General features: G+C 44.2%; 1 protein-coding gene across 1 annotated transcript; it reads right to left on the bottom strand.

Annotated features, from left to right (window-relative positions):
• Positions 1-13,057: 13,057 nt before the first annotated feature.
• On the bottom strand, positions 13,058-71,155 carry Sesn3 (sestrin 3). The gene is made up of 10 exons (XM_051155917.1): positions 70,971-71,155; positions 33,414-33,479; positions 31,673-31,870; positions 30,781-30,963; positions 26,460-26,696; positions 25,033-25,207; positions 18,465-18,583; positions 17,390-17,580; positions 15,529-15,673; positions 13,058-13,963 (listed from the first exon to the last, which is right to left on the bottom strand). Exons 1-10 carry the CDS (start codon positions 71,046-71,048, stop codon positions 13,877-13,879), a joined length of 1,479 nt encoding a protein of 492 aa, XP_051011874.1. The 5' UTR covers positions 71,049-71,155; the 3' UTR covers positions 13,058-13,876.
• Positions 71,156-72,089: the final 934 nt, after the last annotated feature.

Below are 72,089 nucleotides of genomic sequence, written 5' to 3'. Positions count from 1 at the left end.
CAGCTCGGTGAGCGTGCGGCCATGAGGGCTGGCCTGAACAGCTTGGTGAGCGTGTGGCCATGAGGGCTGGCCTGAACAGCTTGGTGAGCGTGTGGCCATGAGGGCTGACCTGGACAATCGGGATCGTGCGGCCATGAGGGCTGACCTGGCAGCTCGGTGAGCGGTGCGGCCATGAGGGCTGGCCTGAACAGCTTGGTGAGTGTGCGGCCATGAGGGCTGGCCTGGACAGCTCGGTGAGCTGTGGCCATGAGGGCTGGCCTGAACAGCTTGGTGAGCGTGCGGCCATGAGGGCTGGCCTGAACAGCTTGGTGAGCGTGCGGCCATGAGGGCTGACCTGGACAGCTTGGTGAGCGTGCGGCCATGAGGGCTGACCTGGACAGCTTGGTGAGCGTGCGGCCATGAGGGCTGACCTGGACAACTCGGTGAGTGTGCGGCCATGAGGGCTGGCCTGAACAGCTTGGTGAGTGTGTGGCCATGAGGGCTGACCTGGACAACTCGGTGAGTGTGCGGCCATGAGGGCTGGCCTGAACAGCTCGGTGAGCGTGCGGCCATGAGGGCTGACCTGGACAGCTTGGTGAGCGTGCGGCCATGAGGGCTGACCTGGACAGCTCGGTGAGCGTGCGGCCATGAGGGCTGACCTGGACAGCTCGGTGAGCGTGCGGCCATGAGGGCTGACCTGGACAGCTTGGTGAGCGTGCGGCCATGAGGGCTGACCTGGACAGCTCGGTGAGCTGTGGCCATGAGGGCTGGCCTGAAACAAGCGTGGTGAGCTGTTCGGCCATGAGGGCGACCTGACAAGCTCGGTAGCTGTGCGGCCATGAGGGCTTGACCTGGACAGCTCGGTGAGCGTGCGGCCATGAGGGGCTGGACCTGACAGCTTGGTGAGACGTGCGCCATGAGGGCTGCCGAACAGCTTGGTGAGCGTGCGGCCATGAGGGCTGGCCTGGAACAGCTTGGTGAGCGTTGCGGGCCATGAGGGCTGACCTGGACAGCTTGGTGAGCTGTGCGGCCATGAGGGCTGACCTGGACAGCTTCGGTGAGCGTGCGGCCATGAGGGCTGACCTGGACAACTCGGTGAGTGTGCGGCCATGAGGGCTGACCTGGACAGCTCGGTGAGTGTGCGGCCATGAGGGCTGGACCTGGACAGCTGGTGAGCGTGCGGCCATGAGGGCTGACCTGACAGCTCGGTGAGCGTGCGGCCATGAGGGCTGACCTGGACAGCTCGGTGAGCGTGCGGCCATGAGGCTGACCTGGACAGCTCGGTGAGCGTGGCGGCCATGAGGGCTGACCTGGACAGCTCGGTGAAGCGTGCGGCCATGAGGGCTGACCTGGACAGCTCGGTGAGCATAGCGGCCATGAGGGCTGACCTGGACAGCTCGGTGAGTGTGCGGCCATGAGGGCTGGCCTGAACAGCTCGGTGAGCGTGCGGCCATGAGGGCTGACCTGGACAGCTCGGTGAGCGTGCGGCCATGAGGGCTGGCCTGAACAGCTTGGTGAGCTGTGGCCATGAGGGCTGACCTGGACAACTCGGTGAGTGTGCGGCCATGAGGGCTGACCTGGACAGCTCGGTGAGTGTGCGGCCATGAGGGCTGACCTGGACAGCTTGGTGAGTGTGCGGCCATGAGGGCTGACCTGGACAGCTCGGTGAGTGTGCGGCCATGAGGGCTGGCCTGAACAGCTTGGTGAGCTGTGGCCATGAGGGCTGGCCTGGACAGCTCGGTGAGCGTGCGGCCATGAGGGCTGACCTGGACAGCTCGGTGAGCGTGCGGCCATGAGGGCTGGCCTGGACAGCTTGGTGAGCGTGCAGCCATGAGGGCTGACCTGGACAGCTCGGTGAGTGTGCGGCCATGAGGGCTGACCTGGACAGCTCGGTGAGCGTGCGGCCATGAGGGCTGGCCTGGACAGCTCGGTGAGCGTGCGGCCATGAGGGCTGGCCTGAACAGCTTGGTGAGTGTGTGGCCATGAGGGCTGGCCTGAACAGCTTGGTGAGTGTGTGGCCATGAGGGCTGACCTGGACAACTCGGTGAGTGTGCGGCCATGAGGGCTGGCCTGAACAGCTCGGTGAGCGTGCGGCCATGAGGGCTGACCTGAACAGCTTGGTGAGCGTGCGGCCATGAGGGCTGACCTGGACAGCTCGGTGAGTGTGCGGCCGTGAGGGCTGGCCTGGACAGCTTGGTGAGCTGTGGCCATGAGGGCTGACCTGGACAGCTCAGAAGCAGACCTTTTCTTCTCTGGAGAGTTGTTCTCACGCGGCCCCTGTGGTAGCATCAGGCTCCGAGAGCCCGAGAATAAACCTGGCAGTGGGATTCTCAGACAGACACACTTGAAGTCGTTCTTTAAACAGCCTCCCTTCAGAAACAACAACAACAACAACAACAACAACAACAACAACAACAACAACACAACAATACCAGGCCTCTTGGGTGGTTTAGTGTCTGGTGGGCAAGAACTGGCATCCACTTATGTGCCAGGTGGTGGGGGCGTGGGAGGAAAATATGGAAGTGGCTAACAACATACAGTCCCTGGCTGTCCCACCGATGGAGGAGGTGGGCATGGGTGCCATGGGCACTGGAGTTGGCAGCACAGTACAGCGGTTCAGAGCACTCACTTAGTGTCTGAGGACTTGGCTCGGCCGCTGATGGCTATGTGGCCTTGAGCGGGTCACTTTATCTGGTGTTTTGTATCCTAAGACCTGGCTCACTTCAAAGCCTGCTGTCTAGGTTTCTGTTGGAGCCTTGGGTCTGGTGCCATTTATCATTCGTGTGTGGGAGGTGGAGGAAGGGCGTAGGTGCAGAGAAAGGAGCAGCTTCTTGGATAAGGTGGGGCACATGGGTTTCAAAGAGGAGGTGACATTTGCTTTGCAGCCTGAGAGATGAGTGGGAGTTCAGTAAACGTGGCAGGCTCAAGGGAAGCTGGGGAACTGGGTGTGTGGTTACAGGCAGCGAGAAGACAGTGCAACTGTGGGCGAGGACACGCACTTGCAGGGTGGAGGAATGAAAGCCTACAGTGGATCTGAACAGGTTAGGAAGGGCCTTGAATTCATGGAAGAAATCCTCGCTTCACTCCAGTACTCCCATAGGGTGCAGGAGGAGGCACAGCATTTTAAGGAATTAAAAAAACAAAAAACAAACAAACAAACAAAACCAGTCTACCCAAAGTCAGTTGGTGGAGCTGGAATTTGAGGTGGGGTCTCTGACTCTTTGTGACTTTGTGCCATGTCACATCGAATAAGCCCACTGCCCGGAAGCCTTGCTGCCCATGTGCTCAGCTAGATAGGATTGCAGAGCACCACGCCACATTTCTCAAGAACTAAAGCGATCTAGTGTGCAGCTGACACAGACATTGCTGAATCAAGATTTAGTCTGGGGTGTGTTTCACACAACTAACAAACCATACGCTGTATCCAGATGGCTTGGGGCCCAGTACGTGTGACCATCTAACCACCTAGTACCCTGAGCATAAAAATCACCATGGCAACCACTGTTATCTTTGCTTTTTGGTGCTGGTGTGACACGGCTTAGATATACCCCACACTGGCTGTGTAATTTTGCTTTAACCAAGGGCTTTGTTCCCTTTCGGGACCACTATTGACCACTTTGTGCAGGCTCCAGGCCCAGGAAAGAATCCGAGTGCCAGTTATCAGTAAGATGAGAGCTCTACCTGGGTGAAATCCAGGGTGACAAGGAGATGGCTGTTAGATGCTGGTCTGACAGTGGTGAGTGGTGGCAGTCAGCAGGGGGAGCTTTGGCAGGCGGCACTGTGTTGTTACAGTCCCTGTGCCTGGCTAGCTATTAGGACCCCTTAGCCCTAGAAACATTGTGGCTCCTTTGCAGGCCACAGTATCAGAACCCTAAGTTCCTGGCAGTGGCCAGTGTTAACAGTGCCAAGCTCCCTGGAGCTCTCCTGGGGAGTAGGGCCTGCAGGTGCACTTATCTGGCTCCTCACAGCCTTTTAATCAGTGCTCGGCTCTCTCTTCATCTTTACTGCTCTTCTTTTCCTACCCTGGTTGCTCTGGAGTTGCTATGAGTGAGGCTGCCCTAACCCCTTCCGTATCTGCTACCTGGATTGGCCGGGGTGCTGGCTTTCCCAGGATTCTACATGGGAGCTGGGCACTTGTTACCCCTTGGGAGCTGGAACAGCCATCTGACTGCTCGGGATGGCCACCAGCATCTGCTGCTAGTGGGATTGTTGGCCACCAACCAGGTGGGATTCAGGCAAGCAGACAGGGCCTCCACTGGACAGGCAGGATGCACAGCAGGAGAGCCAGCCTGGGCAGGAGTTTCTGCTGTCAAGCAGTGGTTACTGCTGCATGTAAGCTAGTCTGTTTGGGAGCTCTGTGATGGGGATCGGAAGGTGGGCAGTAATGGTTCCAGCTGATGAGTCTGCCTCTTTATCAGTTGTCAAGTACACAGCTGCCCCATCTGCACTGCCTCTGCTACCAGGAGAGAGGAGAGAGGAGAGAGGGGAGAGGGGAGAGGGGAGAGGGGAGAGGGGAGACGGGAGAGGGGAGAGAAGAGAGGGGAGAGGAGAGAGGAGGAGCGAGAGAGGAGAGAGCGAGAGAGAGGGAGAGAGAGAGAGAGGAGAGAGAGGGAGAGAGGAGAGAGGGAGGGAGAGGGAGAGAGCTGGAGAGGAGAGGAAGAGGAGGAGGTGAGAGACCGCCCAGAGGGGAGAGGGGATGGATTTTAGGAGGAGAGAGAGGAGAGGAGAGAGAGAGAGAGGGAGGGGGGGGGGGGGGGGGGAGAGAGAGAGAGAGAGAGAGAGAGAGAGAGAGAGAGAGAGAGAGAGAGAGAGAGAGAGAGAGAGAGATATCATCCTTTACTGGGCCTCATGTTGAAACTCTTAAGCACAGGAGAACGTCTCTCAAGGGGTGTTTGGACCAATCACCACCACTTGTTTGGATCAACCATAGCAGTCTTGCTTCTTAGCACAAATCACAGTCATTAATGCTTGTGTTTTGGCCCACTCACCTTTGTCCCTTCACCCTAGTTGGTGCTCCCTCTTTGGCCAAGGAGGAAAGGGTTCATCTTGGCTTGCAATTATAGAAAGGCAGACACAAACAGCCCTGGCAGGAGCTACCTTCAGGAGCCAGGTGAGCTGCTGAAACTCTGTGATCCTTTGAAGAGGTCATGGAGAGTTCGGGCTAGTTGGTATTGGAATAAGGGTATCCCACTGACCGCTACACATTATGGTGGATCTTTGCCTAAGACAGCCCAGGAAAGAAGTGAGAATCCAATACCTGTGGATTAGAATCCAATTGCTCCTTCCCCAACACCACTGATGACTAACAGGAACATGAACAGCACATGCCCACACTATAAATGCAAGAACTATTAATGGTAGTTTCAAGAGACTTTTAACTACACTTTCACAATGCATAGCACCCCGCCAGCACCTGAGCACCCCAGGGACTGCCAAGTCACTGCCTCACAACTGAGCTAGGGCCTGTGATGGCTCTTCCACCCACCATATTCTTTTGCTGTCCTGAGTGGACTTTTCAGCCATTGTGATTTTGGGGGGTGGGGGGGAGATAGTCAGTGGTCAAGGCACTTAGTCATTCTGACCCTAGAACCTTCTGGGAAAGTAGCTGGGGGATGGGGAAGACCTTGCAGTAGGCAAGCAGGCAACAGGTAGATGGACCTCCCATCTCCGTTACTTCTTGATGCCAGGGGCTGAGACACTACCACAGGGCACCTGCCACTCACTAGCATGCTGGTGTAGACTGGCTGACCCACCTCAACATTTACTCTCATTTCGTGTCTTAGGTATCTTTGTGGCCTTGTTTTTTCTCCTCCATCCCTGTCCCCTCCACCAGAAGTTCCATGTGAGGATCACATCTGCTCCATTCCCTCCCTGTTGCAGCCAGCGTGAGGACAGGTGTGGCAAGGGGCCTTTTTCTCTGTATCACTGGTCCTTCTGTTCCTTGGCTCTTGCCCTGGTCCATAACTGTCAGGAGGGCCCCCAACCCTCCTTCGTCTCTTACTGTTTCCACAAGCCATGTCACCCCCACACAGAGCTTTGAATAGTCTCCTTGATGTCTTTGCCTTGGTGTCTTAAAGCCATCCCAGATCCCCAGATATTAGGACGAGTAGTGTTTTATGGAATCCCTGCACTTTGAGCCATGTCCAATAAGAGATTCTGGGAAAAGAGACATTTTCTGAGATAGACTTTCTCCCCGCAGAATGGGGACCTTACATGACAAGCTATAACTTGATTTATGACTTTATTAGGTAGAAAACATACTGCAGGAGTTTATGGTTTCCCTGGATCTTGTAGTCCATGTCCCTAGGGAAGGGTGGGTCAGTGGATTGCACCTCTTAGGCACTGTCTATTAAGTCTTTTGGCCTGCCTAGGACTAGATTCCCACAGCCCTCTCAATCGCCCAGAGCACACACAGGGTTCAGTTAGCAGGCAGAGGCGAACTGAAGCGAGATTACTCTTCACTGTAAGTAAATAAAGCAAGCAAGCAGGATCAGTTTTGCCAATTTTATTGAACCAATAAAATTCCTACTAATAACAACGAAATAAATTCTGCAGGTATAAACGTGATACAGTTTAACAAAACCCATTGTTCTGTACCTATAAATAGATTTTCAAAATGTCATAAAAAGTGCAGTTATGAATTGTTGACAGGTTAATACACGGTTCCTTTATTTCAGATGTGTTTGTCTTGATTCACTAACAGTTCTTCCTTTATCTGTTCAAATAATATTACCCATCCCTCAAAAAACAACAACAACAACAACAACAACAGCAACAACAGCAGCAGCGGAACAAGAAGAGAGGCCTTAAAGCACTAGAGTATTACACACAAGCTGGGCCATTTGGGTCAGCTTTAGTCAGAACTGTCAAATCAGCAACATAAGGACAAAAAAAAAAAAAAAAAAAAAAAAAAAATCAAGGCTAGTTATACACACAAGAAGCTCTCGTGGGCTCCACCACCTCTGTAACTGCCAATGCCCATGGAGGGCATTATGGATAACCACCACAGTCTACATCTACAGCAGGGTCTGCCTCACTAGAACAAGGGTGAAGTGGCTGTTGATAAAGCTTGGTATTTCCAGAGTTGAAACGGTAAAAAGAGGAGGCTGCCACCTGCCAGTGAACTTGTGGACCCTAAACCGCATCCATAGTCTATTGGAGAAAAGCTCATCCTAACTGAAAACCATAGCGAATAAGAGACTGGGGTGTGTGTGTAGCAGTCTTCAAGATCATCCGCCTTACGTGAGTCTACAGTCACGTGCTTCATAAGGAAATGTACAGCCACGGAGCACAGGACCACGAAGGCGAAACATCACAGCTTCTGATTACACTGAATATAAAAAAAAAGTACCGAGGAACGCAAGGGTAACTCTGTATTAATACTGATGAATTAGAACTAGAACGGGTGATTCACAGCATGCTACGCACAACACTCACAACGTGAGGAGGAGATGTCTACATGGGAGTCACGCGATGCAGCTGCAGTCTTCGTTCATACATTCATTACGCAGCTGCCCTGCAGTCAGGATTCAGAGGGGTTTCAAGTTCAACTCCCATTTCCTAAGTGACAAGCTACGTCCAGTTCTTCCAAGGCGAGGAACATTTCTTTCAGGTTTGCCGGGGCTAGGCCAAGTGGCAAGGCCATGTTTCCAAGGTGACCTGACAGGGTTCTGGTTTACCTTGACCAGACGGTGTGCGTGCCTATTCAATTAGTGTGAAGAAGAGACCCAAGTGGCCTATGATTGGCTTTCATGTCCATCTTGTTTTGGGTAAAAAGAGTAAATGTGAAGAGAAAGAGGAAGGAAAAACTCCTACTTCTTCTCCTGCAGAAAGATTCAAATGCAGAAGAAATGTCTGCACTAGTAAGGTCCAGACCAGCTTCCTTGGTGGTGGTCAGGGTGCCATTAAATTCAGCTTCTATTTTGGGAAACCAGTGAGAGTCAGGGAAGAGATGGTCTGTACGTTATAAGTAAAGTCCTTGGCCACCCAGCTGATACATTTCATTTCCTTCATCCTACCTTTTGTCCTTTTATCAAACTCAGGAGACCCAGTTAAAGTTTGCAAAGATCAATTTAAAAATCAGGTTTCTTCTGGAGATAACTTGTACATTTAACCCAGTGGTACCCATGAGCAGCATTTTAACACTAAAGACCATAGACTCACTCTCTCTCTCTCTCTCTCTCTCCCTCTCTCTCTCTCTCTCTCTCATTCTTTCTATAAAAATGATACATTCATTTTAAGAGGTTACTTAGAGTAAGAAATAGACAGTTTTAGCAAAAATTTGCATACCAAAATTATATTTATCATATTTCAATTTCTAATGTTTGTGGTCCTATGAACTATAAGGTAGGGTGCTCATTCTACAGGCTACTCTACAGGACAGGCTGGGTCACCTCCAGGGCTCCCTCACGCATTCAGAAGCAGACAGTCCTTTGCCCTTCTAGCTCTGGCCTTCATGGCGGAGCAGACCTAATTCAGTTACAGCTAAATGAACACCTCATGGTGTATCCACCTCAGTTGCCAAGCCACCGCCCATGAGGCCCTGCCTCACTCGGGCACTGTCAGGTCCGGGTGCTCATGGCTCGGATGGAAACATCTGAGGACCGTTAGAGATCTCAGAGCTACACTCCCACACAGGGCAGGGCAGGCAGCCATCTACCTCCTGTTGGGAGCCTGGCTGGAGGGGCAGAAGCTATGTTCCTGCTTCCATATGGCGGCCTCGTTCTCAATGACCCCATCTGGGCATACGTGAAGAGCAGCCAGGGGGATCAAGACTCAAGCCAATGGTTTCCTCCACATCTCACAAGGTAAGTTTTCTCCCAGTGGGAACACAGAGGGCTGGGGTTAGGGTTAGAACCTTAGTCAAGTCAAATGGTCATGTCCCCAGTTTTGTGGGATTTTTATCTACATTATACATTACATAGGCTGCTATGGTCCAATCTGACCCTCTAAACACCTCTCACAAGATGTCCTCTCTCAGAAATGTTGTTTTAAGGCCCAATCATCATCAGTGAAATAGATGTCTGTAACACTAGCTCATTTTTCTGCCAGGAATGTCCTGTCCCACTGGAGAGGCTGGGCAGCTGAAGAATTTAACTCGACATTCAAGCAAGTGAGGCATCACCAGGATTCACCATTGAATGCAGATCAAGTTAGGCTAGCAATTCCATGACTCTGAATTCCTGCTAAACATTAAGTTCTGCATGGTAGAAACAGTTCAATTTCTATATCATGTATAAATATAAAGGTTCCTACTTTGAAAGAATTAAAATGTTTTATGGTTTATTCAAAATATGGAATAGTACAACAGGAAATGGACCCATGAGAAGGCCGGGTGCTGTGAATTTATAGGCTCTTTGGGGATGAGGTAGAGGAGAGCAATATGTTTTGGCAACTGGGAAGAGGAATGGACAGGACACATTTGATGCTGTGACATGTCTGGGAAGGTAATAGTGACGGACGGTGGAGAGACCTGAAGGGAGTTGGGAAAAGCCGTATTTTTAATGATGGGGGAAGTGTACTCAGAGAAAGACATACTGGTGGCTGGTGATGTTTGACTGTGAAAGGCATCAAGACCCAGACAGGCTTGGGGAAGGGAGGAGTGTGAGTGGTGGCTGAGGCACTTGGAGGAAGAGGAAGGCAGGAAAGGGTGGACATAGGCTGGTGGGTGCCTCCACCTTTATAGCAGATGCATTAGCCATCGACAGCCAGACTCTCAGCTCTGGATCCAAGTGTTCTTGAAAAACGTTTTCTTCCTCACAGGCCTCAGCCTTGATGCACATCTGCACTGCAGACTCACTTCCCATCAACCTTTTCTGTTCTTGGTCCTACCTGAGCAGGTGCTATTTTTGACAGGGCTAAGTTAGCTAACTAAGCTGCAGGTGCATGAGGTTAACGCTCTGTGGACCGACAGGGTACATTCAGTTAACGGCCTGCTCTGCGTATGCATCTGAGTCTCCACTGAGGTATAGTAAGAACAGTGCAGGCTGACGGCTGCCTAGAGCTGCCTCCGGTTGCATGGCAGGCAGCTTACAGTGCCCTCTCCACAGAGGAGCTGCCCTTCTGCTTGCTGGTGAGGTACCACTAAGAATGTTTACGTACTGCTTATGTGGATCATCTTGCAAGTTCTCTATTCCATGCAAGATGGTCCTTTTCACAGAGAGTCAGAGTGGAGATTTAGAACTGTCCTGGTAACACAACACAGAGTGAAAACCTCATCTGCCTGTCCCAGCACATACCATTTTTACAGTACACACTGGATTTGTTCTTTTTCTATATCTTTCAGGTTTAAAGGAGCTTTACCACCATCAGATAGGCATGCACTTGTCACTGGAAGTGATGACTATTTTAAGTAGTAATCTCTAATTGTTTGCTCATACATGTACTTTGGCGTGGCACAACAGTCAAGGGTTTTGGATCAGCAAAGTCTTCTGAGTTGGGGAGGAAGCACTTCCCTGGACAATATCCACTGGATCTTAGAAGTATGTAAAATCTGTGAGGGACATAATGCAAACCGAATAGGGCTCTGGTTCAAATTTTATATGACTTTTATAGAAATCTTACTTGAGTTTTCTCTTTAAAAATAGCCTTGTGCAGCTGTGTTATTATTGGGGTTAAAACTGGTGCAAAAGGCCAAGACAAATTATTCCTTGGGCTGAGACAAGGTACTTATTTTTTAAAATAGTTAGCCCCATCTCAAAAGCCTTTCCCCTCTGAAGATCAGCGTTGGCCTGAGAAAGCCTGGCCTGAGGAAGCACTTCTCGGGCAGCCCAGGCACTCTGACCACTCTCACAGTCACTCACGTTCACGTATAAGGGTACTTACATATTCTTTGCTCTTGCTTTTTTAATTTTTGAGACAGGGTGCCACTTTGTAGCTCAGGCTGGCCTTGAACTCACTATGTAGCTCAGGCTAGCCTCAAAACCACTGTCCTCTTGCCTCAGGTTTCCAAGTACTGGGATCGTCGGGAAGTGCCACCAAGCCTGACTCCCTTGATGCTTCTGATAGTGATCTGAGAAGTTAGGAATTAGCACAGATGCTGGCCAGTGTGACATCCCAAAGTGACTCAGGTAAACCACAAACTACCACGGTTATTAGGCTGATCTTAACACAAGGAGTAGGGAGTTGAGGGCATCACAATCAGACGTGCTTTTCACACACACGCGCACGCTTATGTTTGGCACAGTGTGAGCCCCGAGTGCAGCTCAGCTTGTCACAGGCTCTGTCAGGACACCGACTGAATCAGATAGCTCCTTTTAAAAATATCACATTTCAGTATAAAAAGCTACACTATAAATTACTACACCGTAAATTCAATACTCTGAAAAAAATGCCACCCTGGAAAACCGCATCAGAATTTCAAGTTTGCGCTGGATAAAGAGGGTCGACACAAATTCTCACTGCAGCGTGTGCACCAGGAAGGCTGTGCACGCTACCGCATGGAGGTGGGGCCACCTTCACAAATCACTGAGGTCATAAATACATTGCTGTGTTATTATTCTCAGTTCCGAGTCAACTGACTTTCCTGATTATTGACTGGTCTGTTGAACTAAAGGAGCTTTGCTAGGAGAGAAATCTATGGAAGGCACTAATATTTCCACAGCCCAATCTCTACTTTCATTTCTGGGGCAAAACAAAATCAAAAGCAAAAAGTAAGTGGTCGGCTTATGTAACCCTTGTTTTCCCTTTTGGTCTAAAGCTTGTTCGGGGTTCTGAGAGAATTCCCCCTCTTAGTCAGTGAATAAGAACTATTTTCATCCTGTCATTAGTTCACCTGCACAAAAATACGGGGCTATGAAATTAAAGAGTTTTCTAACATTTAGAAAAAAATGCAATAGTAAATTAGATTCTAAACATGAAAGTCTTAAAGTGGGGAAAGCACATGGACATATGCAGCACTGCCTGTGTCTCGCCAATCTGCGAAATACTTTCCTTGTAGTTCAAACACATCTAAAGAAGAAAGTGAACGCACTGCCCTAACACCACACAGAACACAAGAAGCCTGGCACAGGTCCTCTAAAGGACCTCTCTAAAGAAACCACCCTGTCTTCAAAAACTTTCCCCTACATGGATGATTTTAAACAAGATACTGGAGTCTAAAACTCCCCATGCTGACAGGTCTACAGCCACTTTTGTTCTCCTCTCTGGAACAAAATCCCAGGGAAAAGGAGATAACATGGCAGAAAAGGACAGCTGACAGAAGGGGCGCACAGCCTACCACAGCACTGGCCCACAGTTCTTTTGTTAGAGGACAAGTCCACCCACGTAATGAGGAAACCCTACGTGAGCTCTCAGTGGAGCCCCCTGGATGACTTACTAGGAGAGACGGCTATGTTCTAGATTGGCATGCATGCGTAAAATGCACGACACCTTTCCTCAAGCAAAGGTGCGTAGGCCTCGCAGCTGGGCCTCCAGGCGCTGTAGCAGCTCTCTAGGCACTTCACTGGTTCATTAACACAATACAAATTAAAGCTATAAACACAGAAGGTTGTGCTCTCTGAAGATAGTCTAATCCAACAACATAAATTGATGCAAAAATGTGACTTTTTGGCTGCTTTTTTTCTCCCCGACAATGCTTTTTCTTTCTTTTTCTTTTTTCTTTTTTAAGACTAGTCGTCCAAACAGATTTTTCTGGGGAAGGAATGCTTTGGCACGGTGAAATCACTGTTCAACCTCAGCAAGGTAAAACTGAAAAACGCCTAGCACAATAAAGAAATCTGACGATCATTTCTTTATGGCTCTGTGTAAAAGGACACGTCTGCAGTGATGTGATAGGGGGAGTTGAGTTGATTTTTGAAAACTTTGCACTGTTTTGTTGTTGCTCAATCACATTAATGCACAGGAACACAATGTTTATCTTTGAATAATGAATTACTTAAGTTAATGTAAGAGGAAAATCATGTAAAATAATTTCCCAAAGTGTGACAGGAAAAAACAGGGGTCTATTAACTAACCTTCCTTAACTCTCAGACAAGGAGAAGGTGCAAAGAAAAGTGTGGTCAGTGTGTGTGGTCAGTGTGTGTGGATGTGTGCCAAGTGTGTGAGCTGTAAGCAGCACGGTGGGCACCGGCCACACGGCCCAGGACTCAGGGGACTGTGCCTAAGTCCACTGCCACACAGACATGGGAAAACAGGGCCTCTGTTTTAGAAGACAAAAAAAGTAGCTGATCTTGGCATTTCAGTAGCATGCTATAGAATTCATCATAATTAATTTCACATTAAATTATGGACTGTGTCTGTATCACATTTCACGTTATTGCCAATAGCAGTTTAAGGAAAAAAACTGGATAAACAAAAACAGCACAGTGCCTGCTGATCTCCTGGGGACCCAGGCCGTGCCGCAGAGCAGCTTGGGTCGGCAACACATGCTTTTCCCCAGACTCAGGACACGAGGGATTTTAGAGCGGTAGAGGCTACCATTCTTTGATGAATCTTGATATCTGAAAAACAACTGTTTGAGTGGATTGTAAGCACTTTTCCTTTTTTTTTTTTTAAAGTAAAGAAAAATAATACACATACACATGAACTTCAAAGCAATGAAGTGAAACATTAACAAACCAGTTCATGATTTATGGTCAGATCCAAAAATCCAACTCTAAGCAACATAAAGTAGTGCTTGTCAGGGTTACTTCTGCAATTGTTAGCGATGTTAAGCATCAAGAAATATGAAACACACCATTGCACATTATAGCCGGGGGAAAAAACAACAACAACCAACCAACCAAACAACCCCCCAAACCAAACCCTAAAAACAATAACAAAACAAAAACAAAAACCCCGACAGCTAAACTTTGACACTAGAGAGCTGAGTAACTGCTGTGGCTGCATCACAGACAAGTTCTGATTTGAGTCCTGTGTGACAGGCCGTGACACATGCTGACACCTTCCTGGAGGTGCTTCAGGTCAGGTGCCGAGTTATGGCACGCAAAGCGTAAAGTAGCTCAGCTTGCATCCGCGCTTCCATCAGAAGCAAATTCACGTGAACCTGGAAACCAAACAGCATTGGCTTAGTTTCTACACAACACAATGGATGCAGCCGAAGAGGTTTTCAGGTACCACATTTGCATAGGCTAATTATATCCAGGTGCTACACGCAGGCCTGGGCGTGCATGCGTGTATAATGAACGCTCAAACCTACAGTGTGGCCAGTCAAGCTCTAGCTTTACCGTTAAGCGCTAGAGTGAAGCTGAAGCTCCACTTGGTATGTCTGAGTAGCTGATGTGTCCAGACAACCATCACCCATTGCGCCTCTCGGGAAAACCACTCAGCTGAAAGGCTGATGTAAACACATCTAGACTTTCTAAATTGACTACGAGGAAATGTTAGCATGACAAGTTATCTTGATCTCTTCCTCTCACTTGAACATGTCAATGGGCATCTTCTCTTGATGAGAATATATGGTCTCTAGAAAGGGAAGAAAACCTATGGCAGATAAGAACTGCACAAAGATGCATCAAGGCTGAAGATGAAGTAGGCAATTTGCCTGGTGTATAACTGACTTTAAGACTTTAAAAATTATTAAAATGGAGCCATAGCATACTTTGTCAAGGCCACACAGATCACCGGGGACTGTCAGGACCCAAGAAATAGTTTCCCATCTCCAGCTTGGACACTGTAGTATAAAGGAGATTCTTTAGATTCAATGCTTAAAAGGCCTAGGTCTTAAGCCAGATCTGATGCTATAATGTTGATAAAAGTTCTTGCCACTTACTGCATCTTAATTTAAGTAATGATTCATATATAGTCCATCCATAGGTAGTCTTCTATAACAATGTATTTGGCTTGCAGGCCTTCATTTTAATGGCAAAATACTACACTAAATGAGAAATGCTTGTTCTAATAGTAACCTGGTAGCCTCCAAGAGTTTCTAAATGGCAGTGGCTTCTAGGCTGGGTACAGTTCCATCAGCACTGCTTTTTACTGGGCTTTTAGTAGTTAGGATGGTAAATTTACCGGTATTTAGATCTAATCTTACAAAGGCTGATGCTAAAACTGCTACATACTGTACTGGCTAGTGTTTATGTCAACTTGACATAAGGTTGGGCCATCTGGGAAGAAGAAATCTTAATTGAGAAGATGCCTACACAGGACTGGCCTGTGTGCAAGTCTGTAGGGCATCTCGGTAGATAATAGTTGAGGGACAGCCTGGCTCACTGCAGGTGGTGCCACCCTTATGCAGGTGGTCTTGGATGCTATTTTAAAAAAGCAGGCTGAGCAAGCCAGTATGCAGTGTCTTCCATGGCCTCTGCAGCAGTTCTCTCTTCCTGGCCTGACCTCCCTCAGTGATGGAGTATGACGTCAGAGGTATAAGCTGAAATAAGCTCTTTCTTCCCAAGCTGCTTTTTATCATGGTGTTTATCATAGCAATAGAAACCGTGACTAAGACATACATCATGTTAGAATTTTGTGAATAGTCAATATACTTTAGATTAAGAAAACATGACAAACAATATCCAGTTCAATAGCAGCAACTTGGCCCTCCCTCTTATGTGGTTGAACACTGTCATGCTGAACATGTGTCTTTGAGTTTGGCTTGGTGATGACACTGACCTTCTCTGAGTGTGTGAACTGCCGCCAGTAGCTGTCGTACATGCGCTTCGTGGTTCTCTCAGGGTAGCAGGTCACGGTCTTGATGTAAACCTTCAGGCTCCGTTCAAGTAACTGGTTAACTTCCCCATAGTCATAGTCATCATACCTGTGAGTGACAGCAGTGTGACAGGAAACCCAAGCCTTACTGCTTAGACCGTGCTATGCAATGACGTCATAAGCAAAGCTCTTAAGTAAGTCACAAGGAAGCATTTGCTGGGTGTCTGGCATGTCATACACCCTTCTCCTTACTGGAGATCTGTACTGGACAGGAGGATAAAATCCATCCCTAGTCTCACAGAGCTTAAACTCTATTAAGGTAAAAGAAGAAAACTACAGAGCAAACAGGTACTTTGTAGGTGGTGATACTACTTAGAGAAACATGGATTTGCAGCCTGGGAGGTGAGAGCTGTGGCTTTTAAACAGGGCAGGCAGGCATTCTGCATTTTAGAAAATACTAGAAGGAAGTAGATGAGCAAAGTAAGACCGGCCAGTAAAGGCTAGAGTTGGGTGCTCCAAGCAGAGGGTAAAACTCTGAATCTGACATACTGGTATGAGTCCGACACCTCAGACTGATGGAGCAGAAACAGCTTTAATCTGAAAAACAAAATTCTGAATATTCCAAAATCCAAAGCCATGTAAGTAAGAGATCACATTTAGGGCTTGGGACATTTTTTTTAATTTTTCTTTTGCAATGATGGAGACCGAACCCAGGCCTTCAACACACAAGGCAAGCGTTCCAGCTCCAGCGTCCAGGTGCTGTTCAGGTTAGGAATGCCAGTCAGCCCTGTAGTGCTCTTTTTATAACACGTTCCATTATGAGCTGATGTGTCAGGAATTTGGTGGTGTTTTGCTTAAAACTATAGAGAAGGCTGCTTAACAAACCGAATCCCAGTAGGTTCTAGGGTGTAAAGCTTTCTTTTATCAGAAAAGATGTAGATGTGTTCATGACTGCAGGTCTTTCTGCAGATCTGTCTCACAGGTAAGTCTGCAGAGCCCAGCTCTAGAGCTTTCCCGATTAGACCTCTCCATCTCCTCCCCTCCTGTATATACCATCCCCCCCCCCCCCCCCCCCCGGTTAACTTCTTCAGTCTAGAAGCTTTAATTAACTCATGACCCAAACATCTCATCGTGGTGCTTTTGAGAGTGGCACAGCTTTGCAAGGTCAGAGTCTATGCTGGCTTCATTGGTGCCCTAATTACAATTCTCTCACAAGGCAAGCCATACTAACTACACAGACCTGAATTCGTTCTTGCTCTCTGAAGAGACCTTTTTTTTTTTCTTCCTAAACTAACCTATTCTTTCAGGAAGGATTCTCAGTTGTATTTATTCTCATGCCATAGTAAAGTCTTACTATTGTACTTGTGTCATTATCAAGATCCACAACACATCAACTTATTTATTTAAGCTTACATGTCCATGTGCACATGCAGTGTGTGCATGTGTGGAAGTGGAGGTCAAAGTTCACATGCTATCTACCTTATTTTTTGAGGTAGAATCTCTTGCTGGGACTTGGGGCTTACCAACTAGGCAAGGCTGGCCGGCCAGTGAGCCCAAGGACTCCTGTCCCTACCTCCCAAAGCTGGGGTTACAAGTGTGGGTTTATGTGGGTGCTGGGGATTGGACTCAGGCCCTACTGCTCATGACAACTGAGCTATATCCCTAAGTCCCAGACTCAGGAAACTTTAAATGAAGAAAATGATCTCTAAGATGGAATTAAGTTTTAAATCAGGTAACATTTTCTCAGAAAGATGTACTCCCCAAACAGGCCATAAATAAAACAAATGCTTGAATTGGTATACAGCTGTCTGCACAGTGAACATACCTGATTCCAAACATACAGTGAACGTAGTTGAACAAAGCTCTGCGCAGTGTGGTGGTGTCCACATCCTCGTGGGTGGCCATTGTGTTGTAGGTGAGACTGTAGACCATGCGAAACTTCTCATCCAGGAGATGCCCAATGTCAGAGTAAAGCCTGTTCACCAGTGAGAACCCATGGTTTTCCCAGGTGTAGTCCTGGAGCAGAAAGAGTGTCCACTCTGTTAAATCCTGCGCTTTTTATTTTTAAAATAAAATAAAGCTATTGAAGACAGTTAGTGGGGTATTTCTAACTCAGTTCTAGGATGGCAGCTTTGCCAAGGGTGTTTCTTGTCAGGCTGTAGAGGGCAGGGCCAGGGTGCTGTCTCATAGGGCCCAGGCCTTGGCATGCTTGATGAACTCTGGCCACTTCCTCGGGGTGGGTACTGTGCACACTATACTTTATCTGAAAGGACCCAGAAGTTTTTTTTTTTTCCGATACAGGGTTTCTCTGTGTAGCCTTGGCTATCCTGGACTCACTTTGTCCACCAGGCTGGCCTCGAACTCAGAGCGATCCGCCTGCCTCTCCCTTCCGAGTGCTGGGATTAAAGGTGTGTGCCACCATGCCCGGCTTGGACCCAGAAGTTCTTGACTATTCCTATGTCACCAAACTTACTTAGGCATGAAGGAGCCTACATTTAACTCCCCTCCCCCACTGAGTCCACTGAGCTGCGGGAGGCTGGCCCTAAAGCATAAACTATGGGTGTAGTCATATCTCAAAATGCATTTTTATAAATGACATCATATAGTTTGATTCCTACCCTGCCCCTCCAAGGATGGCACAAACATATGTAACTATCCTGTATAATGTGGGCAAACATACAGTTTCCTTGTAACTTCCTAAGGGTGAATATGTTGAAATAATTACCTTCCTATGAGGACATCAAACAGACTCGGTTGAAAAGCAAGTTAGATAAAAAGTTATCCTGATACTATAAAAATGCCTATTGGCTACTTAAGACACTTCATTTATGTTTCAACAGTTATCCTTTGGGAGGACAGAACTCTCCAGTTTTTCTAAGTTAAAAGTGCTGTGAACCTACCTGGGCTCGGAATGTTGGCAAATGTTCTTCTCCTCGCCTGGCAAAGTCTTCATACCCAAAACCTGGGTCTTCAATGTATCGAGAAACATCAGCTGTTACGATGCTGTCATCTTCAAAATCTAAGGAACAGTAAAGGCACTCAGGAGACTCACACAGCTCCAACAATGAGCCTGGGCCCCGGCTCCCTCTATGCAAAATATCTACTGGTGAAGTTCTAAGTAGAATTTCCTTATCAAATATTGAGCGCTAAGACTTAGTTATAGTTATGTAGGGAAAAAGTCCCAACTACAGTGAAATATGCAAACAACAGTAGGAAAGACCGACACATCAGACTGACTGACTCTGAAGCAGAAGCTCGGGCTCGGGAATAAAAGACTTAGAGCTGGTTTGATTTCTCCAAGGGAATACACAGGGCGGGGGAAGAAAAGGGACAAGGGAGACAATGACTATGTTTGAAGATGCAGCTTTGAAAATTACATCTGATTCTCAACATCAAAACTCCCTTCACTCTAGTTCAGTGTCAGCTTCCAAGAGGCAAGAGACGAAGCACGGCATCCTTAAAGGAGGGCCTTCTGGGTGCCCGGCTAGCCTCTCTGTGAGCTCCTTAGTGGACACTCACCTCAGCCAAGCATGCGTGTGGGAGTAGAACACTCCTGTGCTCTCAAGGGAGCTAATGAGGCTGTGGTCAGGGACACCAGGGAGGCAACACGGTATTTACGTAGCCCTGCATGCTACCGTATGGTGAAAACCCACTATTGACAAACTGTAAGTGCTCAGTGCACGTGATTTTAAAATGAATACAATTTTCTTCCAACTCACTGTCATTAACATTAGTGCCTTAAAAAAAACTTATTTATTATATTTATTATATACACAACACCCTGCCTGCACGTGTGCCTGTCTGCCAGAAGAGGGCACCAGATCTCATTATAGGTGATTAGCAGCCACCATGTGGTTGCTGGGAATTGAACTCATGACCTCTTGAAGAGCAGCCAGTGCTCTTAGCCTCTGAGCCCTCTCTCCAGCATCAACATTAGTGTATCTTTGTAATTACTTCTCCCCATATGATTTCAACTATTTAACAGGGAGTAAACAAGCTTTGGTTTTCTCTGTTCCATAAATGAACACACTACTCTCAAAATAAAAAAGTAGTTTCTATGCAAGGAATAAGTTATTTGTAAATAATTTAATTAATGTTAAATTAATTCATTCTCTAATAAGTAACAAATATTGGATAAAATGGGCAAAAATATTATAGTATAATAAAAAACTAATTCTTATCTGAGTAAATTTTTTAGAAGTTTGAGGAGCAGTTATCCAAATTCCTCTGAAAGACTATATATGAAAATTCTACTAAGACAAAGTCTCCTCTTTAATCTTTAAATTGCAGCCAAGGACTGACTGGGATGCATGAGAACAGCAGGAAAGATCAAATTCCTAGGCCACACATTGTTGAGCACATTGAATTCTCACAGTCTTCACAGAGAAGAAAGTGGTGTCTGCTGAGTACTTCCTGCATGGCAGGTGGATGCTATACCCACAACAGCCACAGTTTTCTTTATTTCACTGTATTAAAAAGAAAAAAAAAATCCACTTAAGAAATAAAATATTTAACTGTCCGTCGGCTCTGATCTAAAGTTCTTTTTTCTTCCTCTAGTGCTGGGCATCAATCCCAGGCCCTTGCACATACTAGGCAAGTGCTCCACCTAGCAGCTCTGTCTCCAGTCCCGCCCACAGCTTCTGAGCAGCTTTCCTCTGTGGGAAACCGTGGGCTTATCTATAATGCAAATTCACGGCCACTGATTCTCTGACTGTCCAGACTCCATTCAAATACCAAAGCATCTGCTCCCGACTCAAAGGTGTCATGCACGCATCACACCATAATCAAAATGACAAAATGTATACAAACATAATCTCAGTCAGTCAGTCAGTCAGTCAAACCTACTAAAAAAACTAGAGTTTTGTGGGTTGCAAAGTGAACTCCACCCAAGAATGTGGTGCTGAACTAACTGGCGGGTTTCCCCAACCCCTATGGCCTGTGCCCCTGGATTCATTTGCAAACGTTCACACTGGACTTGTCACAGTACTTTCTTTGCCTTTGATCTACTTTTTCTGCTCATATACAATTTTGAACTTTTAATTTCAAAATAAACAGTAACTAACCATATAAAAGTGGATCCCAGGAAAAACCCTGTAACTTAGCAGCAGCAGTAGATAATACCTGTTTTCTAAGTAATACATCCATAAGAAGGGATGTATGGTTGGCAGAGGCAGGTGGAACGCTGTGAGTTCGAGGCCAGCCTAGTCTACAAAGCGATTTCAGGACAGCCAAGGCTACACAGAGAAACCCTGTCTTGAAAAACAACAGCAACAACAACAACAACAACAATGGAAGGTCTTTCAATCACTTATGTTTTACTATGCTTGGGTCTTAAGTGTTTCTCCAATGTCAACATAGGAATGGCAGGACCTGAATGAGGTGGAACCTCCTGTGAGAGTTCGGATGGCCGGGTCCCATCAAAATGACAATAGGACCTTGAAGTCTTCCTGGATTTGTGTTGCTGCAGGCCCAAAGCAATGGGGCCAGGCTGATGCCTAATAGGCCAACCAATCACAGGCAGTGACATCTCATAAAATAATATAAGCAAATACAAAACAAACAAACAAACCAACAACACCCACCCCCCCAAAAGAAAAACAAACACATATTTCTTTAGGATTAAAAGGTTCCTCTTTAGAATCTTTAGAAGTCCTTTTTAGAATCCTTTAGAGTCCTTCCCTACATGGAATCTGGGAGCCTTTTTAAATAGAAAAAAAAAAATCTACTTTGATTCTAAAATTGGTAAATCTATTTTAAAACCCTCAATAGCCACTGTACAAGATCATTTTTCTATACTATCCTTCTATAGTTAACAAATTTGGTACTGGGAATAGTTAATGGTAAAAATACTTATACAATGGGATAACTTATATATGATGTGGCCTTATTTATTCAAATTAGAATACTGAGGCTGGAGAGATGGTTAAGTTGTTAAGAGCACTTGTTGCTTGTTCTAAGGACCTGGGCTTAGTTTCTCGCACCCATATAACAGCTCACAAGCACCTACCTAAAACTCCAGTTCCTGGGGATCCAATGCCTCCTTCTGACCTCTGGCATCAGGTACATACATGGTGTACACATAAACACTCAGACAAAACACTAATACACATAAAATAAATCTAAAATAAATTTAAAATTAGAATATAATTTTTGAAATAAGTTTAAAATTTGCTAGTTGAAAATTCTTTTCTAGCTGGGCTTGGTGGCACATGCCTTTAATCCCAGCACTCGGGAGGCAGAGGCAGGTGGATCGCTGTGAGTTCGAGGCCAGCCTGGTCTACAAAGCGAGTCTAGGACAGCAAAGGCTACACAGTGACACCCTGTCTTGAAAAAAAAAAACAAAAAAAACAAAAAAAAATTCTTTTCTAGGATGGCCGGGCTACACAAAGAAACCCTGTCTTGAAAAAAGAGGCTGCCCTTGTCTATGAACATATCACCCCGAAAAGAAAAAAAAATTATACTTGGAACCTAAGATATATTTCTATGATTTCAAAACAACCTAAAGAAATGACATATTTGCATTTTTCAAGCTCCAGTGACCTTAAGTAAACTGAAAATTTAATGTTTAGAGTAAATGGATATTATCCCTAATAGTATCATCTGCCTCTTCAAACAGTAGTCTACCAGCACTGCTCCCCCGCTGCAGTGTTAGCAGACCAGGAAGGCTCCCCCTGCAGTGTTAGCAGACCAGGAAGCCCCCCTGCAGTGTTAGCAGACCAGGAAGCCCCCCTGCAGTGTTAGCAGACCAGGAAGCTCCCCCTGCAGTGTTAGCAGACCAGGAAGCCCCCCTGCAGTGTTAGCAGACCAGGGAGCCCCCCTGCAGTGTTAGCAGACCAGGAAACCCCCCTGCAGTGTTAGCAGACCAGGAAGCCCCCCCTGCAGTGTTAGCAGACCAGAGAGCCCCCCCCTGCAGTGTTAGCAGACCAGGAAGCCCCCCTGCAGTGTTAGCAGACCAGGAAGCTCCCCCTGCAGTGTTAGCAGACCAGGGAGCCCCCCCTGCAGTGTTAGCAGACCAGGAACCCCCCCTGCAGTGTTAGCAGACCAGGGAGCCCCCCCTGCAGTGTTAGCAGACCAGGAAGCCCCCCTGCAGTGTTAGCAGACCAGGGAGCCCCCCTGCAGTGTTAGCAGACCAGGAAGCTCCCCCTGCAGTGTTAGCAGACCAGGAAGCCCCCCTGCAGTGTTAGCAGACCAGGGAGCCCCCCTGCAGTGTTAGCAGACCAGGAAGCCCCCCTGCAGTGTTAGCAGACCAGGAAGCCCCCCCTGCAGTGTTAGCAGACCAGAGAGCCCCCCCTGCAGTGTTAGCAGACCAGGAAGCCCCCCTGCAGTGTTAGCAGACCAGGAAGGCTCCCCCTGCAGTGTTAGCAGACCAGGGAGCCCCCCTGCAGTGTTAGCAGACCAGGAAGCCCCCCTGCAGTGTTAGCAGACCAGGAAGCCCCCCCCCCCGCAGTGTTAGCAGACCAGGAAGCCCCCCTGCAGTGTTAGCAGACCAGGAAGCCCCTCCTGCAGTGTTAGCAGACCAGAGAGCCCCCCCTGCAGTGTTAGCAGACCAGGAACCCCCCCTGCAATGTTAGCAGACCAGGAAGCTCCCCCTGCAGTGTTAGCAGACCAGGAAGCCCCCCTGCAGTGTTAGCAGACCAGGAAGCCCCCCTGCAGTGTTAGCAGACCAGGAAGCTCCCCCTGCAGTGTTAGCAGACCAGGAAGCCCCCCCCCTGCAGTGTTAGCAGACCAGGAAGCCCCCCTGCAGTGTTAGCAGACCAGGAAGCTCCCCCTGCAGTGTTAGCAGACCAGGAAGCCCCCCTGCAGTGTTAGCAGACCAGGGAGCCCCCCTGCAGTGTTAGCAGACCAGGAAGCCCCCCTGCAGTGTTAGCAGACCAGGAAGGCTCCCCCTGCAGTGTTAGCAGACCAGGAAGCCCCCCTGCCCCCCGCTGCAGTGCTTTCCTTTACTTCCACTTGTTCTCTCTGCATTTTTCAAAGATTTCCGTTAACTGCAATGCACCCAATTCATTTCTTCGTGTTAGACTCAAGTTCCCAGTGAGACACTGATAATGTCCCACCTTGTTCTCAAGCTTAGCACCCCACCCTGCCTCTGCTCTGCTCTTGGGCACTGCGCAAAGGTGTCTGGTCTGCAGGCATGGCGGGGGATTGGGAGGTGGAGAGAGATGGGGTGCTGAGTGATGGCTCACAGGTAAGAGCACTGGCTGCCCTCGCGGAGGGCTTGGGCTTGGTTCTCAGAACGCACACATGGCTCACAACCATTCATAACTACAGTTCCAGGGGACTGACGCCCTCAACTGATCTCCACGGGCACCAGTCACACGTGTGACATACATATATCCATGTGGGAAAGCTGTCATATGCATAAAATATCTAAAATAAATAAATAAAATAAACCTAGAAGCTATTTCAAATGACCAGGAAAACGACAAAAGGCAGGCAGCATTTCTGAGTTACTGCCCCATGCTCTTTGACACACACCACAGCAGCACAACTCTCAGAATTCAGACTGACTGATCTAGTTTCCAGGGAAATGTGACTTGGACATCAGCTCATGCTGCCTAAATCATAGTTACTATGTACCGCCTGGTACCTTTAAAAGATGGAGTTGGAAATCTGCTTTACTATTCCAAAGCCCCTTAAGGGTATAAGAAAAGTGCATCTTACACTTGTTTATATAGCTTTTTTGTGCGCATGTATATAGGTTAGCATGCCATGAAGCATGTGTGGCGGGTAGAGGAATTTGCAGAAATAAGTTCTTGCCTTTTACTATGTGGATCTCAGGATCAAACTCAGACTGTCAGGTTTGGTGGCAAATACTGCTGAGTCACCTCGCTGACCTTAGCAACTGACCGATTTAAATCTGTATCCTCGACAGAGTAAGGACATCAGGCCTACGAATGGGCTTCAGAGGAACAGAGATAGCCAAGTGCTGTGTAGCAACACTTCAGTCAGAGACTGAGTGCATGTATGAAGACGGTTCCTCTCTGTGACACTGGGTCTAGGAAATCCCGACTGCCTGTGACATGACAGCCAACAACACATCACAATCTCAGGCATTTCGCCTTTGCGGTGACAACCCTATGGACGACAGGTGCCCTACCAGCCACACAGCATATACCACGATGCGACACAAAAACAGAGCTACAGGTTTGCTATCTGCGCCTCTCCTGATATGTTGAGCACACCCCTGTCACTTATTAAAAGTGTGCTGTAGAACAGCATGTCACATTCTGCTGGGCACAGCCACACACTGTTCGTGCTCAGAGGGCGCACCACCTGTGCCTGTGGGAGCGCACTCCGCAGTGTTTGCACAGCCGCAGGTTCCCGAGAATGGACCCCACTGTCGATGAAGCAGGAGTGCATGGGAAAAAGAAGGATGGCAGCAGACTCACCTTCACGCATCTGTATTGAGAATACCAAAGGCTGGGACAATGGTCTCGGAACAACTACCAAGAGGGAGGGTGAACACACCTGAGGGAGGAAATGAGTGGAAGGCCTCTGCGGGGACCACAAAGAGACTTTCTTTCTTTTCTTTCTCAAAACACGTGGTCATTTCTTCCCGGGTGGTATCTTCATCTTCCCTGTCTTCCTGAAGCCTCTTCATTCTTTCCATTAAGGCTTCCAGCTCACCCAGGGAATCCACAATCTGGAAGAACAGGAGACATGTTGATGCTATGGCACCACCAACTGGACCAGTAAGCCCCTCCCTCCCCAACTCTACCGAGTAGGCACAGAGGATAGTTATTTAGGTTGCAGCAGAGATGTTGGTCAAATGGCATGGATTTTAACTGGCAGGAATAGTGTAAATGTGGCTAAGGTAGGTAAATAGATAGACGGTAGATGAGTAACTGGCATGGGCTGGGCATGGGGGAAGAGGACCTGGGGTATACTGCTAATGGGTATGGAATAGCTTTTTATACTGTGGCAACATCCTAAAGTTTATTGTTGGCAATATCTTACCCAGAACTATTTTATTATATCCCTTTAATGGGCAAATTGGGTGATTTACATTTCATTGAAGCTACTTAAAAAAATATCTTTAGTTTTTTAAATTAACTTCACAGTAATTATATGACACACTGAAACATTTTTTGGATGTATGAGTCTGCTTCAATTATAAATATAAAGTGTATGTATATGTATTAAAATATAGAATTCTAGAGCTTGGTACATAGTAAGCTGTAATTTCCTTAAAAAATGAAGCAGTTTCAAAATTGCTCCTTTGTGCCTCTTGAGACATGCTTTCCTTAGCTGTCCAGCATCCTACAGACAGATACATCATCATGCTGGGATCTTCTGCTCGAGGGCCTGGCATTAAAGTCCTGTGATACTGAATGTATCAATATTCAGTTTTTATTATTTCTAACAATATCACTTTGCTTAAGGTTCCAAGAAAGGTATAGGAAATCCAAAGAATGGTACAAACATCACATATACCAAGAAATTAAGATCAAGAAGTCAACTGGACAGAGAAGATACTCAGAAGGACATTTAAAAAGAGAAAAATAAAGTTAGGTTAATGACAAATTTCAGTATGATTTTTCACTGTCAGTGGAAAGGTGAACTCTGTAAATATGCGTCTGTGTCTAAAGAAGAAAGCCTAAGTTTTTAGACTCTGAAATCTTCCTGGTGACAGTGCTGTCAAAGTCCACAGGGAGACCACGAGTGGGGCTGCCAGGAATCCTAGGGTAATTAAAACTTAAAAGCTTGGGGTGGGTGGGCAAAGGGATCATACAATAATGCCCCAAAGTTTAAAAAAATGTTAGAACTTCAGGGATGATGAAACTTTGACAGTACTAAAGGAATCTTTCAAGTACATAATCTTATCTGGTCACAGTGAACTCTCTCTAGATATTACCAGCATGAAGATTACAAGAGAAACGGCTCAGAAAACAAACCCCGAAGTTGCTGCCCGCCAGCGATGCATTCTCGATGCTGTTGTCATTAGCCAGATCACAGACACAGAAGCTGTTCACCGAGATTAGTCTGAACCCATTGGCGATTCCTGGATCTCTCTCTGGATTGATGCCACTACCAAAAACAAAGCTGGCCAAAGCGTGGTAGTGAGCCAGGAGGACCACGGCGTGCACTAGCTCAGGCAAGGACCAATTATTTTCTCCAGTTTTGACAAGTTTCTGCAATGAGAATGTGAGCCAAGATCAACATGGAAACCAGTGGAAGCCACAGTCTCTATTCCCTTGCAGTAAAGCAAACTAAAACTTGTGAAATGCTTCACACACTGACGACGGTTCTTTGATCACACAGTGTAGCGTGCACACCTCACAATGGCATCACGCTGTGGTAATGACTATACAAATGCTGCATTATGCACTGATTCTCCTGCTTCTAGAGTGCTCTTAAAACTCTATGTTAATAAGATGGTAAGAGAATCAAGAAACGGGAGAGCTGGAAGGGACTTTGACAATTTCTAGCAAAGCAATTCATTTTCAGGTGTTTTGGACATTCTGTCCCACAAAGTCATGTGAAAATCCAGCTCAACTGTGTAGCTGTTGATTTCCCTCTAGATAGCATCTGGCAGAGACCACGGCCTTCCCATGCCATAGGACACTGGAGTAAGATCTTAGGGCATGTCAGTGCACTTTTTCATTTGCTATTCCATGTGGCTGTGGCTGAATGACAGAGCCAGAATTAAACCCAGTTTACAAAAACAAAAAACAAAAAACCCCCCAAAAAACCAATGCCTTGGAATGCCTGATCTTGGTTGTCAACTGGACTGTGCCTAAAGTCGACTATAAGACAAGCCACTGTGCAGTCCAGTGAGAGATTCTCTTGACTGGACTCCTTGAAGACCCTCCCTAAAGTTGGGCAGGGTCCTGCACAGTGCATGCACGCGTCCTCTCTCTGCTCTTCAGTGTGGATGTGCCAGCTGCTTCCAGTGCCAGGCTTGACTCCCCTGCAGTGACTGACGGACTGCAACTTGGAATTGTAATTTACAATGAATCATTTCTCCCATAAGTTGCTTTTTTTCAGGATAACTTCCAAGGGTGAATTCCACCAACACATTCCTCAGAGGTCCCTTCCCATCAGTTCTATGTTCATCACACAGGTAACACTATTCCTTTCTCTATTTTAAAAAATAATCATCTTTATACAGCTACAGTTGTAGACATACTTTTCTTCTATTCAAATCTGTTATCTTAACATGTTCATATTTCATGAGGCTATACTGTTACACAATTTTAAAACACAGGCACAGTTGTAAGAACCCTGCTGTTGAGGTTGCAGTCCTCCCAGCCTGGACAGCTATTCTGAGCTCAGCCTTAGGTGCAGGACTCCCTCTCCCCAGCAAGGCCTCTGACTCTCTGCCTGACTCCATCTGGAGAGTGTCTTTAGACATAGATGCCCCTAACCACATTTGATAGATGGCCCTTGACACAGCTCCCTGCTAGCTCTCCCCTCTGTGCACCTATAGGATAAGTAGGTACCATGTTCCTGTTCATATGACAGAAGGGCGCTACCAAATGCAAAACAAGCATCATTAAAGTGCCTAGTTTCAACCAATTATGTGCACTGATCCTGGAAGCCCCCACCCACTCCCCAAAAGCTCTATAGCCTTTGTTCTCCCCAGTAAGGTTGAACCAGCTCCCTGAAGTGGTTCCCAGACTGTTCGATCTCCATCATGCTCATGGTCTTCCAAGCTCTGCACCTCGCCTTCTGCTCCTTCTGCCATGGTGGGCTGGTGGGCAACAGCCCCCAGGGGAGAGGAGAACCACAAGGTACAGTGCACGGTGCACCTGACTACTTCATTTCTGGATCGATGCCAAATCCTCCACCCCTGTTATTTGTTACAATGAATGGCTTCTTCATGCTATAACTTCTTTCAAAGCCTAAAATGGATCCTCATCATCCCCACTTGCCTTTGACATGTTGGTTTGTCCTATCCTGTGCACAGTCCTCTTTCCTCAGATAGTCTTAAGACCTGGGTGGAGGGTTTATTCTTTCAACTCAACTTTTGCTAATTTATACTATCTACTTTCCTTCCTTTTTTCTGCCACCCTCCTCCTCCTTCCTTCCCCACCCTTCTCTCTCTCTCTCTCATCATGTAGCTCAGGCTGGCCTGGAATTTGTAATGTAGCCACGGATGACTTTGAATATGAACCCTCCTGTTGTCTTCACCTCCAACTGCTGGAATTAGGAAAGAGTGGCACCATGCCCAGCTTCCCAATTTAACATCAAATCTCCTCTTTGTCCTGATTGAGACACCTTACCCCTTGGTAACTGGATACTACCTGTACAAGTCATAATCTTCTGTTCTGTGACACTAATGCCAAAGAGAAAACCAATTTGTCACCATCCTCAATCTCTTCTTAGTCTCACACAGAATAACCCCAAAGCTTACACAGAAATCAGTTTTCGGGTGCAGTGCTTTGACTGTCCGCTGGTCTTCTTCACCATTTGTAATCTATCCTGTGTGATGAAATATACTCATAATAAAACTTGGCATAAGCCATCTTATGTTGTATGCACTTCCAAGAGTAACAACTGGGCCCAATAGTCTACAGCATGTCTCCTAAATTAAAGACTATTATTAAATATATTTTAGGTATAATGTATAGATGCATTATAGTACTAATAAAACATACAAACACAGAAACTTAAATAGATGATAATACAAATACTTTGCAGCTTCTCTCATGGCGTCTCTGGGGTAGCATAACTTGGGAGACCATGGCTTTCTGAGGGTAAAGGATGAGTTCTGTAATGGAGCCTTTACTGGCTCATACCAGTTCTTCCCAGTTCCCACCAGCCACCATCCATAAATCCCTACATTTTGGTTTCCTGAAGTTGATGGCTACTCTTTCGTCACATATGAAGGTGGGCTATTCTCTATGAAATGGCTCTGTGACAGGAAACAGCTCATCTTATTTTGAAAACCTCCCCTTATTCTTAGATGGAGATCAAACATTAGCTCTTAAAAACCAAACCAAAACAAACAAATAAAAAAACCTTCTAAGCAGGGTAGTGGTGGCACAAGCCTTTAATCCCAGCACTTGGGACAGGAGGCAGAAGCAGGTGGCTGAGTTGGAGGCCAACCTGATCTATGGAGCAAGTTCCAGGACAGCCCAGAGCTATACAGAGGAACTTTGTCTCAAAAAAACAAAACAAAACAAAACAGCCCAAACAAACAAACAGACAAAAAAGCCCACCCAAACCAAAACTTTTGATTCCATCCTGCTTATCCACAGTCATGTATGACCACACTGTATCCTGTCAGCTCTCTCTTCCTCTGAAATCCAAGCCCAGATTTCCATCTTTTCAGCCCATCAAAGATTCTTATTATGTGACATAAGAATAAATATCAATTCTCTAATCTAACACACTACAAAACCAGAACACCAGCACCAACAGTGCTTCACAGAGTCCAAGCTCATCAAAATCTCATAATAAACATTACTAGATGCAGGCTGCTTGGTTAAAGACTGAGTGATCTTTGAAGGACTTTCTATACATCAATAATACAAATATTCCTGTAAGTAACTAAGTGTCTGAGATGGAGATGACAGCTCCTACTGAATAGTGAACCTGTGCGAGCACTGCTGGACAGCACGGCCTCTGAGGTGCGCATGCTCGTAGTCACAACTCTATTTTTCTTCTGGCTAGTAATTCCCACCCTAGCTGGCAAATCACTTTTTATTTGCACAACCATCTCTTTATGAATCTTAAAATTATGAAATGTTAAAACTAGCAAAGGATTTAGAGCTCACAGACCTCCCCACTGTATGGAATTTCTAACTACAGGGTGCACACTGCTGACAATAGTGGCCAGAAGCCAGGCTTCCTTGATGCTAGCATACTTGATCTATCAACTCCTGACAACAGAAACCAACTTTCCTCACAGCACGAGTTAAAGCTGATGAGTAACTCTCCTTGCAGAGGATCAGCTCTCATTTGTACTTAAATGAAACCCACTGGATTTCTAATTACTTTTTCTAAATGTAATATAACAGGTCTTATTTCTCAAGGTTCTAATATATAAGTTTTTAAAACTAAGTCCTTAAACATCTACATATGCAATAACAGTGAAAAAAGAGGCTATGAACTTGAGAGCAAGGGGGTATATGGGAGGGTTTAGAAAGAAAAGAAGAGGGAGAAATGCTGCAATTATAATCTAAAATATAAAAATGGAAAATACTATACAAAACAAAGCCCCGCAAACTCAAGCTTCAGGCTTGGAACCTGGGTAGAAATACACAGCACCTGAATGTGCTCCTTCGTGATCAGCCAGGGCCGGTGTGCCAGCAGCTTGTTGATTTCATTAAGGTTTCTCAGTCTTTGTGGAACATATTCCAAGCCGTTCAGCCACTCAGCAATCCCTCCAGTCTTTAAAAACTCATCCACGTGCATGTTTATTAGGTAGGAACACTGGTGTCTGGCTGCGGCCTGAAACAAAACAAGCGTCCTGAGCACAGGCACAGGCAGGTCTGTCCTCAGCAAGTGTTTTAGATGGAACCAACACTAGTTTATTATCAGTAACTTTGCTCACAAAATTCTCTTCTTCAAAAATGCTTACCAGGGATCATGAAGATCAATAAGAAAATGTCACAAGCAATTTATGCTGAAGAAGACCCAAGAACAACAGCAAATCTGGTAGGGGGTTATTCCAGACCCAACAACCATCCTTAATCATAAGAAACTAAGTATGAAAAATAATTCTATTGAAGGTTAAAGGAGAAACACTGAGCACATTAAGTGGCTCAAAGCACTCTGAATGTATCCAAATGATGTGGTATTCAAAAAACCAGAGGCTTCTTCACTTATGCTCCACGTAACTATACTCAGCTTTACACACATGTACATGCACAAACATGCACACAAATCCCTACATATTTACATGTGAACACATATCATACCTCTCTACACATATACACACTCTCACACACATACATACATATGCACAAACTCCTCTACATATACATACACACAAACATATACACACACACCCATACACACACTCACATCCCACACACACACAATCTCTCAGATGCACACTAACTCACATCCCTTTCCCAAATGCACACCTGAAAAGGGACATAGACTACATGGAAACTAGTTCCCGACAGTAGGGAATGGTGGGAAGCAAAGCACCTACCATGATGGCGATGTAGTGCCTATCTGGGAGGGGAAGGGGGCCATCCATACGCAGCATGTAGAACTGGCTCCTCAAGAAAGATTCCAGGTACTGCGTGTGTAAGCTCATCACCTGTGTGATGTTGTCCAGGCGACCGGATGTAGAGTACTCTTCCACAAGAAAGTTTGTTCGTTCATCTGCCGTGTTTGCTTGGATAACCTTACAAGCAAGAAGCATAGAATGCTGTGAACACTGTTGATGTAAAGACAGCTTTGGTTTACGTGGACTCTGCCTCTAGTGAAGAAATACATATTCATTCGCTGTTAGCAGACACTGCAATTATGCAGTTGCTCATACTAGAAACAGAAACTTAAAAAGAGAAAGTACCATTCAGTTTTGGCTTTGGTACCACAATTTATTAAACAACAAATGTTAAGTTATCAAACATTAAACACGCAGCTATAAAGCTGAGGAAAGACGCCTCCATCTGTCTTTGGAGGCGAGCATGCAGACTTCAGAGCCAGCTTGCCTGGCCATTGTCACACAAGTATGTAGGGAGGCAAATCCGGCAGCATTTTGTCACATGTATTTGCAGTCTGTTCTCATCAACTGACAAAGAAAATTAATTGCATGATTTTGGACAATTATCTGATCCTCTGTTGTTTTTGTTAGTCTCTGTTTTTAAAAAGCTTTATGGAATATTTTTTAGAGACACAGGAACATATGATGACTTATGTTAGTTGCAAATTAGTAAGGACATTAGCTCCTGTCATTGCTAGTTCAAGGCTATCACAGTAATTACTAAAAACAAGGCATGAAATTTTACTATTTTTGATTTGCTTTTTCCAGATGTTTCTTAGTTCTCACAGGACGTTCACAATACATTACTAGATTCATAGGCTACAACGGATCCAAAAAATAGATTATCATCAAATACAAGCTGTAAACAAACTGCAGGAGGGCATTCATATGTGTTAGGCCACTATCTTGCATGTGCAAGCCTGGGCTATGTGGCAAACAAACAGGCACATGCAAAGCTGTGCCTATTGTACACTAGGCTGCCACCTCTGAGCCCTGGAGACACACCACTCTCACCTGATGGTTTGGTTCAATGGGAAGAGGCCACTAGAGTTGGGACAGGAAAGTGAAGTCAAGGCTCCTCCTAATTATTTAAGATAAAGACGTCTATGCACAAGCAGAGAACACACCTATGAAACAGCTGCATCTATGTACACCGGGACCTCCTTAAGCTGACAAACAAGTCTGTAACAGTGGTCCTCGGCCTGATGACAGCTAAGAAGTATCTGGGAATGCACAAAGACCCCACACCTCAAGATGTACACCAATAAAACAGGCACAAACCTTACTCTGTGTCACTGATAACCTCACTGCCTGGCAGGTGCAATCTTGTTACCAAACCCTCATTAAAGACCCACAATTGTTGGGATGTCTGTGGCATCCTGCCACTCAAATGCGTAAATGAGAAGAAAGAGTAACTACCAGAAGGCATTGTCTGTTTACTGTTGGAAACTCATGTTTCATTTCAACATATCGTTTAATACCATTTATGTGATGTGGATGCTGTGAAATGCTGGTCTCTTTAAGACTGAAAACCTTCAGACTTTCTTAATGAATCTGAAAAAACAACTCTGACATGACTAACATACTAAAGAGGAAAACATGTCTACTTTTCATGGAAAAATGGAGGCAGTTTTAGAGTTAGTTTTTGACTAGACAATGTACTGATGACAAATGAACTTACTTCTTTCTCTGGAATAAAGGCACTTGGTCCTCTTGTCAGGGGTTGGGACATTCTGATTCTTTTATCCTGTTTGTAAAAGAAAAGTTGAATGTGTTATGATGACTTTCCAAGAAAAATTGACCTGGTAGACATTTACAGCCAACATACTAAAATAAATAAACCAATAGAATTATGTAAAATGCAAAGAAATTTGGGGTCCAGGTCAAAGAAAAACCAGAGCAGCACTGTCTGTATTTATGTGAAGTAAAAGGACAGACTCCTACTACAGTGCTGGGAAAACACAGTTATATATCACAGGACTTTAGCCCACATTTTACACGAAAGAAAGCCATTAACCTCTACAATAAATTCATACCTGTTAGTTCACTGCTAATGTTGGGGAACATTAATATTTTTGTTTGTACTTAAGTCTCTCTGTTTAAGTTATGAGGATTTTAATGAGCCGGCTTCCTTCTCCATAGGTGAGACTAGGTGCAAAGACCGGAAGTCTCTAGAACTCCCTGCCGGGAGAAGGGATGGGGGACACTTGCCACTTGGTTCTCTACGATAGAAGTAACACTCTAAGTTAAGAATCAGCCCTTTGAGCCACAACATATAATTATGGATTACAGCATGGTTTCAAGGCTTATGAAGATTGAACATGAATATTAAGGAATACGGACCGGTGCCTATAGAAAGCTTTAGATGCCACAAACTCTCCTGAAAAAAAATGGCCAAGCTAAGAAAGTAGCTCAGGTGGTTCCTTATCAGAGAATGACAAAGTCTCGTCTCTATGGCCCAGGCTTTTGGCTACAGCCTATACTAAGATCCCAACCAATCAAATGGAAGCTGATTGGTAGCCCATGGATAGATGCTTGGGTATAAAAGTTCTGTTCAAACTGAGTTAAGGCTAATTAGTGCACATTAACAATTTCTCAGGACTATACAGTAGAGTTACGTTAACATGATGCAAAGAGCCAGGAGAAACAAAATGCCACTCAAATGGAGAGGCAAGGGGAAACAAAAGAAAAGCCCAGGGTGGGTATCAACAGAGAAACCAGTGGTGTTGCTATGGATTCCTGGAAAAAGTAAGCTTAAACATGGTCATTTATATTCATTCTTTCCCTTTCTCCCTCCCCTTGTTAGCGGGTAACTTTAGTCTTTTTTGTTCCTTACAAATCAAAGAGCCTCCCAAACACAAAACAGTTATTTAAATCCTTTAAGTCCCTTACTTCATTAGGAAGCAGTTTTAAAACAAATTGGCAAAAGTAGGCAGTTGGGTTTTCAACAATTATTTCTTTGAGAGCCTAATTGGATATTGTGATAGACGAAGGAGAGGGGTAAGAAAACAGACATAGCCCCAACTCTTCTGAGCTAGGCACACTCTCCATCAACTGTCAGGGCTCCAGCGAAACGTACACATCATGTGACAACTTCAAATGCTTAAGTTTCCAAACAAGTAACACATCTAGATTACAAAATGATGACAAATAACCCTCAATTGGTTGCTCAAGTACACTGGAGAACGGCAGGTAAACAGGACTAATTCAGAATTTCTCACACTGGTATTTCTTCTCTTCATCAACTATAATCTGTCTAGAGTATGAATTCAAAATAATATGTATATATATATTCCTTTAGTTCCATCTGCAAATGACAACAAATAAAATGTCAAAACAATTGTGGTAGGGTGGGCAGGAGGATCATGAGTTCAAGACTAGCATGGATTACATGGCCATCTTGTCTACAAAAACACAAAAGTAAGAGTAAATACCCAAGTGAACCCCACTGTCTGTAGAATCTCATGAATTAATATGGGAGCAATTACCTCTTGAATAACTAATCATTTAAACAAACAAAGCATCTAAGAAGCTTATTAAAAGGCGGGATCAGGTTTGAAGAGAAAAATGTAAGTAGGGAGACAAACGAACACTGCAAAATAAAAATATATATAAAATTCAGAGAAAATGTAGGCGAGTAAATACACATTCTCTTAGATAGAAGTATATAATGGATTTCTGGAGACACAATGAAGTGCTACTGCTATACTTTACCTATAAAAATCCTGAGTTAATAGATTAATCAACATAATTCTCCTTTAGAAATTTAAAACTATTACTTTGTTTACAAATTACTTTCTGGAAGTAGCAACATTTAAATATGAAACATGTTTTCATTGCAACATAACTGCAGGCTCCTGCATGCAGAGAAACATAGCATCCTTTAGTCTGTACGTAGCTACTAAGAAGGCAGGCATGCACACAGCTACACAATGGCAGGCACATACACACTGTAGCCAGGATGAGAGTGTTAGCAGCTGTCATCTACCTAGCTGTTGCAACTGCAGGGGTGTGCACTTCGGTCATGAGTAATGCTAGTAGGAGCATCCATATTACAAGAGACCTGTGGCACAGTTCATGAGATTTAGCATAGCTTCTGAAGGAAGATGACGTCCTGGGGTTTAGATTAGAATTAACCTTCGAGGAGTTGCATACTGCTACAGAAAAGCAAAAATGCTCATTTTCATCAACCCGAGAAAATGTCTACATAACACACCAACTCCAAGAGTAGAATGCACTTGAGCTCTTTTACTTTATGCTTATTTGAGTAAAGAAATGAGGATCAGATCTGTGTTTACAATGTTGTTCTGGGGATGATACTGCTTCTGGGGCCCAGAGAGGAAAATGGCAGAGATCTTGTGAGAGCCCAGGAGAGAGGTGGTACAGACTGACCTGAGCACTGTTTTTTTGTTTATTGTTTTTCAATAAATTGAATGAAGAGTTAACACCATTTTCTTTTCTCTACACACACACACACACAAACACACACACACACACACACACACACACACACACAGTTTACACATGCATTAAATAGCTATTACACATATATGGTATGTAACAATGTGTATATACAAATATACCTACATGTATATTGTACTGTATGTGTATATGAACGGTTGCGTTTGGAGGCAGGTCCTGCTATGCTATGTAGCTCTGGCCCGCCTGGAACTCAATAGTGTAGACCAGGCTGGACCTGTAGCAACCTCCCAGCCTCTGGCAGTGTGAGTCTTCACTCTCTTTCAGGTACACTCTTTAACTAGCACCATTTTTGAAATGTCCCCCTGTCCTGCTTCTGCATGGGGCTGCCTTTCTGGCGTTTCTTGGCTACATCAAATGTTTGTTTTGTACATTTCTAAAAGGCTGAAAACAAATTTTAAAAATGGTCAAGGCAGATTTCACTATTACTCTGAGCTCATTTCACTCTGAAAAAAGTTTTGCCAGCTACTTTTTATCACTGTATGTTTTAAAGCAGAAGTTCTCAACCTGTGGGTCACGACCCCTCTTGGGGTAAACAGACCCTCTCACAGGGGTTGGCCGAGGCCATCAGAAATCATGGATATTTTACCTTATGGTTCACAACAGTGGCAAAATTATAGCTATGAAACCGCAACAGAAGTAATTTTGTGGTCAGAGTCTCCACAACATGCGTAACTGTATTAAAGGGGCACAGCATTAGGAAAGTTGAAAAACAATGATATAAACTACTATCAAGCATAAGAGAAATAGAAAACCAAAATGCCCAAGAGAGTTGCTTTAAGCTATACAGTAGCTTTCCGATCAAGCCGAATACCTTCACCTTTCCTCAGCTTGTTCTTGGATACCTGCAATACCTGAGGACAAATTTCCTTCTTACCATGCCCATTCTAGAAGCCTAGCCTTGGTTGCCCCGATGATAGCCACTAGCCACATTTTGCTAAGTTTTACTAAGTTGAAACAGTTCCCATCTACACTAGTCATATTTCTTTTTTTTAAATTTTATTAATTTATTCAGATTACAACTCAATTGTTATCCCTCACTTGTATCCTCCCCTTCCTCCCTCCCGCTTTCACCCTATTCCTCTCTCCTAGGTCTATGACTGAGGGGGACCTCCTCCCCCACTATATGGTCATAGGCTATCAAGTCTCATCTTGGTAGCCTGCTTATTCTTCTTTGAGTGCCACCAGGCCTCCCCACCGAGGGGAGGTGGTCAAATATGGGCACCAGAGTTCATGTCAGAGTCAGTCCCCACTCTCCACATAACTGTGGAGAATGTCCTGTCCATTGGGTAGATCAGAGTAGGGGCTCAATGTTTACTATTTGTATTGTCCTTGGTTAGTGCAATAGTTTGAGCAGAGACCCCTGGGCCCCAATCCACCCATCAAGATGTTCTTCTTGTAGGTTTCTAGGACCCTCTGTGTCCTTCTATTTCCCCATCTCCTATATTTCTCTTACCTACAGTCTCAGTAGGATGTCCTCACATCTATCCCAATCTCCTGGTAAGTGAAGACTTTTTTGGACCAGTCACACTTCTAATGCTCGATGGCCACACTTGATCAAAGCTGCCCGGCTGGACAGTTCTGGCTCCACTGCAGAGGAGTGGCCAGTACTGCTCTCCCTTCTTCCTCGGCTCTGAAGACGTGTCTCAATTCTATTCTCACTACTCCAGCTAGACACACTGCCCCTCTTTCAATTAACATCCCAAGGGATCTGCCTTTCCTCAGGACAAGGTGCCACACTGTGAGTGACTAGCAGTGCAATGGCAGCTCTGTGAGGTTCTTGGCCCCAAGAACCTGAAAGTATAAGCCCATCAATAGCAGCGGGTGGCCATGCTGCCACCACACTCTCCTGTGACAAGCAAACTGCACCCGGGGGTCTTCTCACAGCCTGTGCAGTTCACACTTGCCTTCCCTTCTCCTTAGCTTCCACATGAACCCCATGGCTCACCAGGACACCTCTTCTACATGCTCCTGGCATTTACTTCATCACAAAGAATTATCCTCTCAAGTGAACGTCCTCTTGTATGGCTTTCATTGTCACACAACAAAATTCAATGAAAACTTTGAACACTGGAGGATGGGGGAGCACGATGACAAGGGCTTTAAAGAAAAAGAAACAAAAGATGTAACTCCTAAGCTTCTCTAAGTGAGGAGTGAGCTCTTCAAAGTCCTGAAACTGGCACTGGGGCATCCTGGGACACTGTCTATCCGATGTGTCCAATCTTTTATAGTGCAAAATGACTGTAATTTATGAAGTTCATTCTGGAACTGAATGCCTGACAAAACCCTCAATGTTTTTCCTTATTTACAAGTTTATGTTTTGTAGCTGTTTTAAACACATGGGGTCCTGAGCATCAGGCTGGGCACATGTGAAAACTCACATGTTGAAACTAGCCTTTTGCTCCCAATAAGGTTTGATGATGCTAGGTTGTAAGGGCACAACCCCCTGCAGCAGCCCTGCTCAGACTCAGAGGGCAGCACCGGTTCCCCATCCACAACTGTCAGTCCTCCAGCTGACTGTCAGTCTGCAGTGATTGCTCATGCTAAGGGAGATATCAACTCTCGCCTGAAGCACTTGGCCTTATTGAGAGGCTAGGGTAGAATTGCCAACAGAAGCACAGAGCTTGCTGCAAAGGAGGCACTGCAGTTTCCTTCTGGCCATTTTCCCCAATGGGAGAAAATGGAAACTTGGCTTACTTTATCTTGGAGGGAAAATACCTTGCAGCTGTATGGAATTCAAACTTTTATTATATTTAGCTACTTATTTGTATGTGTGACAGGCTTACATATATCATGGTATATAGGCAGAGGTCAGAGGCTAACCCTTGGGAGTCAGTTCCCTGCCACTAAATGAGTCCTGGGGACTGAACTCAGGTTGTTACACTTGGCAGCACACACTTTACCATGTGAGCCATCTCACGGGCCCAGCTATAGGAATTTCAGGGTGGAGGGTTGTCCCGGGCTCTTTTCTTTAATTATCTGTGAGAAAGTTAACAATTTATTCTTGGACTTGCCTTGTATCATACTAGTGAACTTTACTATGGCCTTTACATCAAGAATCTGGCTTAGCTTCTGAGAAAGCCACAGGAAGCAAACAGCCTAGAGTTTTCCTTAGCTGGACTGCCCATCACAGCAGCCACAGGCCACATGGGCTGTTGGATTTTAAATTGACTAATATTAAGTAACAGATTGAAAACCTCAACTGCCTACCTACATGCCCAGGATTCCAAAGCAACATGGCACGTGGGTTCCAAGCCGTGTGACTCTAGACTATTCTATCACCACTAAAGGCTCCGTAGCGCAGTGATTCGGGGACAGCGGGGAGACAAGAAATGGCTGTTTTTATAGCACTGAACCCAGCACAACATGTACAAGTAGAGAATCAAAATAAAATAAAATATAGGAAGATTATCTATAATGCTGATTCGACCATTGAAAACAAAAAGGAATGCACAGGGGTCCTTGACGTGCTTTAGACTGTAGGCATCTAACCTGTGGCTGTTTTCAAATCTTTTAGACAACAGTCAAAAATGTGCTTATTTCAGATATAAGACTCGCTCTAAGGAGCCTTTTCAGGGTGTCAGCCGCACAGCTGTGCCATCTCTTCCCGGTGGTGCAGCACAGAAGACCTAGGAGACCAAATCAGCTGAGATTGTGCCTGCTCAGCAATTACCTGCTGGCAACCAGAACCTTGAAAGGATAAAGTGAGATACATTTAGAAAATTAGTTACTTAGACACTTGAGAACTAAGTACTTTACTAGATCACTTGGTATAAATTAATCCCAGTAGGAAATGAAGACACTTGTGAGTTAGAAACTGAAAGTCATGTGTCTTTAACATTAATCTGCAAATTATTTGCCCCTAAAATGCTGACTGCCAATGAGAATTAATTACTACATTCTAAGCTTTAAATGATTACATTTAATTTTTTACTTATTCTTCTTCAGTTTGTGTCATTAGAAAATGCAAAAGCAACAATGTGTATTTGTACCCACCCAAGTGAAGCTGTGCCTGCACTTGCTCCACACAGAATAAGAATAGCAACGTGTGTGACTGATTTTATAAAAACACAGTTTTTTTTTTTTGAAGCACCATCTGCTTTCTGTATAAAACCATTCTAGCCAAGTGAAATCTAACCCCACAGCTTGTAAAGACAGCCTCAGACGACAGTTTAATAGTTTCACCATTTTTAAGATACAACAACAAAACATCCGAGTGCCAAGACATGTGCCCTAAGCAAACCTTCCTGTTGTGAATGTAAGACATCTGATTGTACCTGAGATGGTGAGCAGTGCAATTCAGTTGTTGTCTGTCCTAGCACTGACTGCAGATGCTCCATTTCAGCAGAATCACTGCAGTAAGACCAGGGCTGGACCACTGGCACTGTGCTAGGAAGCCATGCAGTTTTCTTCCTTGGTAGGTAATTTCAGCTCTATGACTTTGGCAGATACTAATGGTACTTCAAAAAGAAAGGTCAAATAGAAAGGAACACACAGGAACTGCTTAAAGCTCAAGCCAGGGCTCAGGAGATGACTCAGCGGTGAAAGCACTTGGTACAAAAATGTCATTCCTACTCTCAGGGTGTAATTGTCCCTACTATTTTGAGAAGAAAAATATAATAGACCTTTAAAAAGTCACACCTCTCCCAGGCTTGATTAAAATGTGCACTTGGATTTGCAATATTATTTCTGAGCTCTACAGTCCCTTACTGAGAAAGATCTGGGATGAAGATGGCGACAGCACAAATACCTTTCACACATGACTTGGCGTTTCAGAGCAGTGCAGAGCAGCAGGGGCTGGCCTGGGCTTGGTGCAGAAGTCCACAGGTACTCTAAAGACAATCTAAGCTCTCCTATTGTGGGAAGGCCATCTTGTTCTGGAAAACCTCAGAAGTGTACCTCTTGCAATTGTCAGACAGAAGCTGGGGTGGTTTGGGTGTGAATGGTCCAGAGGCTCATAATCTGAGTGGGTTGCCATGGTCATGATGTCTCTTCCCAGCAGTAGAACATTGACTAAGATAGACGTTGGTCCCAAGGATCAGGGTATTGCTGTGACAGGCTTGATCGTGATGTTTGTTGGTGAAATGTGGACTCTGGGACTTTGAACTAGGAAAGCAGCTGAGTGCTTTAAATCAGAATTTAATGGGCCATCCTAGTAGTGGCACAGAAGAGTGCTGAGGACAATCCGCACTGTGCGGTCCCAGCTCAAGGAGTTTGAGAAAGAAAGAATGTATTAGTCAGTGGTCTAGAGATGAGTGATATTTTCAAGAAGAATGTGACTGCTTTCTGCCCTGTCTGAAAAATCTGCTTGAGGCTAAGTTAAAGAGTTTGGATTCATACTGCTGGCAGAGGAGATGTCAAGACAGCTTAGGATTGATTCTGTCATGTGGTTATTAGTGGCCATTCTTATGCAGATCTTTAATGAAAAGCAAGCTGAGCAGGGAAAAATATGAAATATAGTTTGTGGGGAAAAGGACCACAAGGAAGTGTAATGAAGTTAAGTCCAGTTCAAAGAGATAGGAAGTTTAAAGAAAAGCCTGGCCAGGTGTGGTGGCGCACACCTTTAATCCCAGCACTTGGGTGGCAGACACAGGCAGATCTCTGTGAGTTTGAGGCCAGCCTGCTCTACAATGTGAGTCCATACAGTAAAGGATACACAGAGAAACCCTGTCTGGAAAAACAAAACAAAAGCCTGGTGCTAAATAGAATAAAGGGAATGGTGGCCTGAGGGCAAAAGCCAGACCTGCTAGGCTTCAACTTGTGAAAAGGAATTAAAGAAAAGCTTAAGCTGTGATGGAAAACATTGGAAAAACAGCTGATAAAATATATCTGAACAAGGGGGGCCTGAGGTCTAGCTCCGGCAAGCAGAAGAACTTGGCAGTTTTGGCCATATGGTTCTAGCTTTAGAGTAAAGTATACAAGAGAGAGGTTGTGGAATCTGCCTCCACAGCCAAGGAAAGCTGCAGAGGCCTGCATGTGTCAGGGGAGTCCCTGCATGGAGGCCCAGAGAAACCAAAAAGTGAAGCTGTGAAGGTGAAACCTGCATTTTGTTGTAGACTCAGGACGTTGGAGATTCCAGTCTTTGGATAGATACCTGCCAAGGAGAGCTGCTAACAAGTGTGTAGAACCAGTCCGAGAGAGAGAGAGAGAGAGAGAGAGAGAGAGAGAGAGAGAGGGAGGGAGGGAGGGAGGGAGGGAGGGAGGGAGGGAGGGAGGGAGGGAGGGAGGGAGGGAGGGAGGGAGGGCGGGCGGGCGACAGAGGGACAGAGGGAGAGAGGGAGAGAGGGAGAGAGAGAGGAAGTACGCTGCAGTCAACAACACTAAAAGGAGCTGGGGCTCTGAAGAGTGCTTTGACATCAGGCATGGGGATGCGGAGTTTGAAGTTTGCCCAGCTGGTTTTGGTCTTGCTTTGGTCCAGTGTGTCCTCATTATGCTCCCGTGGGAAGGGTAATGTATATTCTGTGCCACTGTGTGCTGGAGGATTGTGATCTGCTGTTTGATTTTTAGGGGTTACAAGCAAGAGATTGCTATGAGTCTCTGAAGAGACATTGAACTTTTAAAACAGTGTTGACATTGTTATAAATTATGGGGACTTTTGAAGGTGGACTGAATGCATTTTTGCATTATGATACGGCCTATGGGGGGCAGGCAGTGGAATTTCATGGTTGAATACGAATGGCACCATAGGCTCATGTATTTGAAGGTTTATTGTCAGGGAATGGCACTACTTAGAATTAGGAGGTGTGCCTTGTTGGAGAAAGTATGTCATTGGGGGTGGCTTTGCTCTTTTAGAAGCCCAGTGGCTTTCCCTTCCTGCTGCCTGAGGATTCAGATCTAGAACTCTCAGTTCCTTCTCCAGCACCATGTCTGCCTAGGTATCACCACGTTCTCTACCACGCTGAGAATGGCCCGATCCTCTGAAACTGTAAGCAAGCTCCAATGAAATGCTTTCCTTTACAAGAGTTCCCTGGTCATAATGTCTCTTCACAGCAATAGAACACTGTCTAGGGCAGACACCAAGCCTATCAAGTCTTTCCTGGCCATGTTCCAATTCTGGGGCCATAAAAGCAGTATCACGAGGCTCCTGTTACAAGGACAAAATTGACCCTGCTTTAACAGTACATACAGAGTTCAATTCCTAAGTGGAAATCTTAAAACATCTATACTCATGAACACTGCATTCACCAACTGTGTCACTTATTTGTTTGTTTGTTTTCGGAGACAGAGTTTCTCTGTGTAACCTTGGCTGTCCTGGACTCACTTTGTAGACCAGGCTGACCTGGAACTCACAGAGATCCGCTTGTCTCTGCTTCCCTGCGTGGTGGGATTACAGGTGTGCACCACCACCTGACTGTATCACAATTTCTTTACCTCACCCCTCCTAAGCCACCAGGCCCTTGCGGACTGGGAGAGTGCTCTGCTCATCTCTAAGCACTGGCGTGTGATAAAAATTAGTGGAACTCCTTGTAGTGAATTAGCTCAAAGATTCCCTAGCAGTCTTCATCTCAGGAGTGAAAGGATAGATTTGTGTGAAGAATCCAGACATAGCGACCAGCCAAAGTGAGGCTAATGAACAGCTGCAGCTCTAAAGGAGTTCTCCCTAGCCTAGCAGCGAGAGCCCCAAGTCCCACTCATTAGCTAATACAGGCCTGGGGTTATAACGGTGCCTCCCTGAGGCGAGCAGGAGGACTGCTTGGGCAATATAGTTAGGCAGAGGCAGTAAGTGCTTCTACTTATAGGATTGTCCTTAACAAAGGTTCTGCTTAAAAATTAAATGCAGCGAGTAGACACTGTCCTTGAACTTAACTAATGACCAATATCCATTATTCTTTTTAAGAATAACTCTGTTTTCTCCCCTTTAGCTTTCGATACACTATTCACTAAGTGACACAGGATATTTAACACTTTTTTTTAAAAATACAGACTTTGCCCAACTGGAGGCTAACATCAAGTGTTTGTGCAAGTTTGAGGGTGAGGCTAAGTAGGTTGGATATTCAACACACTTCTTATTTAAAGTATGTTTAGCTTACCATGGGCTTGTTGGAATGTAGCCTATTAAAGTCAAGAAATGCCTGGACACTGACTATGGATCACAAGCTTCTAAGGAGACCGACTACCCAAAGGTACCTGAACCCCAGACCACTAGAGTAATAGAACACCCCAAAGATAACAACACTAAGTCAAATACTGGGCCAGGTCACCTCTCACCTTCAGAGTGAGCACTGCACTATTGAGTCACTGTTAATAGAACTAAACCCAGAATCACACTCACGCCGAGAGCCACGAGAGGTGACCTCCTTCCCACTTTCTGTGCGAGGCCACAGGGTAGCACTAGGAAATGCATTTGTATACGAGAGGGCAGTGGGCAGACTTCAGCGGGGCACTGCTGGCCTCTACTTGAGACTGTATTTCCCAAGCCTCTGTGTCCCCTTACTCTACTCTTAGTGTCTAGGCATTCTTCCCTTCAGCTCTGTGGGCCTTCTCTCTACTCTTGCTAACTTTCAAGCTCTTCTGTGAATTCAAATCTATTCCTAAGAGTCACAGTTGCAGTTTCCCTTCCTTAGGGATATGGAGGCAAATCATAATCTCGTCACTTCTTTCCAACTCTACAGGCTCCACATCAGCCCCTCCGGCATCACAGCACAACGAGGGAAGAACAAGCTCCTCAATAACTTACTGGGTTGGCATCAAGGAGTGGGAGTTGGCAGCCTGAGGCTCCTCCAGTCCCCCTTCTCTTCCTTGTATGCTGTAAGAGCACACTGTTAACTAGAAGCTGACATTCTAGAAATATCAGTAGCTTAAACTAAAATTAAATGCAGGGCTGCACAGCAATCTACTAGTCTTTATATATCATTTGAATCTCCAGTTACTTATTTACATTAAAACAAACAGGATCTTACAATTTGCCATAAATTGCCCTAAGTTCTTAGACACCAGTAATAGTCTGCATGATGTGACTCCAACTTGGACAGAAAAACCCTCCTTTTAAGCCTTTAAGTATTCAGGACAAAGGGTATAAAGATACTTGTTGATTATGCTATTAAAATTTTGGGCTAAAGTCCAAAAAACTAAAGAGAGTACTTATATAAGTCTTTGTCCCTGAGATAATGCAAACCCATGACAGGCACCTAATGCAAAGTTTCCCTATTAACATACAGACAATGTACTTTCCTACCTCTAATTATGAGGTCCAGTTTCATAGAAGCATTACAAAGGCCTGCACTTCCACAAAAACATTTACAGTTCTGGATTGCACAACAATAAAACCTTACCTTAAATCTTAGAAAGCCTTTCCTATTAAAATCACATCCCAATTAGATTAAGAAATTTTAAAATTGGGAGTTCTAAAAAAAAAATTAAATTCCCATAACCGGTGATTATAGCTACAGAGCATTCTAATATTCAGTAAAAGTTCGTGTGCCAACTTGTCCTTCTGGAAAACACACAAATAAAAGTGGCAGTTGGCACAGAGGAGATGGAATTCTGCACCAACCGTCTATGGCACAGCTCTCGGAGACAGAGCCAGAAGCTTTAGTTACTCTAGTGAGAACAGGGACAGTTTTAGGTTTTTATATATTTATTTTTAACAGCACAGACCACTTACTCAGCTTCAAGAAATCAGGGACCTAAACTAAGCACATTTGATCCCCACAGTGTCACAAAATGTGTTAAGCATTTAGTTAGTGAAAACTGTCAGAGCAGCAAGAACTTGACCTTACTTAAACTGAAAAAGTCCCTTCCACACAGTGTCCTGGAAGCCAGGAACAGAACAGATGCAGCCTACATGAGTAAATACCTGGCACTTCAATCTGCTCAAGTTTGTCAGTTTCTCAGACTGTGGACTACCAGACTGTGCCTTGATTATATGTGAATAAACTCATAATGGATTGTAATCTGAATTAAAGCCACAGCTGGGCCCAGGGAGACGACTTAGTACAAAGGATTTGCCACCAAACCTGACAATTTGAGTTCGAGTTTGATCTCAGACTGCGCATGACATCACAGAAGAACTGACTTCTGCAAGGTGTCCTCTGACCTCCACACATGCACTGTGGTGCACACACACTAAAATTGTTCACGGCTTTTTTTTTTTTTTATTAATTTATTCTTGTTACATCTCAATGGTTATCCCATCCCTTGTATCCTCCCATTCTTCCCCTCCTCCCATTTTCCCCTTATTCCCCTCCCCTATGACTGTTCCTGAGGGGGACTTCCTCCCCCTGTATCTGCTCATAGGGTATCAAGTCTCTTCTTGGTAACCTGCTGTCCTTCCTCTGAGTGCCACCAGGTTTGTTCATGGCTTTTTAGATATTGTTGCCTCTTTATTCTCTAAACAATATAATCTCAAACCTTTTTGCTTATGGGTTCTATTTATCAATAACTATATTAGAAATTAAGTCAAAGAAAACTTGAAGAACAATTTAATAACTCATTGAAAAGCAAGAGTGGAGGCCAATGATGCAGCTCTGTGGCAAAGGACAGAGTGAATATATGCCAGGCTCTGGACCCAAGCCCCAGCCAACGCTCACCACCAAAACCAGGACAGTGAAAATAAGACTAATAGACCCATTACATACTAACAAAAGGGATTGTTTGGAAACTATAATTTAGAAAAAACTGAGGAGAGCTTGTCTCACATTTGTGTAAATATTTGTCTTAATTAAACACAGCTGGATTCTCATGTATACTCTGGTATTCTTCTGTTGCTATAGGTCATGGGGACTGAAAATCACAAAGAGAATCCGGGCTCAGAAATATGTGGCTAGATAGCTGAATAGTCTTGCATTTTTATTTACTTCCATGTGTGGGGGTGGACATGTGTATGCGTATGACAAAGGTCAACCTTGGACGCCATTCCTAGGCTCACCTTGGTTTTGGAGGCAGGGGTTCTCACTGTCCTGGAACTTGCCAAGTATGCCAGACTAGCCAGTGAGCCCCAGGCTTCCTCTGCCACCTCGGTGCTGAGATTGCCAGTGCACACCTATCATGACCCGGTTTTGAGGTGGGTTCTGGAACAGTGCAGATGGAACTCTGCACTGTACTGAGCTATCTCTCCATCCCAGAACATCTTAGTGGTCCTCTTCCTGTAGCTTTAGTCATTCTTTTCTTCTTTTTTTTACTTTTCTTTTTTTATTAATTCATTCATATTACATCTCAATAGTTATCCCAACCCTTGTATCCTCCCATTCCTCCCTTCCTCCTGCTTTCCCCTTATTCCCCTCCCCTATGACGGTAACTGAGGGGGACCTCCTCCCCCTGTATATGCTCATAGGGTATCAAGTCTCTTCTTGGCAACCTGCTGTCCTTCCTCTGAGTGCCACCAGGTCTCCCCATCCAGGGGACGTGGTCAAATATTGGGCACCAGAGTTCGTGTGAAAGTCAGACCCCACTCTCCACGCAACTGTGGAGAATGTTCTGTCCATTGGCTAGATCTGGGTAGGGGTCTGAAGTTTACTGCAGCTATTGTCCTTGCTCAAGGACTATAGAACCCTCTGTTCAAACGGTTCTGCTCAAACTATGGCACCAGCCAAGGACTATACGTGCAGCTTTAGTCATTCTTTTCCCACTCTCAAGTTTCACAGCAGAGCTTTTAGGGAAGCATGTTGCCGTGTGGAATCTGGAACCATATCAAACTTTCTATGCAGTTACCTTAAAGTTCACTGGTTTACCTGGTAGTTTAGGGCCTTGCTTTACCCATGCTTGGTGTTATAATATTAATCTTTCATCATGTCTAAAATATTGGGTCACTGAGCTTTGCAAGTTGCAGATATTGCTACATGTAATGCAGTATTAAAAATAAATTCATTGCTGCAATATCACACCTGGTAGCTCATGGCAAGATATACATTTTTCAAAATGTTTTTCTTCTCAAAGCTTTATCGTCAGCAAGAATTCCTGCTAGCTGTTTCCCTATCATGAGAAACTGACTCTGTTCATTTTTGTGACACTGTGTGCCAATATGCCCAAGTTCCAATGCCCACAGTTACAGCGTCCAGCAGTTTACGGAAGTGGCTCACACTCCACCACAGGACTGCTTTTGCTGGACAAGCAGGGGAGTCCTATGCATTGTCTCCATTTTGAACAGAGATTATTAAATCACAATCAGTTACTGGAGACCTGACTCAATACGGCATTCTTTTTTCTTTTCTTTCTTTCTTTCTTTTTCTTTCTTTTTTCTTTTTTCTTTTCTGTTTCATCAAGGACTTTCTTGAGTAAGCTGGAATCTTTTCTTGAGAGCACTGAGTGGCGAGGAAGATAACAGTAAATGCTGGGGGATGGACCCCATCCTACAGTCTTGTTGAGGGTCTGGCCTATGTCCTCTCCTCGGACTCTTCCACATACACTCCTATAATTAGAAGGTTTGCTCTTTTCATGGTGTTCCACAGTTTCCACACACTGCTTTTCTGTTGCTTAATTTTTTTTTTCATATTCTTTGTTTATTTCCTCTAGAGTCTCTACTTCATCTTTGAGTTCTAATATTCTACTTTTTGCTTGATTTATTCTACTTGTAAGGCTTTTTCTTGAGTTTTCTTGCTGGTGTATTGGGTTTTTCAATTCCACTTTCACTTCAGCTTGAGTCATCTTTAATATTTCTCTCGCTTCACTGAGTTACGTTCTCACCTCCTGGAGTCTGTCATGTGTGTGTTTTCTTGGGCATCATCCTGTAATTTACTCTCTTTATGTTCCTTCTTTTTACACTCACTGAGCTGTTTCTTTGTGTCTTCTTTAAACTCTTTGAATCTTTTGATGAAACTTATGATTGGTCCTTTAAGTTTTGGGTTCTGAGCTTCATTCATCTAGGTAATTCCTACTGGTGAACATTCCTGTAAGACTGGTGGATTTTGGAGGGGAGATACTGCCTTGATTTTTCATGTTGATTGTTGTATTTCTGTGATGAGATCTGGACAGAGCAGGATGATGCAGCGGAATACAGGATGTTGTGGGCTGAGTTAGGCCTAAAGGTTGGATATGGTGTAGGTAGACTGAAGTCAGGTGAACATAGGGGATGGGCCTATTGTGGAGGTTCTGTGCCCTGGCCTGAGCCTGCAGTTTGGAGATCGATCTCTTGGTGGGGGTTGGGTGCATGCATGGAAAGGAGGATGAGGTAGACCCACCCAGCCAGACTCTGGAGGTAGGTGGGGCACATCTTGGCAAGCTGGGGGCTGCACGGGCGAATGTGGCCACTGGATGTGGTACCCTGGCTAGAACTTCAGAGCTGATAAAGCTGCATGAAGGATCGGTGGACTCCCTGGGCTAGACCTTGGCAAAGGATGTCACATGATGTATTCTGATTGGGGCATAAGGTACAACAGGGTCCACACATTCTGACAACCACTAACTGAAATGAGCCATTCCTTTCCTGCAATATACGGTTATAAAAACTCCTCCAGCCACTTAAGAAAGCAAACAAAACAACCAAAAACCAAATCACCCAAAATTACTTTCAATATTCATATTATGACCAAGTACTGGGGCTGGAGAGATGTCTCAGAGGTTAAGAGCACTGGCCGCTCTTCCAAAGTCCTGAGTTCAATTCCAACCAACCACATGGTGGCTCACAACCATCTATAGTGAGATCTGGTGCCCTCTTCTGGCGTGCAGGCACACATGTAGAACACTGTATAAATAATACATAAATCTAAAAAAAAAAAAAGACCAAGTAGTAAGAAACCCTAAGAACAAAGAATATTTCTTGCTTTTATACCAATGCCTTACATTTCCTAATGAAGTATGTTTCTTTTTATAAAATAAAATTTTAAAACATGAGTGATGAGAAAATCTGTAAAAGAGCAACAAAAGGGGGGAATCTGGCCCTGCCATGTAGTCTGCCTTCATTTAATATACTGTTGGTATGTAGCCTTTACTATTAATTCAAGCTATTTATAAAGTCTCCAGAACTTTTCTCATGGGGGCATGGTGAATTTTGTCAACTGCCTTTTCAGCATCAATCAAGATGATAATTTTATGTCAACTTGATATAGGTAGGCTGGAGTCATCAGAGAGGAGGGAACCTCAACTGAGAAAATGTCTCCATAAGACTAAGCTGTGGACAAGCCTGGTGGGCATTTTCTTATAGTGACTAGTGTGGGAGGGCCCAGCCCATCGTGGGTATTAGTCCCCAGGTTGGTGGTCCTGGGTTGTATCAGAAAGCAGGCCGAGCAAGCCATGGAGAGCAGTCCTCTTCCACAGCTCCGCATCAGCCTTTCCCTCCAGGTTCCTGTTCTGACTTCCTTTGATGATGGACTATGATGTGGAAGTACAAGCCAAATAAACTCTCTGATCCCCAACTTGCTTTTGCTTATGGTGTTTCATCACAGCAACCGAAACCCTAACTAAAACAATGATTATATGGTTTCTGTCCTTAAGTTTATTCATAATGGTTTGCTACATTACAGGTTTGCCTATGTTGAACCCACCTTGCATTTCCTGGTTCCTACAGTCACTTCCTTAAAATGATGGACTGCAACCTGGAACTGGAAGCTAAAATAAACCCTTTCTCTCCTAGCTGCTTTTTGTCAGTGCATTTTACCTCAGCGACAGGAACATGAATCAAGACAGCAACGTAAAGGGCAACAGATTTGTTTGGATGCATGGTTCTGATGGTTGTCCTTCATGGGGGAGAGGGGAGCATGTATTGGAGCTTTTATGTCATGATGGCAGAAGGTAGAGCAAAGGGAAGAGAGGAAGAGGCCAGGACAAGATGCAGCCTGAAGAGAGGCGTCCTTCCTCCAAGTGAGCCCAACCTCATACCTTTTTACCATTCCAAATAATTCTACCGTATCAATCCACTGGGGGTTAATCTATTCATTAGTCCATAGTTTTCAAGGTCTTCTGGACATGCCTGCAAAGACATACCCAGATGTGTTACTCTAATATTCTAGGCCACCCAAGCTGACAGTCTAGATTAACCAGTACAATGTGGGTAACTGTTCTGGAGAGTAGTCATTTCAAGCATAAGCATAGTTCTGACATCCTGGACTCACATCAGTATGTGTACACACACACACACACACACACACACACACACACACACACACACACACAAATGCACAGAGTATAATTTAGTAGTAGAATTATTTCCAGTCACCTAAAGGTGATTCACTAATCACCATTCTGACAAAATCTTCAGTGTAATCTTTGATACTAAGAATGAAGAGCAGAGATGGAACAATTCTGGCCTGTGAAAGTAATTTTGTCTTCTAATAATCACAAAGACTTACCTTTGTGATTTTGCTGCTGTCTCCTCCCATTTTTCTTGGCAGCTGGCCATTTAGGTGTTTCAATCCTGTATCACTCTGTGTTGATTAATGCTAACAGGCTGTGTTCTCCTTAGCTTGCACTTACGGCTTCAATGTTAGTATACTTAAATCCATAGTTATTTTTACTTAACTCAAAATAAATAAGATCACTCATGTGATCTAAGCATTACTCAACTCTAAGCATTGAAAAACCATCGAATGGGAACTGGAGAACTGCATTAGTTATCATAATTTAAAAAGACTACCACACACTTTCAAATAAAAGAAATCAACCAACCAATCAGTATGTACTAACCAAAATCATCACTGTTAGTGTTTTATATAATCATATTATAACAACACACAAGTATAAAGTACAGGGCGTACAAAGTGTAAACACTCCTGAAAGGCGTCACCACTTGATGACAGGGCTACAGAGAGCAAACGGCGATAACAGAGTACTCTATGGCTGAGTGGCAGTGAAGGCTACACTGTAGCAAGAGCTGCAAGGCCTGAGCTCTTGCTCCTTTTAACCACTGAAAGACCTGAAAGACTGGAGCAGGCACGGGTCTTCCCATCTGGAAAGGAGAGAGAGAAAATCTTAAGAGCTTGTTTGCATTAATACGGCATGCTTGTGCACTGATGTTGTCTGAATGCTGGTAGAATGTGGTCAGAAACAAAACAAGCAGAACACTGTAAACATTTTCCCTGTTAGTCTTGCTAATTTAATTATATTTTAGTATTTTAAAAATATTTTGTGATAGCTGGATGGCTCGGTGGTAAAGGTGCTTGCCCCTAGGGCTGACCACTTGAGTATGATGCCCAAGGCCCACTTGGTGGAAACAGAGAACTGACTCCCCAAAGCTGTCCTCAGATCCCCACGTGATACCTGCCAAACAAGTGTAATAAATGTAAATTGAAAAATAATGACTTCCCTTAACTAATAAGCCGGCAAACTATTACGTTTTAGATTCTTTTAAAAAGTGTTATAAAGCAAAGATTATAAACAAAAGTAGGTGCTATATAATTTGTTTTTAACTATAGATTGGCTTTAATATGCTGAAGATTCTTTTCAGCAGTCTACATTAGTTGTTCTCTGTGAGTGAATCAGCCAGAAAAATGTATCATACCCAAGCCAGTCATATAACTTAGCATAAGGTGCTTCTGTGCGGGCCTGAGGTCCTGGGTCCATCCCAACTCCAGGCAGAGTTGCCAGTTTTGGCTGCCACATGTAACTCATAGCACACCCACTTGCTCTCATGTGCACACACAGAGAACATACCATACTCTAAGAAAATTAAATTCATGTGCAGTTATAGTGTTTAACAATTTTCCTCTATAAATCAAGAAATAATAAGAAAAATTATATAAATGAGTGTTCTTTTTAGTGATCTATTGTTATGAATGATTTTTAAAAGTTCTCACAAAACAATATATGGATCTGTTGTCCAGATTTTCCATTAAAAATATAGCATGGAATTTTAGCTTCAGCATTAAGGATTACTTCATCTGGATATACCGCAGGTTTGTGTGGGATGTGTATATACACATGAGGCTAAAGGTTAATTTTGGTGTCATTCCTCAGGTGCTGTCCACTTGAATATTTACTTGTTTTTATGTTTATGAATGTTTGGCTGCAGTATGCATGCACATATCTGTGTGCCTGGTGCCCCTGGTGGTCAAGGGGAGCACTGGATCCCCAGAACTAGCGTTATAGGAGGCAGTGAGCCGCCGTATGGGAGCTGGGATTCAAACCTAGATCTTCTGCCAGAGCAGCAAGTGCTGTCACCCAGTGAGGCCTCCGCTTCATTGTTTACAGAGTCTCTCACTGGACTGGGGCTCAACAAATGGCCAAGGCGGCTGGTCCCTAAGGCCCAGAGATCCTCCTGCCTCCGCGTCCCAGCTCAGGAATGAGTGTGTGCCGCCATGCCCGGGTTTTTATCTGGCTACAGAGATCAAATTCAGGTCCTTGTGCTTTCACAGAGAGTACCATTCCAGTGGAGCCGGCTCTCAGCTCTGGGCTGTATTTTAACTGTTCATAACTTTTGTTAGGAAGCTCTCAGATTCCTGACAGACCTTTCAAGCACAGATACCCCCGCACAAGTATGACATCTCCCCAAACCATAATTTTCTCTGATAAAAGATGAGCTGTGTGAGCCCCAATGTGTCACACTCACGTATCAGTTTCACAGCACACGGGTGGGCTGACAGGTCAGGATGTTGCAAGCTAACGGTGGGCCCCTGGGCTGACTGCTGGCTCAATGCCCTGCTTTCCCCGCACAGGTACTGCTCCCACATCTCTAACCATGTGATTTATTTCTCAAAGAAGCACCCAAATGGGCAAAGGCTGAAGCTGCAGGGCCTCCTGAGCAGTTCCTGTTGGCCCCTCAAAGACTAACGCTGCTTTGTAAGGCAGCGCATTTCAGTTCCTAGGTGCACCTCACACCATCTTTTCCCTACAGTGTGTACAGCACAGCGGAATCAGCTCTAAGATTCTTAAGCACAGTTACCGAAGTGGAACAAGAGGTTGAGGTTCAGTTCCATGTGACAGAGTACATTTCCAGGCCAATCAGTACAGATAGGACTCACTGAGCGCTCCAATGGTGGCTTTACCTTGTGATTGAGAGCAGAAGTCCGATTACCGAGGCAGACACTCAGCAGTCACCCATAACATGAATAAAACCATCCTGTTATAGTTTGGATAAGCACATCTATTTAATAAGCATACCAAGACATCTAGACTGGGCAGAGCACAAGTAAAGGCAGACCTCTAATATCTGAATGCGATTTGATTTCCAAGGGAAAGGCATGCAAGTGTGACACAAGAATGCTGTGGGAACAGGGGCCAGCTCAGCCCCATCAGCCTTAATTAACAGCTTTTTCTCTGTTGGACAAATCATGAAATATAAATTCCCAAGACCATATGGCAATGAGACTCTTTTGCACAAAAGCTAACAAGTATTTTCTCTAGAAGACAGGTGCTTTTTCTAATTTAGAAAAAAATACTTTTATTCTATTATAAGTAATAATTTCAAAGTGAAATTGTTCCCCTAATCTGCATTTTCCTAAAGAAGGAACGCTGTGTGTCCCCACAGTGCTGGCGCAGTACTAGGCCAGCGTGAGAGTATTCCTTCTTCAAGTGGGGATGGCATCTCAACGTCATAAAGCACTTATGTAGAATAAATGAGATAAGCTGTGAAGAAAACTCTAATGCTGCCTCAAGAAATTCTGACCTCAAAATGATACACTCAAACTTCAGTTTGACCGTTCCTAACAAGAAGTAATAATTTCCCTCACTCAGAGGACTGTGCTTTCTGAGATAAATGCATGCAGGAAGTTCATAGAAATTTCATATTTAAACACTCTTCTGTTCCATACAGTAATACATTTGAGTGACTGGAGTTTTGTCTGTGCTGTTACCACTGTTAATAGTAATAAGCAACAACCTAATCATCTATAAACCCCCCCCTGAGTGCTATAGCTCAGTTAGAGAGTGCTTGCCCATATGTGCAGTAACAGCTTTTAACGTTTTTTTTTTTATCAATACATACTTAGTAATAAAACAAACCATAAAACAGGAGTAACAAACATTTAAAATAATCTGCAATCCCTATATCTCCAAATAATCTTGTCAGTTGGGACATTCCTTCTGTGTCCTTCCTCCTCCTCCTCCTCTTCTTAAATTTATTTCATCTTTTAATTTAGTAAAAATTTTCTTTCTTATTTAAATAATGTATTCAGATCACATCCCCATTGTTATCCCCTCACTTGTATCTTCCCATTCCCTCCCCCTCCCTCTTTCACGCTATTCCCCTCCCCTAGGCCTCTGACAAAAGGGGACATCCTCCTGTACCATATGACCACAGCCTATCAAGTCTCATCTTGGTAGCCTTCCTATTCTTTCTCTGAGTGCCACCAGGCCTTCCCACCAAGGGGAAGTGGTCAAATAGGGGGCACCAGAGTTCATGTCACAGTCAGTCCCTGCTCGCCACACAACTGTGGAGAGTGTGCTGTCTATTGGCTAGATCTGAATAGGGGTTCTAGGTTTACTGCATGCATTGTCCTTGGTTGGTACAATAGTTTGAGCAGACACCCCCCCCCTCCGCGTCCAGATCCACCAGCTTGATGGTCTTCTTGTAGGTTTCTAGGACACTCTGGATACTTCTATTTCTCTATTCTCCCATATCTCTCTCACCTGGAGTCCCAATAGAAGTCCCAGCATCTGTCCCAATCTCTTGCTAAGTGAAGACTTTCAGGGGACATCCCTGTTAGGCTAATGTCCAATTTTATGTGAGGATATACCATATGTGTCTTTCTGGGTCTGGGTTAATTCACCCAGGATGACCATTTCTAGTTCCATCCATTGGCCTGAAAATTTCAGGATTTCCTTGTTTTTAATAGCTGAGTAGTATTCCATACTGTAAATGTACCACAGTTTCTTTATCCATTCTTTGACTGAGGGACATCTAGGTCGTTTCCAGATTCTGGCTATTACAAATAAGGCTGCTATGAACATGATTAAGCATATGTCCTTGTTGTGTGGTAGAGCATCTTCTGAGTATATTCCAAGGAGTGGAATAGCTGAGTCTTGAGGTAGCCCTATTGCCAATTTTCTGAGAAAGCACCAGATTGATTTCCAAAGTCATTGTACAAGTTTGCATAAAAATTAAAACATCACATACTCAAAAGGAGTTAGCCCTTCCCATCCCCAGAATCTATTGTGGGTGTGTCCTTACTGACCTTCCCTGATGGTGAGGTGACCCAGCAGCTAATCAAAGGGCTCTGTCTCTTATATGGGTGTGGGCAGAAGCAAGAACAGAAGAGCCAGGTTGCCAGCTGTCTTTTAAACAAGACAAGTGATCTGAAGACCACAAATCTTAGGGACAAAACTAAAACTTGAAATATTGTCATTGCTTCCACTATTTCAGAGATAATTCTACTTAAACCTAACAAGAATAACCCATCATTTAGTCAGTATTTTCATATAACCAGAGATAAATAACACCTTTTTCTCAGGCCCTGGGCCCAGTCCTAAGCTTGTAAGAGATTCTCAAGTTTACTGTCAATTTGAAGATCAGTACTATCACTCCTTAAGTAAGAGGTGAGGTTATCCAGACTAAAAATACTCAGATCAAATGCTGCTCAAAGAAAGGCACCTTATTCTGCTGGAGGCAGTGGCGCAGTGGCTGATGGGAAGCACTCTCATGTCTTACTGATGCCATACTGCTATTTCAGACCATGAAAATACGTTTTTAAATTTCCTTTTTTTTTTTTATGAGACTCCAAGTCAAAAGCTGACTGTCCATTGCCATGGAGACAGTTCTATTTAAGGCACTCCATTAGTCCTTTCCTCACAGAAGACAGAAAAATGGTCAATAAAAAAGCATCTCCCTTCATGGTTTTGAATAAAGTAACTGCAATTTCCTTCTTCAGCAGCCAAACACCTGAGAGAATCTGGAGGTGGGTTAGGGGCTGTGTGATGAGACCGCTCTTTCCTAAGATCATCAATGGGCTTAAGTTTAAGCACTAGAGACAATACAAGGAAAACATCCATTACCACAAAACTAGAATCAACCACACAGAATAGAATCAATTGTGATTGCTGCTATAGACAAGACTGTAACTGACTGAAGTAATCTGTGCTTTGCAAAGAGCCAGCTTCCGTTTAGTGATGTGTGTGCACACACGTGAGTGCACACGTGGGTATGTGCACATGTAAGATATAGGTGTGTATCTTGGGTCTGTTCTTCATTTGTGGACTTCCTGATGTCACTGTCTGATGCTTATACAAGGCAAGTAAGCAACCATAAATGAAAACATACCTATAACTTATATGGCTATTTAATCATCTCTAAAGACTCAAAACAATAAAACAGCTACATCAATCCTGGGTCTGTTTTTAGGATACAGTCCTATTTCTCCTTTAAGGGGAAAATTATTTTCTTTGTGAGAGTTTAAATACCAGTCTTTGGACTCAGTAGTTATGAACACTTACTTGCTGCTTTTGCAGAGGAACCTGATCAATTCCAAGCCACCCATGGTGACTCACAACTCTAGCTCCAGGAGATCTGACTCCCACTGCTGGACTCCACCAGCAGGGCACTGACCACATGTAGTGCACATACATACATACATATATACCAGAAGGCAAACGATTACTTACCATGTGCTTCTACATACAGGATCAGTTCAGATTAACCTCATGTTTGACAAATACTGTTTGAAAGATATGCTTAAGAAAAAGAATACTACTCAGCTTTAAAGAGAAATGAAGTTAAGAAATCTGCAGGAAAATGAATTGAGCTTAGAATTGCCATATTAAGTGAGGTCACACAAGCAAGCAAGCACATACTCTCTCATCTGCCAACCCTAGCCAATTAATACATGTACATATGCGAGCAAGTACGGACATAGTATAACATGCAGAAATGAGAACAAGAAAAGCTACATATAAGGGGGTGAGGAGGCCTGAGTGTAGGTGCCAGACATGAGTTATTAAAGAAGATATAAGGCTAGCTATTTTTAGTGCTAATTCTGTCATGGATTTTTTGTTTTGGTGGTGGATAAAAGCATTAAATATAATTGATACTGAAAGTATAAAATTTAATGTAAAACTCTATAGTTTCTGTCCTCAGTGCTAATTATAACTGTATAGAAGTCAGTATGAGATGTGCCGATTTTGGGTCTGGCAACTTTTATTCATTTCTGAGTTTTTTTTTTTTTTTAAATAATAACATTTATTTTTAAAAAATTAAAAAGTAACCTAGACCAGTGGTTTTCTACCTTAAGAGTGCACAGTAACCATATGAAAGATTTGTTAGAATATGAACAGGGAGTACTACCCTCAAAAAGTCACAATCAGCATATGTGGGTGGTGGTGGTGACAAGAGAGTCAAACTCTGGAGTGATGCCGATGTGGCTGCTCAGACACTCTTCCACACCAGTGTCCCAACAGCAAACAGGCACTTGCAACCCTGGGAATAGCTATTTCCTGCTAACTTTAATCACCCCAAAAGGAATTTTTAAAAGGAAAAACAAGTTTCAGGTGAGGGGCAGTCAATCATAGTAATTTACGTCGGGTATCTGTTCTGCCAAGTCCTGATGCCCTTGCATCTTTGTCTTAGAACTCCTTCATCTTGAATTGATTGTTCTCCAATAGACTTCACAGTACAGCTTTGTTTTCAAGTTTTTACAGCTCTGCCAGATAGTTAATTATCCATAAACACTAAAGTGCATTAAATGACTAGGAGGAAGAAAACAGGGAAATGGGCTCCAGGCCTCTGATCTAGGCGTATAATATAACATGCACCTACCACAGAGTGGTACCTTGCACTACCTCTCATAAAGAGAACAGTTAGTAAAGAAAGTAAAATATAATCACAGAGATATTCGTGAGTAATCAGTAAAGGAAGCAAGGTACAAACACCTAAATTCCATGAGTGTGCTTGCCTTTAAAAGTTCAAAGCCAGCCAGAATGAAAATATTTTCCATTACATATGGCTTTCTATATCAAGTTGGTATTTTTTTTAAACCAATTCAGTAGTTAGTAAATATTTCACAAGAGTAAAGAGACTAAGAAATATCATCCGTGCCAACATATGGCTGTACCCCATTTTTAAAGCTCATCCTTGTCAGAAGTATCTGAACACTCGTTAGAAGGACTACCTACCTTCTAGTGAATATCCCCCCTCACAGCATCACCCCAGGCCAATGCTCATGCAGCCCTGCATCAGGTGCTACCGGGCCAGCTTAGGGGGAGGGGATGCGGGTATTTCACTTACATGGATGCCTTTGTCAATGCTGGTTAAAGAAGGTAGGCAGGGAGCCAAGAACAGAAAGAGTCACACACTTTGCACTATTTACTGTGGCTAAAGATACTGTCTATGCTTGTGCGCATGAGCTGGAGCCTAAAGCATTACCCAGCCTATCACAAAAAGATATGTGAACCTTCTTTTGTACTGTAAAATGAGGGGCCTAACCAGAACTTTGAAGACCTTTGCAACACCCAAAGGTACACTGAAAAACCGCTGCTTAAGTAAAAATCATAGTTGTCTCATCTTCTTTTGGTACCTACCAGGAAGAAAAATTTAATATGTGAAGGGATAAATAAGTTAATGGAATCTACATAGTGTTGACTAGTTTGTAGATATTAACAGACTTAATATCTCTTATCTAAGAATGTGAGGGCTATTGAAAAGAAATAGTATTAGAGACAAAAACATACTGTTGTTAAAATGGAAGTCTGCAGTTTTATCAAGAAAGTGTTTCTATTACCTAAGCATGCATTTCCCTCCATGCCAACTGCTAAATAGGTTTCCAGTATAATCAAATGAAATTACTAGTTTATGCCAATTTCTTCTTATGTATTATTAGGGATCCAGAGCCTCAAACACGATATACAAGTAATCTGCTACTGACTCAACCCTGGCCATGCTAACTTCCAAATATCAGTAACTTAGGGTAAATAATATTAGAATCTACATCTTACAGCTACATTTAGTATGTATGTATATATACATATACATATATACAGTACTAACACGATGCATTTAAACAATGAATAGGTACACTACAGCCCAACTGAGCATCCACCAACTTCAAGGAACATACAGGAAAGTCCTGATGAAAAGCTAAATAATTTTTCTTGCATGTGTGCCCAAATTGGTACCCTTTTGAGATGCAAGTTAGGAAAGGCAGTTTGCGAAGAGGCTGTAACTTCACTTCTGTAAACAATGCCTAGTGGCCAGGTGTGCAGGCTCATGCGCTGGCACATCTGCAGACCTGCAGCACCCACAAAGCTCCCTACGATGCAGCATCATTTTAGGTGTTTCCGTGGGAACTCTTGGGAGTTCTAATCGACAACCGTAGACCCGCACCAGGAATCCCTCCCTCCAAACAAACCCAGTTAAAGGATGGAAGTGTGCTGAGGACACAGCATGGCAGCAGATGCATGGAGCCAGTACACAGGGACACTGCCGATGCAGGACTTGTTCCCACCCTTAACTAATAATGCTTGGTGTGAATGCTGGCCTGAATGGACACTCTATCACTTCTTATCTTCATAAAGCAAAACAATTTACCAGGAAGTAAGACTATTTCCTGGGGGTCCTATTCAAGAAACTTGAAAATTTTCTAGACACTTTTGCTTCAAAGATGCTATAGCAGGCTGGAGAGATGGCTCAGCGGCTAAGAGCACTGACTGCGCTTCCAGAGGTCATGAGTTCAATTCCCAGCAACCACATGATTGCTATAATGTAATCTGATGCCCACCTCTGGCCTGTAGATGTACATGCAGATAGATCACTGTATACATAATAATAAATAAATAAATCTTTAAAAAAAAAAAAAAAAGATGCTATAGCAGCCCTGGGTGACTCAGTGTGATTAAGTTGTGACTGGCTGGCTGGCAGGAAGAGGGGTCAAGTGCGCTGGGCAGCTAGGAAAAGACATCCTGAGATCAGGAAAAACTGGCCTCATAATTGAGGGTTTGAAAAGATAAAAGCAAAGACTAAATAGATGAAAACTGCAATAAACATTTCAGCTTTGTCTGCCATGTGCATAGCCCTGGGTTCCACTGCCACTACAAGAGGGGAAAAAAAAGCCAACCTAGATCTGTCTGAACCAATCTCATGATTAAGTGTATTAACAGAGTATGACCCAGATTGTTAATAACCTCATTTAAAATTGTTAAGAATGGAAAGAGTAGAATATATCTGCATTTGAGATCACACCTCTTAATCTCTTGAGGCTCTAGGTTCCTATTCAATAGTCCATTTTACTTTATAGGGCTTGATGAGTTTTCCACATTAAGAAAAATATGGAATATACAGTTATGCAGTGTTTGTATCTGTACACTGTGCCACACTTTGGATCTCAAACTGGTTTCAAATCCTGTTTTCTTGTTGGTACTACAACCCACAGCCAGTTCTAAAAGCCCTCTGAGTCCCAGTTTCCTCATCATTAAAAATCAAGGGCTGGGCTCAATCGATACAGTGTTGGCTATGTAAGCACGAGGCTCTGAGTCTGTACACAAGCATCCATTCAAAATGCTGGTCATGGATACACTTGACAATAATCCCAGTCCTAGGAGACGGTGGGGGCAGAGGAGGACCCAGGCACCTTGCTGGCCAGATAGTCTATCTGAATTGGTGAACTTCTAGGCCAGAGAGAGACCTGCTTTCAAAAACTAAGGTGGAGAGCAATTGGAAAGACACTTAATGTTAACCTCTGCCTCCACACACACATAGAGATAAGTGAAATCAAATATACATGTACGTACAAACACACACACACACACACACACACACACACACACACACACACACACAGAGAGAGAGAGAGAGAGAGAGAGAGGAGAGAGGAGAGAGAGGAGGAGAGAGAGAGAGAGAGAGAGAGAGAGAGATTCTTCATGAGTTTACTGTGACAAATGTCAACATCCATACAACTCAATACCTCATGGGGACTGGCAACACAGGGGCATATAATGAAAGCTGCTTTGTTATTGATATTATAAAATATACTCGAAACTGTGTCACTGTCTCAGATAATTAAAATGATCTAAAAATCCAGTTTTAGTTACCTCTGTTGGGAGCTTTCTAAATATTGGGCACATATCTGTAATTAAAATGAAAAAATGCATTTCTTCAACTGCCCTGCTTTTGCTGTTGTACATGGAAAAGCAAAAATGAAATTACACATACAGATGCATTTCTGCATTACTACTTGTTGACCTGTGGAAAATAAAGTGAAAAAATATATTTTACATCGATTAGGAAGCCCCTGGTTCAAGAAATAATTGAGTCCTAACCTAGGCATTTTAAAATGCTGGATCATGCTTATTCATACATGAACTTTATTCTGTAAAATGCATAAGGTAAAGTACTTGTCACAGCTTATTAGAAGTTTCAGTGGTAGAATGTGAGAGTTTTCAAGCCACTATGGAGTTCCAAATAAAGACAAAATATCCAGTAGTTTTCCTATCTGTAATAACTGCAGCGTCTTCTCCTTGGTGACAACCAATATGCTGGCTTACAGAGCAACAGACAAATCACTTCCGGGTGTATCTTAAGGCAAAGGCTAGGTATGGGGTAGTTAGAGCCTACAAAAACGTTGTTTCATGGTTACTACAGGAGCGCTTGATGACCAAGGTGCCTGCAGCTGGCGTGGAAGCCTTGTAAAGCTAAGCGCTTGGAGGAGGAGAAAGGAAAGGTCAAGCAGAACCTTTGGAACCTTCAGACACACCTACAAAACACTTTGGAGACTGGCATTGCCCTTAACTACTCCTCTAAAATGGCTACTCGTTGCAGAACACTGGTGGATTCTAAGAGGCATAACTATGGTCCACGACAAAGCAATGGCTACTTCCTATTTCTAGCACGCCCAGCAGCCAAGGCTGGTTTCCTCATGCTCTTTCAGGAGACAGTCTTACTCTTTATGACAATACTCTCCAAAAACTAGTAGGATGGTGAATTGAAATAGTCTCTTGGCCACAAAAACAATAAAATAGCAAAGCAATCAATCAAACACAACAGCCCGGGCATCAGTTCAACTTTATTTTTCATATCATCTTTGTTACTGTGCTTCTGAAAATGTTTCTTAGAACCAAGCTGGAAAGAACACACACATTAGACACATTTCGGAAATGGTAGGATTGTATGGTATCAGCTCTACTGTACTGCATCTAATATGAAGACACTACCGATACCTATGTGTTTAAACAACAAAAAATAAAAGCTTCATTGAATCAGATCCCAAATAAGAGACCATCTGACAAGACAAAAGTCCATGTAACTTACTATTTCTAATGACGTCTGTGAAGGATGATTTATGTTACAGTCGGATAGCCTGTGTCCGGACAACAGCAGAAAGAAAATAGTGGGAAGGTTAACAGCAAATTATACTTTCTTCCTCATGCCTGTCACAGTGATATTTAAAGATAGGGCAGATGCTGCTAGCCACTTTCAAGTTTTAGTTAACCACAGAGAGTAAGAAGATCCCTATCTTATACCCTAGAGACCATAGGGTAGGCAGCTGATGGCTTCTATGCTCTCGCACACCACATCAGCATCCTTTGACACATACACAACTCTCCTGTACATGTGAGGAAAGCAGGCAGATCTGACTGCAGATCTGTGCTATTTCCCATCCACACACCTTTGTCACACAATGCCTGTTATCAGAGACTTGGGACCACACTTCTCTTTGGTCTGATTCTCCCTTGTCCATCTACTGCTTCCACACAATCTCTGCTTCCAGGCTATGCAAGATAACCCTGCTACTCTGAGTTTTCCTTTCCTTTTCAGCCAAACACCAATCAATTACAGTACAATGGACATAGCCTTGGACCAGACATTTCTTCAGTGGCTTCACATAATAGGGAGAATAGTCCTTCAGAACCAGTTTTGCCCTGACACCTAAGATCTACCACATAAAGGGATGCTCATGAGAATCAGAGAACAATCATGTGCAGTTGACCAAAGTCTTACCACGGTAAGAGCAAAGCTTCTAGAGCACCAACAAAAGGATGCCAGGCAGCATCAACAAGCATTGCGACACAGAACAGAAGTGACTGGTTGACCTTATCCATATTTTCTGCCAATGCTATCAGAGCTTTATCTTTATTTTCTCCACTGAATTCTTTCTAGTTGTAGCATACTCTACTGTCTGTAATTCCAGCCTAACAGTTTTCAGATACCCCACTTATGGAAGCCCTTCCCACTCAAAAACTGTTGCAAATGCCAGAGAAGTTTTGTTTATAGGTTATAACTGTCAATAGTTGCTATAATAGAAATTAAAGCTAGGGAAAGGTGAAATGTTTAGTTTACTGAAAATAAAATGTTAAGTCACATATCTTTATGGAGCTTTGTTTTTCACAAGAAAACAATGAGATTCACATTTCCATTTTTGCAAATCTTTTCAATGTCTGTTTATCATAAGACAGATTTTCTGTATTCATTGTGATATTTTGACTGAAAAATGTTTATAAAGAAAATCAAATATGAGTGAAAAAAAGGAGACAATTATGACTACTTTTCTTTGATATCACATCAAGACTTGTAAATATCCCTTCTGAAACCATACATATGAACTTAACATTTTGCGTTATACTAAAATCCACCTACCCAGCTTTCATTTTGCAGATATTTATTTTATCTTTATGTGATCTTGACAAGCACCTCAAAAATTAATAACATGATCCTGAAAATCAAAGGAAATAACTGTCAATATTCATTGTCCATGTTAAGACAATTAATAGCCAAACCTGAAGTTTATGCCCACTGTGATATAATGCTTTGGTTCTTGGCTGAATAAAGGGGCGGGGGCAGCAGCTTTCATATGCCAGTCATTAGGAAAACACTGGCTCATTGGGTTCTGTTGGGGCATATATATTGTATTAAAAAATCACATCCATTAATATCATGCATCTCAGGAGGAGAGTTTTAAAAATGAAAAGCTTGCACCCAGGCATGATGGAGCACACCTTTAATCCCAGCACTAAGGAGGCAGAGGGAGGTAGAACTCTGGATATGAAGCCGGCTTTGTGTGCATATTGAGCGCCAGGCCAGCCAGGGCTATATAAAAAACATAGAGATGAGAAACTTTCTAATTGAATGAAAGCAAACATAAGTTTACAAAAATGTACTGGTAATTTTAATTGTCATTTTAATATATGTGTTTATTTAAGTACGCAAATCTGAGGAAGCCAAGTCTGTCTGTGCTCTTCTGAGTAAAGTGGGCCGCATGAAAAACTGGCTGATTGAGCTCACTACTAAGACTACTGCACATGCTGACACGTGAGAGGGAGCGTGCTACACAGAGGCGCTGCATGCCTTCCCAGCGCCTCACACATGTAAAAGGATGGAGCCTCCAGGGTGAAGGGTCAATAGAACATAAAGTTTACTGCCTCAACGGCATTCTTTAATGGAACTGATTGTTGCCTCCAGTGTTGGGGTGCCAGTTCCTTGGTTTACGCTAGTAGGCCAGCACAACTACCCCTGCACTGCTTCTATACACCATACGAAAAGAAAACTAAGAGATTTGAGGTCCTAGCACCTCTGAGTCTGAGAGTCCAAGGCCCAGAGTGATGACTGATGATGCTACAAGCATTCAAGGGTTGAGAGGGGGCAGCTGGCTCCCTGTTGCTCTTTCTCCTTTAGTTCGTGCAACCCAGGCAAAGAAGGCTAGCTTTCTCAACCCCGTTCGAGGGATCCCAGGGCGGTCCACGGAGGCTGAGTGTGCAATGCAGATACTCCCTGGCAGCCTCAGCACCTCAGGGGATAACTGAAAGAGTTTCTCACAGAGACAGAGGCCTCGGTGAAGGGGACTTCTTCCTAGTTGTATGGCACAGTCTATGCCAGCTAACCCTTTGCCGTTTTGAGAGAGACCTGAGAGGATGTGAAGGCACTCTAAACCAGCAGGTCACTGTCTTCAAAGGAGAACGGGGAAAGCCAGATGGAAGGATGACGAGACTGCTGCTTCATTACTCTCCTCCTAAATCGAGTAACTCCACGCCCTTGCTGTATCCTAGTCATCTCTGCTACTGGGCACATCACCCATAACACACGGTCTTTTCAAACCAAATACCAATTTTCCTTGTCAAAGGCAATTTAATTAAACTATCTGAAAATCCCAAAGTAGTACAACACATTGCTCTTTTAAGGGAGGGTGTGTGTGAAGAGGAGGGTACAAATGGGAATGTGGAAACAGAAAATATGCATAAGGGTTGCTCTCAATAAAAATATTATCATGACCTCTCTCTTACTCGCAGTCATTAAAATTCCTCTGAAAAAATGGGTGCTAACCAAATTACTCAGCGTGTATACTGAGCTTTCCGTCCTTGTGCATCTGAGGGCTTGCAGAGTGCATACATACACTCTCCCTCTAAGCCACAAAGCCACCACAAGACAGGTAGAAACCATGTGTTGTCTACAGGAAAAAACTGGGTTTCAAGGAAGTTAGCTAACTAACCCCAAACTGAAAGACCAGTGCCAAAGATGGAACTGTAACCATCTTATAAATTCTGGCAAGCAGAGAAGCCATTTCACAAATTAAACCTTACATTGAACTTAAACTATGAAGCATTAAATATATAAAGCAACAATCTTAGCAAGTATTTTGTTACAAAGTAGCAATTATTTAAATTACTAAGCTTGTGGTCCTAGAAACAAGTATATGATGGTGTGAGTAGCTAGGTGCAGGAAAGAAAGGTGTTATAAAGGCTGGTGCCTTCACAATGGCAATCTTCCTAAACAATAATGTAATAAAAAGTTCTAATGTGTACAGCCACCACTACCATCATCCCATCCCCACCGCTGCCGTCATCATCAAACCACCATCTTGTAACAAGATAATTATGATAGGTTCCAATGTGTTAAAATTATGGGTACATTTGTCAAGCATAATTTAAATTTCATTAAAAATATTTGAACACATAGTTAAATATTTAATCCAACTAAAGCATTTCAATACCCTGAAGTACCCTAGGGATCCCAGAGAGCAGTTTGATGAGTAACTGCATCCAGGTTTGCCATCACAGGTTCACTGCTCCATCCCTGCTTAGGTTATTTAAGATAATATTAATTTAAAAACCACCTTACAATAAAAAATATAAAACAAAAGAAAGCTCAGTAGCCAAAGGTAGAAGATGGCTACCTGTCTACCATGTAAGTAAATGCATTCCATTGGGTGAGCTGTATAATTCGTTGCTGTTGTTGTGTTGAGACAGGGTTTCTCTGTGTAGCCTTGGCTGCCCTGGACTCACTTTGTAGACCAGGCTGGCCTTGAACTCACAGCAATCCGCCTGCCTCTGCCTCCCAAGTGCTGGGATTAAAGGCGTGCGCCACCACGCTAGTCGCTTGTAACTTTACTAATACTGACCATTTTGATTCTATTAGGTAAGGCTCATCTGGGTCAAACTAATATCTTCCCTTTATTTGATAGTCTCTTTGATTATAAAAACATGAAAAAGTCGTAAGGATATCAAATTGCATACATGAAAAAATACTATAGTCATAGTAAGATGTATCACTAGAACTACTTAGAATCATATTAAAAATCTGAACTTCCCAGCAAGGTGCTGCACACTTGTCATCTCAGCACTTGAAGAAATAAAGCAGGAGATTCAAGAGTTCAAGGCCAGCCTGAACTACATTGAGGATAGCTCAGGTTGCAGTCAGAAATTAAAACGCTAAAAATCTTTTTTTTTTTTTTTTTTTTCAAGATAGGGTCTCTCTATGTAGTCCTGGCTGTCCTGGACTTGCTTTGTAGACCAGGCTGGCTTCAAACTCACAGAGATTCTCCTGCCTCTGCCTCCCGAATGCTAGGATTAAAGGTGTGCGCCACCATGCCCAGCCTAAAGTGTTAAATTCTTTAATTTATATTTAATTCTATTCACCTAGTAGTAATAATAGGTCAGCACTCAAAGCATGTGTAATGTATCCCCTTACTTTTGAAATGGCTGGCAGGTGCATGGGCTGACACTTATCTACCTTCCTTAATGTACTTTGCCATTTCATATTTGAAATTAAAGATCAGATCTCTACGGTTGTCACTGAATGTTTTCATGTAAAATGCTTTACATTGTAAGTCCTGTTAAGTTCACAAAAGCAAATCATGTTTCCTCTTGTTAAAAAGTGCATTAAACTGTCCAATGGGTGGCAGAGCAGGCAGACGGGATTGATGCTCCTGCTTTCTTCTCTGTTCTTCTACAACTCAAGGAACTAACTCAGATACTTTTAATATTTCAAAAGTTCTCTTTATTTTGCAAGACTCTGAACCAAAGCTGTGAAGGCACTTTTAGAATAAATGAGATTCTTATACAATATACAATTCATTGTTCGAACACTGAGGTAAAATGATTTCCTTTGAAGGTTAATTCAGTTCCTTTTGAAGTTTCCTCAGAATCCATCATATAGTGCATAAAGCAGGTTGCTCAGACCAAAAAAAAAAAAAAAAAAAAAAAAAGGCCTTCTGCCATATATAAAGGTAAAGGGCTTTGCTCATCATTAAGGACAGTTGTAAGAGCAAAGGGTCATTGGCATGGATGCATATGACATCCATCCTTCCACTGAGATTGACCCTCAACTAAACCAATGTGCTGTCTGTCACTTGTTTATTAGTGGGCACTACTAAACAGAAAGAAGAAAACGTAAAGAATCGGGCCATGAGGGCTGTAGATTAACTTTACTTAGTCACACTCTCTCAAGAATAAGAACATGTCATCATCAGAAGAAAATCTTCATGTGGCATTTTTAGGATGGTGAAGCGTCCATGCTAGATGCTGGTTTCTTTCTAGAATGTTTAAAGATGACAATCTTTTAAAGCTTTAAGCGTTGCCAGGTCATGTCTTAACCGGCACTAACAATTCTTTTCCCATCTGAACTCATTTCATGCCACTACATGAGTCAAAATTAAACACCCCGTAGTTCCTGAAAACTGGGTACCGGCAGAGGTGCGCAGCCCAATTATAAAGCAGGAGAATGTGAATGCCCAGCTTGCACACACTTCTCTTTCTTTCAGTTGTGGCTAGAAGTGAGATGGTGTTCCCAGGTACACAGAAATACGATTTTCTTTAAAACCAAGAGAAAAACATAAGTATGTTCTCAGTGCTAGTGTTATGGATCCATAATCAAAGTTCCTTCAAAAGAAATATAAGAAGGGGTAACACCTAATCTTGCTCCAAGTATCTTCTATTAGTCAAATAAATTGTCATTAACTTTTAATTTTTTTATTAAAATTTTAATGTGATTTGATTGAAATAGAATTATATCACTTAGGTGGGTGGTGGTGGCACACACCTGTAATCCTAGCACTCTAAAGGAAGAGGCAAGTGGATCTCTGTGAGTTCGAGGCCAGCCTGGTCTACAGAATGAGTTCCAGAGCAGCCAAAACTACACAGAGAAACCCTGTCTTGAAAAGAAGAAGAAGAAGAAGAAGAAGAAGAAGAAGAAGAAGAAGAAGAAGAAGAAGAAGAAGAAGAAGAAGAAGAAGAAGAATTATATCACTTAAGTCAATTATAGCATCTTCCCCCACATTCAGCTGAAAAAAATGTATATTTATTTTCCTTTCATTTTAACTGACAGTAAGTTGAATTAAACAGGTCTCAGTGGCACTGTTTTTCCTGACAAAGACAGTTTCAGCTTAAAAATTAAAAAACTAATTTTAAAAGCTAAATTCAGATGCCATCTGGTCCAGCAGTGAAAGAGTTAACATTCAACTGAGCTGAACTGAGCTTCTGATCCATTACATTTCTCACAAGCTGCCCTACAATGAGCTGAGCAAGTATCAGCTGTAATTTGATCCAGGAGTTTATGGGGAAAAAATAACTGCACATACTCAACATGCACATTTAATAAAAATCTGTTTTAAGAGAAACATATCCAATAAACACAATTTAAGGCGTATTTAATTGTTTGATTAACTTCAAACCTGCAATTCCTTTGCTTTCCTGACGCTCTCAAATAAAATAGGAGGGGGGAGGGGGGGCAGAACAGCTCCACTGCAGGGAAAAGAGGCTTGAAAAACAACTTTGATTGGCACTTGGCCTGACCCACAGAGGAAGAAAAACAGTTTTTGGACAAAGAGTGCAAATATTTGAGCTTGCTTATTTATGTGCTTGCTTGCTTTTCTTAATACATAAAGAGCAACCCTAAAGTGATTGTATATAGGAAAATTGACAAAACAAAAAAAACAAAAAACCGGCACCGTATTCATCTTAGCTCTCAGATATGCACAGCTCAGCAGTTTTAATTCATTGGTGCTGGACTAACACAAGCACCTCACTTAATAATTTCACTTCGTATATTGTAAAATCAGTGTGGAGAAGAACTGGACTGTATTATTCAAGGAGGCTGTTCAGATCTGATTAAAAGCTCTTCTGCGTCTACAGGGACATTTTGTCATCCTTTCTCTCCCTGAATCCCCATCCCCCACGGAGCGATTAAGCCAAGTAAGCTAAACAATACTGGAGTAAACTTTCTATCAGTCACTCTGGAAAGCAATAAGCCGATCCTGGGTCGGATTTTCTGGAAACACACCACGGTCGGGGATGATAAGGAGGTCGAACCCACATCCCCTTCAGCCTCCACCACCAACCCCAGCCAAAGGCACTGGAAGATCGAGCAACGTTTCCCATGGGCATAAAGTTCAAGATGCCTTCACGGTGCCTTTCAGGACCCATTAAGAGAATGTCAAGAGCGGGTGCCAGGACACGGTAGGCCTGGCAGATGCAACCCAAAGAACCCCCCACCCCACTCCCCCAGTCAGCCACCGCGGAGAGGTAGCCAAGCTCCTGCAGACCAAACAGGCAGTTGTGATTTCAAGCTAGCCTCCATCTCCGGCACAGTCGGTTCCTCAAAGCACCCCAGCATCCCTTGAGCCTCCGGGCAGACCCGGTGGCAGCCCAAGAGCCGGGCGCGGGGACCCCGCGAGGGGGGGGACCCTTCGCGTCTCGCTCCCCGCAAGCGCCGACCGGACCCGAACCCTGGGGGAGCACCTTGCTGCCGGACGCGGCCGCGCCGTACCTTCCGCAGCACTTTCCGGCAGTTGGTGCAGAGCAGGTAGTTGGCCGAGGCCGCCGCGCTGCTGCCACCGCGGTTCATCGCGCCGACGCCGGGCTGTCACCGCGGCCGCTAGCGGAGGACGGCTTCGGCGTTCTCTTCTCGGGGTCCCGGCGGCAAGGACGGCGCAGCGGCTGCCCGCGCGAGCTCGGCGGGGGACGGCGGCCGCGGAGCTCACCGGCCCGTTGTTCCTCCCGCCCCCATCGCCAGACCCCCCGCCCCGCCAGCCAGGACGAGCAGCCGCGGCCGTCTCAGCGCCTCAGTGCAGCCCCGCCCCCGCGGCCGGCCGCCTTCAGGGCCGCCGCGCTTGGGCGCCGCCCCCTCCCGCCAATCAGACGGCGCCGACCACGCCCCCTTCCACGCCCGCAGCCAATGAGTGGCGTCGGCCAATCGCGGGAGGCGAGGGCACCACGAATCTCCGGGCAAGTTAAGTTTATCTCCGAGGCTCGACGCCGAAGATTGACCGTGGGTTTGGTAGGTAGTGGGGTGGGTAGGTTGGGGCGGGGGGGGACGGTGGGGGGCGGGACTCCGCTCTGCCAATGGGAAGCGGCGGCGGGTGTAGCGTCTGCAAATGATCCGCGACTCTAGCGCCACCCTCAGGACAAGCCACGCCTCTCCGTGAGGACCGGGCTGAAAGGAGTGAGATTAAATAGCTGGAAGCTAGAGCTCGCTAGAGGATCTGAGACCCAGCTCAACATTTCCTGATCTCTCCGGGGGGGGGGGGGGGGGGGCAGGGTGGACGCTAGAATGTTCCTTCCTCCGGGGCAGTGGTTCAGTTTTCTCTCGGTAGAAATCTAAGAATAGCTGTAAGGAAGACTGCGGTCTTGCACCACTTTACACCCAGAGATCTCAAAAAACTTTAATCGAAAGGCCATCTACCTGTGGCTGCAGTGATAGGGGTCTGTAGGCCTATGCAGTTAATGGAGTTGGGGACCCGGAGACACATCTTTGATTTAGGGCTTCTTCCTTCTCTCTGACGATCATTTTCATTGCAAAGAAAGTTCCTTTATCTATCACGAACAAGTCAGAGGTTGGTTCTTACACACACACACACACACACACACACACACACACACACACACA

Source organism: Acomys russatus, chromosome 14, assembly GCF_903995435.1.
Source record: "Acomys russatus chromosome 14, mAcoRus1.1, whole genome shotgun sequence".
Classification (NCBI taxonomy): Eukaryota; Metazoa; Chordata; class Mammalia; order Rodentia; family Muridae; genus Acomys; species Acomys russatus.
Note: the sequence above shows the minus strand (reverse complement) of the source record. Positions and strands in the feature narration are given on the sequence as shown.

Excerpts from the sequence above, each read along its gene's own strand:
- Sesn3 (XM_051155917.1), bottom strand. The coding sequence starts at position 71,048 with ATGAACCGCGGTGGCAGCAGCGCGGCGGCCTCGGCCAACTACCTGCTC. Across the intron at positions 26,697-30,780 it reads TCACGAAGGAGCACATTCAG|AAACTTGTCAAAACTGGAGA; the intron begins GTGCTGTGTATT and ends TTCTCATTGCAG. Across the intron at positions 18,584-25,032 it reads CCACTCATTTCCTCCCTCAG|ATTTTGAAGATGACAGCATC; the intron begins GTGTGTTCACCC and ends ACTGTTCCTTAG.